The sequence below is a fragment of the Hordeum vulgare genome, chromosome 6H (assembly GCF_904849725.1).
Source record: "Hordeum vulgare subsp. vulgare chromosome 6H, MorexV3_pseudomolecules_assembly, whole genome shotgun sequence".
Lineage (NCBI taxonomy): Eukaryota > Viridiplantae > Streptophyta > Magnoliopsida > Poales > Poaceae > Hordeum > Hordeum vulgare.
Genome location: NC_058523.1, coordinates 86,001,631 through 86,073,719, shown reverse-complemented (window position 1 = coordinate 86,073,719; position 72,089 = coordinate 86,001,631). Strand labels below are relative to the sequence as shown.

The window sequence follows — 72,089 nt, the reverse complement described above, 5'->3', positions numbered from 1 at the left end:
GTTCCATGCTAAAAATCAAATATAATATACTGAAACAAAACACCCCCAGGAATGTTGTTCATATGAACGGTACCCGTGGATTCGGCTCGTTGTGGAGCGTGATTGATTGGTGGAGGGGGAGTAAAAACTTTACCATTCTGTTTGGGAACCGCCTATAATATATCTAGCATGGAAAGTATTGTGAGCTACTTTGTCGTTTTCCTTGGCAAGAAAAGCATGCTACTCAAAATATTTTTCTTTCTCAGTTTAAACCTTGAGCTCTGGCACCTCTACAAATCCCTACTTCCCTTTGCGAACGGCCTATCTATTTACTTTATGCAATTTTTATTTTTGCTTTGAGTCTCCATCTTCTCTTATAAGCACCAACTAGGAAACACTATGGTCGTACTTGAGCATTAGGCATAGCTAATATTTGAGCGTGTTTCGTGAATGGATCAATGATTGAGCATGATGGGCTAGGGATAACTTTATTTAGTGCTGATATTTTGAAATACATGGTTGCTTGTTGACATGCTTGAGTATTGAAGTCATTATGTTAAAACTAGACTATTGCTTTCAATCACTTACAAGTCCAAATGTCCATGCTATACAAAGAAGAAAAGAATTTGATGAATATGTTACGCAGAATCCCACATCAAAAATTATGTTTTTATCATTTCTCTACTCGAGGAGGAGTAGGAATTAAGCTTGGGGATGTTGATACGTCTCCAACGTATCTATAATTTTTGCTTGTTCCATGCTGTTAAATTATCATTCTTGGATGTTTTACAATCATTTTACTACAACTTTATATTATTTTTTGGGACTAACATATTAATGGTTGCAAAATTGCACAAATTCTTGTTTCACACTTTGATTTGTAGGAATTAATTAGAAATTGCCGAAAAAACCCGCAAAAGGAGCCTTGTTGGAGGAGGACTCTGACTCTCCTGAAATCTGTCCACAAACAGTTTTAAGAGATCATCAGTTTGATACCTGAAGACAGCGTCAAAAGGACAAAGCTAAAACAAGGAAAGTGCGGGGAATTTTTTCACAATGATTCTAGAGTACAAATTCGTCCAAGACGGAGTTCGTATGCGATATGGAGACCCGTTTTACTAAAGGAAAATATCTGATTATGGGATCACGAGAATTGTTGACGTGATTGAGTCCAACTTTTAACATATCTGATATATTTGGCCAAGACACGACTTTGGAGACTCACGAGGGCTGTTAGGAGCCCCTAGGAAGGTTCTAGAGGTGCCCGAGAGCTATTGGATCAAGGGTCCATCCATCGGAGGGCCATAGAGCACCACAGAGACACATGTAAGGAGAGAAAAACCCTAACTTTGGTAGAACCACCAAGAGCCACGAATTTGCCTCTCCCTTGGCAGTCTCCATGAAGGGGAGAGGCTCCTCCATTTCAGCATCAAGACCAAGGAAGAACGAGGGGCAAGGGGCCGCCGCCCGTCGCGTGTGTCATGGCCGCCATCGCCTCCATCTCTTCGGGGCTGCACCTCTCCATCAACAAATATCTTTTTCCCACCATCATAATGTGTGAGTAATCCTCCTCGGGACTGAGCGTATGTACTAGTATCTATGTGTTCAATCTCTCCCTCTCCTGTTCTTAAGATGACACGATCTTGATGTATCCCGAGCTTTATTAATATGGATGAATCATATGGAGTTGTCCCCTCTCTATCTTCTTGTGATGAATTGAGTTTTCCCTTTGAAGTTTTCTTATCGGTTCGTGTTTTTAAGGATTTGAGAACACTTGATGTATGTCTTGCGATGGGATATCTGTGGTGACAATGGGATATTCTATTGATCCACTTGATGTATGTTTTGGTGATCAACTTGCGGGTTCCGTGACCTTGGGAATCTTTGCATAGGGGTTGGCTTATGTTTTCGTCTTGAGTTTCCAGTAGAAACTTTGGGGGACTCTTTGAAGTTCTTTGTGTTCGATTGAACATGATGAATCTGAAATTATGTGACGCATATCGTATAATCATGCCCGTGGGTACTTGTGGTGACATTGGAGTATCTTGGTGACATTAGGGTTTTGGTTGATGTGTATCTTAAGGTGTTATTTTAGTAAGAACTCTAGGGATGTTCGTGACACTTATAGGGATAGCTCATAAGATTGATCAGAAAAGATAACTTAAGGTGGTTTCGTACCCTACAATAATTTCTTCATTTGTTCTCCGCTATTTGTGACTTTGAAGTGAACTCGTTGTCGCACGTGAGGGATTTATATATGATTCAACTATGTTAGTATTGTTGAGAGAACTTGCACTAGTGAAAGTATGGACCCTAGGCCTTGTTTCCAAGCATTTATACAATGTTTTTCTCATTGTTTACTATTTGTTACCTTGCTGTTTTTATATTCCCAGATTACAAAAACCTATATCTACCATCCATATTACACTTGTATCACCATCTCTTCGCCGAACTAGTGCACCCATACAATTTACCATTGTATTGGGTGTGTTGGGGACACAAGAGACTCTTTGTTATTTGATTGCAGGGTTGCTTGAGAGAGACCATCTTCATCCTACGCCTCCCACGGATTGATAAACCTTAGGTCATTAATGACAAGTTGATGGAACTATACTCCTCGCCCCTCGTTGGTTACCCCAAGTGGAAGGTTGAGATGTAGTCAGCAGCAGATTTCCCTTACACGTGGACTGTAAGGTTTATCGAACCAGGAGGACTCCAAGGATCAACAAGTAGGTGTATGCTGCTCTGGCACTAACAGAAGACGTGGACCTGCACACACAACAAATTACTTTGCTCCCAACGAGTTCAGAAAGGTTGACAATCTCTCCGACCTTGTCGTTTGCAAAGGATCAAACACAATCGGGAATAGCGATGGTGATTGCAACGAAAAAGGAAATATAAGCAGTAAATGGTGGAGGTGTAAATAATGGTGGAAATATGGACCAGAGTCCCATGATGTTCACTAGTGATGTCTCTCTCCCAAAAGACGATAAACAACTATGTTGGGTAAACAAATTACAGTTGGGCAATTAACAGAATTATAAACGCACCGCAATGCTAATCATGCTACAAGAAAGTTAGAGGCTCATAAGTATGGGCAGTACGCCAAGACAAGTCGACCGTTTATCCATCAGCATCTACTCACTAACCATCCACCTTGAGATATCTATCCAGAACATCTCGCTGGTATTAAGTTGCGAGCCCCACCCAAAGTGTAAAATCAAAGCAACGGACAACTGCATTAACAAACTTTGTGTAAGGTAAACAATCCTTGCAACCGTGGTTACAAGCGCCGTTGTTTTCTCCCCGGTGGCAACAACACATCCCCTAGTATCATGTTTCTGTCACTCAAGCTAGACATCAGGGGGCATGAACCCACAATCATGCATAACGCTCCCTCTTGGAATTACAATCTACTACTTGGCCAAAGCAATATAAAGCAACGGAGAACATGCATGAATTACTCAAGAACAAAATATAAAAGGAGGACCAAATATATAACTCATCATAATCTGAACATAATCTCATAATCCATCGGATCCCAACAAACTCAGCATAGCGACAACAGGTAAATTACATAGATGCCTTGATCATGTAGGGCAGCTCACAAGGGCTAAGCATTGAAGCACAAGATTGGAGAGAAGAGATCACATAGATACTGGTCATGGACCCATGGTCCAAGGAGGACTACTCACAGCACGTCTGGGAAGCATCCATGGTTGTGGAGAAGTTCCCGGAGGTCAAACCTCCCTCCGGCAGGGTGTCGGGAAGAGGTCTCCTAGCGCTCCCAATCTCAGAAGCGCTACGGCGGCGAAACGGTGGTGAAATTCGCGATGCGGGATATATCCTTAGGGTTTTCACTTCGGGAAGTAAATATAGGTCAAAGGAGAGCGCCAGGGGGTGGACCCGCCACCCAGGCGACCTAGTGGCGTGGCCAGGAGGGGGTCCGCACCAGGTGGCCGCCTGGGCGAGGCCTGGCTCCCCTCTGGCCCACCTTGGTGCTTCATGAAGCTTCCTTCAACCTGATTTTTATATATATTGCTTGGGATTTTCGGGCTATGAAAATTGGGGTAAAGTCCCTGCAATTAAAATACATCAGCAGACAGAAACTGGCACTGGGTGCACTGAGTTAGTTGGTTAGTCCAAATATGTGTAAAAAGGTAAGAAAGTGTAGCAAAACACATAACAATGTCACCCAAAAGAGCATAGAACAAACAGAAATTATAGATACGTTTGGGACTTATCAACATCCCCAAGCTTAATTCCTGCTCGTCCTCGAGTAGTGTCGTGGTTTTTTCACGGCAGATGTCCTCGTGAAAGGACTTAGTATTGGAGCCATCGCACCTTGGTGGCGACTCAAAGGGGTTAAGTGGGAGAGACACGGCGATTTACCCAGGTTCGGCCCCTCTGAAGAGGTAATAGCCTACGTCCTGCTTTGGTGTGTATTGATATGGATTCAATTACAAGGAAGGCATAACTCGCCTAAACCTAGCACTCGATGATTTCTAACCTACCCTCTGTCCCCCGGGACTCGCCTTTATATACAGGTCGATCCCCTATGGCTTACAAGGATTCTTTCCTTCCTACAACTCGTGACCCCTGTGATTTCTAAGTCGCCATCTTCCGAAGCTTGGAGACCTTCCAAGAGCCACAACCGTCATACGACCTTGATTCGGCCACAACAAGGCCCAACTAAATGTTTGGGCGAATCGCCCAATGGATGACCCGGCCCAACTAGGGCGGGTCATCCACAGGTAATATCCCCAACATTAGGTCCCAAATTGACTTGAACCTTTTCTTTTTCATGCCAACACCTCTGCTCCATTGAAGGCGATTCATCCCTCATTTTTCTTCATATGTCAAAAATTGTACACCCGCCATTGGGCACTGAAAATCCCTTAAGTCGCCAAACCATTACTGATTGGCCTCTCCTTACTCCTCGATTTTTGGGAAGATAGCCACAACTCCGACGGATCTTTTAGCGCATCATTTATCCCGAAATTTTAGGCGCACATTTAAAGCGAATCTTTTATCTCCCGGTGGTTCCCGCTCATGGCGCCTCGATTCTTGCACCTGCCTCGATAAATAGGCCGAGGGGGGGACAGAACTGTTGCTTCACACCTACCAGTCCCGTCACCTTCCTCCCCACTGGCACAGCGAGAAAACCGCATCGTCCCGAGGAATCCGCCGCCGTCCGTGCCTTCGGCCTTCACGCAAGGAACTCCGGTGCCGCCTGTGAGCTTTCACAGTCGTCCACCCTCGCGCCGTAATCAACATATCCGCCATCGGCATCGTCGACTGTATCGCCGTCGGCCACCTCGCCGTTCACTTCGAACCTTGCCGCCGTCGGAAACTTCTCTGCTCAACGGGACGCCCGCGCTTCTCCAGCGAACCCCATCTCCGTCGACTCTTCTCTCTCGACAACACCAGGTCAGGCTTCCGCCTATCTTTAAGAGTAGATTTACTTCTTGTTTGAGCTTCCGCCATTGCCGTGTTCTTGAAGCTCGTTGCATATAGATGCTATCTGCTTCGAATCAATTAACACGAGTGTCGGTAGAATAGCTTAATACCCCGAATACTTTCACTTATCCGATGTACTTGTGAATCCTTGGACACAATGTCTCCACCAAACAAGGGGCATCACTTGATAATAAACTGTTCGTGCCCAGTTATATTCCGTAGGTTTTCACATTTGTCTGGTAGATCCACTCCTTATTTACTGTTTGCGAAAAGTTGTTTGTAGTCTTCACCCCCTAGCGCTTCAGGACGAAACGACTTTACCATTCTCAGAGCGTAGCCTTTGGGAATAACCATACTTCCATAAGTCGCCATAATAACCCAACTCGGCCCTTTGGACTGGTGGGTTAAATCTTTCTTTAATCAAAGTATTCGGCGGGTTAAATGAACCGATTCCATCCCATATAGTAGGTGTCCAAGATATGTAATATCATACTTTTACTTATTTGTAGCATGGGCGCCGTCTTCAAGAGTGACTTGCTTCCTACCAAGGTTGATGACGCTGTTTTAGCCAATTATATGAAAGCGGGCTGTTTGGATTCTCAAGATGCCATTGGCTGGCGCACCGGGTTAGGAGAAGATCTCCCTAACCCCAGAGAAGGGGAAATAGTGGTTTTTGTTGAACACCTGGAACGGGGTTTTAAGCCGCCCGGATCGAAATTTCTTAGGGACTCTTTGACCTTTATGAACGTCCGACTCCAGGATCTGGGACCCAACTCCATAAGCAATTTGAGCCAATTCCAAGTTCTTTGTGAAGCTTATCTGCGGATCGAGCCTTCTGTCCCCCTATTTTGGTATTTTTTCCATCTGAATCGCCAGACGGAATTCCACAATGGCCCCAGTTTGGAACTCGGCGGCGTCAACGTCCAGCGCCGTAGGGATAGTCCGTTCCCTTCACTCACCATGCCTAGCCATCCCAAGGGCTGGGGCGAGTCTTGGTTTTATTGTCAAGAGACGTCTCCTGCTGGTGAGAACAAGCTTCTGGGTTACAGGCCAACTCGCCTCCCGGTCAACTTCAAGCTCCTAGACAAGCTTACCGAGGAAAAGGAGTCGGAGTTCATCCCCATACTATCTGAGCTAAGATCCCTGACGAACAATGGTCTTACCGGGGTCGACCTAATCCGCTGCTGGGTTGAATGGCGTATTCTCCCTCTGAGCCGCCGAGATGGTCTGATGTGTGAGTTTTACGGCACCTTGGATCATCCTCAATGCTACTTTCACACAGCTTTAACGGAGAAGGACATTGTTACCATCATGAAAAAATTGACTGGCGAACCTGCGGGAAAATGCGGCCAAATCGGCCTTAAGCCGTTTTGCAAAATTAACCCGGCGCCCAAGGTAACCAAACCTGACTCGCCCTCGGTATTTATCCCTTATGCTTTACTGCTATCGTGGTTTCGTAATATATACCATTTCAGAAAGGCGATAAGTTCTGGTCCAGGAGACCCAAAAAGCAAGCCATGAAAAATGTCAAGCCGCCTTCTAAGAAAGCCAAGGGTAAAGGAAAATCTGCTGCGGCTGAGCCATCCGAAGCCGACGAATCTCAAGTCGGCGATGCACTTTCAGAGGTACAAATCCGTCCTCTTTTCACTCGCCACCTGTCACTGTTTAACCTTTTATTTACATCTTTCCCTTTCCCTGAAATAGAATGAGGATAACGAAAGCCAAGAAGACTCTGTTGAGGTAATTTCTGTTTCCTCTGATTCATCTCCTTCTCCACCTAAGCCGGCCAGGCGAATTTGTGGGAAAGTTCCCTTCTCTCATCCAAATGCTTATCTGGACCCGAATTTGCTACTGAAAAAAGCACAGCACGCCTCAAATCGGAAAACGCGAAGTCACTCTGGCGACCTGGTATCCGGCCTACCGGCAACAAACAAAAGAAAACCAAGCGAGGTACTCTTTATGAATAGCCATTCTCCATTTCTCTTTAGGTCACGCTTGTAACCCGCTTGTATGATTGACATATAACTCTTTTGCAGAATTCTCCTCCTACCTCGGGCGACTCAGTGATGTCAACACTTCCGCCAATGATTCGAGTTCCGGGGTAAGTCTTTTGATAACCTTGTCGTGACCTATAAGAATAATGAACTTCCCAATTCCTAAACGTGTTTATTCTCCTTTATCGCAGGGCACAAGCCAAGAAGAGGAAAACCAGCGGACCAACTCCTGACGCAGCTCCAGACCCCATGAGGGAAACAACTCCAACTCCGGATCAAGCTGAGCCCGCGACTCAAGTAGATCTCCCTGAGTCGCCGAGAGAAGCAATGGACGCCCCCAAGCCGCCGAGCCCATTGACAACAACGGAAGACCCAGATGCCGTGGTTATTACTGGCTCTGGCTTTTCTAAACCGACGGCGACAGTTTTGTCCAAACATGTAGCATCCTCCTCCCAGGCCATTCCCGAGTCTGGGCTCTCCAAGGCGAAACTTTCCGACTATGCAAATTTGGAGTTTAAGGAACTCTGTTCTCGCTTTGCAAGTCGCCTGGAGGCGAGCTATGAGATGGAGAAAACCTGCTGAAGATGTTAAACAACAAACATGAGGTATATTTTGTTTATACTTATATTATTCCCATTAACCCCCAAGGGCCGGGTCATCAGTAAAAAGATGAGCCGGGTCTTCGAAAATTTAGAAAAACCTTCGCGACCAGTAACCCCCAAGGGCCGGGTCATCAGGAAAAAGATGAGCCGGGTCTTGAAAATTTAGAAAAAGCTTCGCGACCAGTAACCCCCAAGGGCCGGGTCATTAGTAAAAAGATGAGTCGGGTCTTGATTTTTGTATAATTTCACCTGAAAAAATTATACATTAGCCCCCAAGTGTCAGGGATATTGCTTTGCAGTAATTCTGAGACTTGCCCTTATTTTAAACTTTCAATAGGAACACCTTGCTCAGACCAAATCGGTGCTGGGCGATTTAAGAAAAAACTTAGCTGGACAACAAGACGCCCGAGCTAAGTCGGAGGAAAAATGTCAATTGGCCTTGACCGAACTGGTAAAACTCAAGGCCGAGTTAAAAGAAGCTTAGGCTGAACAAAATGCCGCCTTGAAGAGGGCAGAGAAAGTTGAAGCTAGGCTGGCCACTGTACAACAGGAACTGTCCGGCTTAAAACGTCATATCTCCAACATGACGCAAGCCGTCTTTGATAAGCCTTACTTAAATCTTCAACCTCATCCCCTTTTTTTTTCTTTTTTTACTCATAATACTGATGTTAAGTCGCTAATCATCATAATTCAGGTCCAAGAGCCGCCAACCTGCAAGAAGACTGTGTGTTGATGCTGAAGGCGATTTATACGTTGGCAGAGCAGCTGTACACAGGCAGTGTGTTGACCGTCAAAGCTGTGATGGGTGCCAAGGAACCTATTACTTCCATCAAGAAGGTACTTGGATGCTTGTCTACACTTCCCCCCCCCCCAGATTGGCGAGTTAACTCGGTCAGCCGCCCGGAAAGGTGTTCTGACTGCCCTGAGTCGCTGCTTAGCGTATGCTCCAGAGATTAACTTAGAAGAAGTAGCCGTTGGCTTCCCTCAGCTCAAGGACGATGGATCAGAATTTGTTGAAGAGGATTACCAAAAAGTCGTCAAGGATTCTCGGCTGGCTGCAACTCAACTCGCCGCAAGCCTTGATTTAACAAAATACCAGGCGGCTTACGATAGCAGAATTAAGAAAGTCAGCCCGCCAACCTTCGTGACGACCAGCCTAACTCCTCGGCGGCCCAAGAATCCTTTCGACTTGGAAGCAGACTTGGCATCAATTCTGACCGACGAAGACGACTTTGCTGCTTTGGTGAGATGCAATTGGGTATTGGGCGACTTGCAAATCGAAGTTGGCCAGAGCTCACGCCAGGATGATCCCGAGGCGTTAGCGAAGTAAACTTTACTAAATTTGGCCTGTGAGCCATGTAATAGATCCTTTTTCCGCAAGTCAGTACTGTTTTTGATGATACCTTATGTGAGAACCCTTATATCGTCTTTAAGGCAATTAGAAATATTTGACCCGCCTTAATGCTTAATTCGCCAAGGATGGAACAATTCTTATCACCCTCCTGTCTTAAACTTTGAAAACATCATATGTGAAAATAAACAAACTATGGATATTTTCAACAAACATCAGAAAGAAAAGGCTTAAAACCTTCAGGACTATGCCACAACGAAAAATAGCAATAGTAATTTCGTCGGCTCATAAGGTCGCGACAGGGGGAGGCGAGTCAGAAAGCTCGTGCACCCACCCTAAATGCAAGTTTCGTCGGCTCATAAGGTCGCGACAGGGGGAGGCGAGTCAGAAAGCTCGTGCACCCACCCTAAATGCAGGTTTCGTCGGCTCATAAGGTCGCGACAGGGGGAGGCGAGTCAGAAAGCTCGTGCACCCACCCTAAATGCAGGTTACGTCGGCTCATAAGGTCGCGACAGGGGGAGGCGAGTCAGAAAGCTCGTGCACCCACCCTAAATGCAGGTTTCGTCGGCTCATAAGGTCGCGACAGGGGGAGGCGAGTCAGAAAGCTCGTGCACCCACCCTAAATGCAGGTTTCGTCGGCTCATAAGGTCGCGACAGGGGGAGGCGAGTCAGAAAGCTCGTGCACCCACCCTAAATGCAGGTTCCGTCGGCTCATAAGGTCGCAACAGGGGGAGGTGAGTCAGAAAGCTCGTGCACCCACCCTAAATGCAGGTTTCGTCGGCTCATAAGGTCGTGACAGGGGGAGGCGAGTCAGAAAGCTCGTGCACCCACCCTAAATGCAGGTTTCGTCGGCTCATAAGGTCGCGAGAGGGGGAGGCGAGTCAGAAAGCTCGTGCACCCACCCTAAATGCAGATTCTGTCGACTCATATGGTCGCAACAGGATGACACAATTTGCTTTTTAATAGAGAAGCCCCCAAGTCGGGGAATATTTTATTACTTCATAATGAAACTGAAAAACTTACAAAGTGTAAAGCTTAAGAGCTTAAGTGTAGTAAGGCCGTAAATGGGCAATATTCCAAGGGCGAGTTGACTCGGCCTCTGTGGTCGGTCGATTAGGCCGAAGATCCACCAAATAGTAAGAGCCATTGCGGAGGTTCTTGCTAACGACGAACGGCCCTTCCCAAGGGGGTGACAACTTGTGCATGCCTGCTCGATCTTGTATTAGACGAAGCACTAAGTCGCCTTCCTGAAAGGTCCGACTCTTAAACCGGCGACTATGATAACGCCGCAAATATTGCTGGTAGATAGCCGAACGGGCCGCAGCCAGGTCACGCGCCTCCTCCAAGGCATCCAAAGAATCTTGACGCGCCAGCTCATTATCTTGTTCCACATATGCGGCGACTCTAAGGGAGTCATGCCTTATGTCCGTAGGAAGAACAGCCTCTGCTCCATAGACCAAAAAGAAAGGGGTGAATCCCGTGGACCGGTTCGGGGTAGTCCGAATACTCCACAGTACCGAAGGTAACTCTTCAACCCAACACCCTGGAGTCCTTTCCAGGGGAACCATGAGTCGGGGCTTGATCCCTCGCAAGACCTCCTGATTCGCCCGTTCTGCTTGCTCGTTAGATTGCGGGTGAGCAACCGCAGAAATATCAAGTCGGATATGTTCTCGACGACAAAAATCCTGCATCGCCCCTTGGGACAAGTTAGTACCATTATCAGTAATAATGTTGTGCGGATATCCAAACTGGAAAATCGGCTTCTTCAAAAATTTGACCGTTGTCTCCGCATCGCAAGCTCCAACAGGTTCCGCCTCAACCCACTTGGTGAATTTATCAACCGCCACCAATAGGTGGGTCTTCTTGTTGGAGGACATTTTAAAGGGACCAACCATGTCCAGCCCCCAAACTGCAAAAGGCCAAGTAATGGGAATCATTCTCAATTCTTGAGCCGGCACGTGAGCCTGCTTCCCATAACGTTGGCACCCTTCGCACCGACGAACTATGTCTTCTACATCTGCGTGAGCCGTCAGCCAAAAGAAACCATGACGAAAAGCCTTTGATACCAAAGAACGTGACCCAGCGTGATGTCCACAGTCTCCGGAATGAATGTCATTTAGGATCGCGCATCCTTCTCCGGGGGAGACACATCGCTGAAAAACCCCAGAAGCGCTCCATTTATATAGCTCGCCATTAATGATGACCATGGATTTGCTGCGCCGAACGTTCTGGCGAGCCAAAACTTCGTCGGTGGGTAACTCGCCGCGAGTGAGATAAGCCAGATAAGGGAGAACCCAATCCGGAATGACATGGAGAGCTGCCACGAGCTGAGACTCGGGATCTGGTATTGCCAATTCCTCCTCTGAGGGTAAGACCACGGATGGCTTACGCAAGATATCCAGAAAAACATTAGGGGGAACCGGTTTTCTCTGTGAGCCGAGTCGCGAGAGGGCGTCAGCTGCCTCGTTGAGTCGCCGGTAAATATGGTCCACCTGATAGCCATGAAAATAACCCGCTACGTCAGACACAGCTCGTCTGTAAGCCGCCATCATGGGATCCCGAGAGTCCCAAGTACCCGAAACTTGTTGCGCCACCAAATCAGAATCGCCAAAACACCTGACTCGCGTTAGGTTCATCTCTTTCGCGAGTCGTAAGCCATGAAGCAAAGCTTCATATTCCGCCGCATTATTAGTGCAGCGAAACATGAGTCGGAGAACGTAACAGAACTTATCTCCTTGAGGGGATACTAACACCACACCAGCCCCCGAGCCTTCCAGCTGCCTAGATCCATCAAAGTAAATAGTCCAGTAGGTAAGGTCAGGCCGGTCTTCCGGAACCTGTAGCTCGGTCCAGTCGTTAACGAAATCAACTAGTGCCTGGGATTTGATAGCTGTGCGGGGAGTATACTGTATGTGATGAGACCCAAGCTCTATCGCCCATTTGGCGATTCGCCCTGTCGCCTCCCGATTCTGGATAATATCACCAAGGGGAGCAGAACTCACCACTGTGATCGGGTGCTCCTCGAAGTAATGCTTAAGTTTTCGACTCGCCATAAACACCCCATAGACCAGTTTTTGCCAATGCGGGTATCGCTGTTTGGAAAGAGTTAACACCTCGCTGATAAAATATACTGGGCGTTGCACTGGGTATTCCTTCCCTTCTTACTTTCTTTCAATGACCACAACCACACTTACTGCCTTGGAATTCGTCGCGATATACAGAAGCATAGGCTCTTTTTCAGTCGGGGCTGCCAGGACCGGCGGGTTAACCAATTGGCATTTTAGGGCCTCAAGCGCCTGGTCTGCCTCATTTGTCCATACGAATTGATCAGACTTCCTTAATAATTGATAAAAAGGAATCGCCTTTTCCCCTAGGCGACTCACAAAACGACTTAAAGCCGCAATGCGACCCGCCAGCCGTTGAACTTGATTAACATTCGCCGGCTTTCCGAGAGAGGTAACCGCTTCGATCTTGTCCGGGTTAGCCTCGATGCCGCGCTCCGATACCAAGAAACCCAGCAATTTTCCTGCAGGTACACCAAAAACGCACTTGGTAGGATTTAACTTCATCTGATATACCCGTAAATTATCAAAAGTGTCGCGGGTTGTCCTGCGGGAAGTGTCGCGGCCCGCTGTTTACGGCAGGCTGGTCCTCCGGCCTGCTCCTGGTATAGCTTGCCTGAGGGGTGGAGTGCAACCTCTCGAGGCTATGCGAGAACTGGGCGTTTTGAACCACTGCTGTTTTCAACATCTCGATGGCGTTCCTCGCTTCAATCTCAGCTGAGGTGTTGCCGTGAATCGGAAGGGATTCCAGGTGGCGAGTTGCGGCAAGCACGTTATCCACTGGGTTGGAGAAGTGGCCTTGAGGGGTCCGGAAACGAGGAATTTGACCCTCAATCGGCTGAACCGGCGGGTTAGGTGGGCGGCCCGGTCTTCCTGCCAGGGCGGCTCCCATCCCGGGGGTTCGGGGAGTGTCGAACAGACGGGTCGGGTTGAGGTCATGGGGCAGGCGACCCTGGTGTCTCCGCTGATGGACGGCGTCGGACGCGCGCTGATGTCTTTCGAGCCGCCAGTTGTCAGTGTTTAATCGCATCCTTTCGGCCGTGATTTGGGCTTGTCGAGTCTCGATCCTGGCGGACTCCATCTCAGCATCCTGGTGGGCCTTTCCCACCGCCTCTCTGAGCTTTGCTAACTCTGCGTTTATCTCCTCTTGGTTCTCTGGCGTGAGGGGAGTCGCCATTAGTCTCGTGATTTCCGCCGCTAAATCCACCAGGACTGCGGATGCACTTCTGGATGTCCCGCCGGTCCCATCGCCTCTGGTAGGGTTTTGTGCGGGTTGAGTCGCCCCAGCCATGTAGATGGCGATCTGGCGGCGGGTTCGGTCAAGGATTTCCGGATCCATGGCCAGCGACAAGCCTCCGAGACCGTCCCCATGGAGAGACCGGATGGAATCGGAATCGCCCATGGATGACTCATCGTCAGAGTTGACCGGGGTAACTTCCTGAGTCGCCAAGTGTTCTGGTTCCTCCGATCCCTGCGTGAACCCCACAAAGACCGGGCGAGTTAAATTCTGTGTTATGACTGGGCGGACGTACCTGGCCGGCTCGACGATGTCGGTGGAGATGTCCGGCTCAGGAACGGATGATCCGATCATGCCGATGAAGATGTTGATCTTGCCGAAGGGGACCCTGTAGCCAGATTCGATCGAATTCGCTTCAGGTCCCCATCGCTGGTTGTCGATGTAGGTTATCCCGCGGCGGCTCTGAGTCATGAGCGTCGTCGCGTAACTCCCAAACCCTGGTAGGGCTCCCTTTGAGAACTCAACTCCACCGTGCGTAGGCCCCACGGTGGGCGCCAACTGTCGTGGTTTTTTCACGGCAGATGTCCTCGTGAAAGGACTTAGTACTGGAGTCATCGCACCTTGGTGGCGACTCAAAGGGGTTAAGTGGAAGAGACACGGCGATTTACCCAGGTTCGGCCCCTCTGAAGAGGTAATAGCCTACGTCCTTCTTTGGTGTGTATTGATATGGATTCGATTACAAGGAAGGCATAACTCGCCTAAACCTAGCACTCGATGATTTCTAACCTACCCTCTATCCCCCGGGACTCGCCTTTATATACAGGTCGATCCCCTAGGGCTTACAAGGATTCTTTCCTTCCTACAACTCGTGACCCCTGTGATTTCTAAGTCGCCATCCTCCGAAGCTTGGAGACCTTCCAAGAGCCACAACCGTCATACGACCTTGATTCGGCCACAACAAGGCCCAACTAAATGTTTGGGTGAATCGCCCAATGGATGACCCGGCCCAAGTAGGTTGGGTCATCCACAGGTAATATCCCCAACATTGTGTCGTGGTTTTTTCACGGCAGATGTCCTCGTGAAAGGACTTAGTACTGGAGCCATCGCACCTTGGTGGCGACTCAAAGGAGTTAAGTGGGAGAGACACGGCGATTTACCCAGGTTCGGCCCCTCTGAAGAGGTAATAGCCTATGTCCTGCTTTGGTGTGTATTGATATGGACTCGATTACAAGGAAGGCGTAACTCGCCTAAACCTAGCACTCGATGATTTCTAACCTACCCTCTGTCCCTCGGGACTCGCCTTTATATATAGGTCGATCCCCTAGGGCTTACAAGGATTCTTTCCTTCCTACAACTCGTGACCCCTGTGATTTCTAAGTCGCCATCCTCCGAAGCTTGGAGACCTTCCAAGAGCCACAACCGTCATACGACCTTGATTCGGCCACAACAAGGCCCAACTAAATGTTTGGGTGAATCGCCCAATGGATGACCCGGCCCAACTAGGGCGGGTCATCCACAGGTAATATCCCCAACATTAGGCCCCAAATTGACTTGAACCTTTTCTTTTTCATGCCAACACCTCTCCTCCATTGAAGGCGATTCATCCCTCATTTTTCTTCATATGTCAAAAATCGTACACCCGCCATTGGGCACTGAAAATCCCTTAAGTCGCCAAACCATTACTGATTGGCCTCTCCTTACTCCTCGATTTTCGGGAAGATAGCCACAACTCCGACAGATATTTTAGCGCATCATTTATCCCGAAATTTTCGGCGCACATTTATAGCGAATCTTTTATCTCCCGACGGTTCCCGCTCATGGCGCCTCGATTCTTGCACCTGCCTCGATAAATAGGCCGAGGGGGGATAGAACTGTTGCTTCTCACCTACCAGTCCCGTCACCTTCCTCCCCACCGGCACAGCGAGAAAAACGCATCGTCCCGAGGAATCCGCCGCCGTCCATGCCTTCGGCCTTCACGCGAGGAGCTCCGGTACCTCCTGTGAGCTTTCACCGTCGTCCACCCTCGCGTCGTAATCAACATATCCGCCATCGGCATCGTCGACTGCATCGCCGTCGGCCACCTCGCCGTTCACTTCGAACCTTGCCGCCGCCGGAAACTTCTCTGCTCGACGGGACGCCCGCGCTTCTCCAGCGAACCCCATCTCCGTCGACTCTTCTCTCTCGACAACACCAGGTCAGACTTCCGCCTATCTTTAAGAGTAGATTTACTTCTTGTTCGAGCTTCCGCCATTGTCGTGTTCTTGAAGCTCGTTGCATATAGATGCTATCTGCTTCGAATCGATTAACACGAGTGTCGGTAGAATAGCTTAATACCCCGAATACTTTCACTTATCCGCTGTACTTGTGAATCCTTGGACACAATGTCTCCACCAAACGAGGGGCATCACTTGATAATAAACTGTTCGTGCCCAGTTATATTCCGTAGGTTTTCACATTTTTCTGGTAGATCCACTCCTTATTTACTGTTTGCGAAAAGTTGTTTGTAGTCTTCACTCCCTAGCGCTTCAGGACGAAACGACTTTACCATTCTCAAAGCGTAGCCTTTGGGAATAACCATACTTCCATAAGTCGCCATAATAACCCAACTCGGCCCTTTGGACTGGCGGGTTAAATCTTTCTTTAATCAAAGTATTCGACGGGTTAAATAAACCGATTCCATCCCATATAGTAGGTGTCCAAGATATGTAATATCATACTTTTACTTACTTGTAGCATGGGCTCCGTCTTCAAGAGTGACTGGCTTCCTACCAAGGTTGATGACGCTGTTTTAGCCAATTATGTGAAAGCGGGCTGTTTGGATTCTCAAGATGCCATTGGCTGGCGCACCGGGTTAGGAGAAGATCTCCCTAACCCCAGAGAAGGGGAAATAGTGGTTTTTGTTGAACACCTGGAACGGGGTTTTAAGCCGCCCGGATCGAAATTTCTTAGGGACTCTTTGACCTTTATGAACGTCCGACTCCAGGATCTGGGACCCAACTCCATAAGCAATTTGAGCCAATTCCAAGTTCTTTGTGAAGCTTATCTGCGGATCGAGCCTTCTGTCCCCCTATTTTGGTATTTTTTCCATCTGAATCGCCAGACGGAATTCCACAATGGCCCCAGTTTGGAACTCGGCGGCGTCAACGTCCGGCGCCGTAGGGATAGTCCGTTCCCTTCACTCACCATGCCTAGCCATCCCAAGGGCTGGGGCGAGTCTTGGTTTTATTGTCAAGAGACGTCTCCTGCTGGTGAGAACAAGCTTCTGGGTTACAGGCCAACTCGCCTCCCGGTCAACTTCAAGCTCCTAGACAAGCTTACCGAGGAAAAGGAGTCGGAGTTCATCCCCATACTATCTGAGCTAAGATCCCTGACGAACAATGGTCTTACCGGGGTCGACCTAATCCGCTGCTGGGTCGAATGGCGTATTCTCACTCTGAGCCGCCGAGATGGTCTGATGTGTGAGTTTGACGGCACCCTGGATCATCCTCAATGCAACTTTCACACAGCTTTAACAGAGAAGGACATTGTTACCATCATCAAAAAATTAACTGGCGAACCTGCGGGAAAATGCGGCCAAATCGGCCTTAAGCCGTTTTGCAAAATTAACCCGGCGCCCAAGGTAACCAAACCTGACTCACCCTCGGTATTTATCCCTTATGCTTTACTGCTATCGTGGTTTCGTAATATATACCATTTCAGAAAGGCGATAAGTTCTGGTCCAGGAGACCCAAAAAGCAAGCTATGAAAAATGTCAAGCCGCCTTCTAAGAAAGCCAAGGGTAAAGGAAAATCTGCTGCGGCTGAGGCATCCGAAGTCAACGAATCTCAAGTCGGCGATGCACTTTCAGAGGTACAAATCTGTCCTCTTTTCACTCGTCACCTGTCACTGTTTAACCTTTTATTTACATCTTTCCCTTTCCCTGAAATAGAATGAGGATAACGAAAGCCAAGAAGACTCTGTTGAGGTAATTTCCGTTTCCTCCGATTCATCTCCTTCTCCACCTAAGCCAGCGAGGCGAATTTGTGGGAAAGTTCCCTTCTCTCATCCAAATGCTTATCTGGACCCGAATTTCCTACTGAAGAAAGCACAGCACGCCTCAAATCGGAAAACGCGAAGTCACTCTGGCGACCTGGTATCCGGCCTACCGGCAACAAACAAAAGAAAACCAAGCGACATACTCTTTATGAATAGCCATTCTCCATTTCTCTTTAGGTCACGCTTGTAACCCGCCTGTATGATTGACATATAACTCTTTTGCAAAATTCTCCTCCTACCTCGGGCGACTCAGTGATGTCAACACTTCCGCCAATGATTCGAGTTCCGGGGTAAGTCTTTTGATAATCTTGTCATGACCTTTAAGAATAATGAAATTTCCAATTCCTTAACGTGTTTATTCTCCTTTTTTGCAGGGCACAAGCCAAGAAGAGGAAAACCAGCGGACGAACTCCTGACGCAGCTCCAGACCCCATGAGGGAAACAACTCCAGCTCCGGATCAAGCTGAGCCCGCAACTCAAGTAGATCTCCCTGAGTCGCCGAGAGAAGCAATGGACGCCCCCAAGCTGCCGAGCCCATTGACAACAACGGAAGACCCAGATGTCGTGGTTATTACTGGCTCTGGCTTTTCTAAACCGGCAGCGACAGTTTTGTCCAAACATGTAGCATCCTCCTCTTAGGCCATTCCCGAGTCTGGGCTCTCCAAGGCGTAACTTTCCGACTATGCAAATTTGGAATTTAAGGAACTCTGTTCTGGCTTTGCAAGTCGCCTAGAGGCGAGCTATGAGATGGAGAAAAACCTGCTGAAGATGTTAAACAACAAACATGAGGTATATTTTGTTTATACTTATATTATTCCCATTAACCCCCAAGGGCCGGGTCATCAGTAAAAAGATGAGCCGGGTCTTCGAAAATTTAGAAAAACATTCATGACCAGTAACCCCCAAGGGCCGGGTCATCAGGAAAAAGATGAGCCGGGTCTTGAAAATTTAGAAAAAGCTTCGCGACCACAAGTAGGTAAATGATTATACAAATAATTTTTGTGGTGACATGCTAACGCACATATAAGAACTTCAAAGTAAAACAAGTAAGATATGCAATTCAAGTCAAGACAATAACAAGCAAAAGTCTATATCTAGTATTGAAATTAGCAAAGTAAGAACATAAAGGTGCAAGAGCTCTCGTTGTCCGTGACTCGAATGTCTCCAAATGGTGTTTGCGTGCAAGAAGTGGGAGATGGGTTTAGAGCATAGAAATGCATAATAGTTTAGTTGAGAACTGAATCTACTAAAACTTCACACTTGGTCTCCTTTAGAATCATATTTTGACTCATCCCCACACCACTAGTCAGGCACAAGTCAAAATGATCCTCTCCCTCTCGACTTTGAGCACTCATGCAATGGATGAGTGTGAGCAAGATATATTGGCATTTAGGATGGGAAAGAGAATAATGATGGGTAAGGAAGACAAAAAAGGTGTGAAAGGCTCACATTAATGAGGACAATCATAGGCGAGAGAAAGCCAAATGATAGATATGATGTGAGGAGTAGGGATTGCCATGCAACGGATGCACATATGAGCTAAGGTAAGCTCTCCAATGAAACTAGTGGGGGTGCATCCAACTTGCTTCCTCATGAAGACCTAGAGATCATTTGAGGAGGCTCATCATTGGAATATACAAGCCAAGTTCTATAGTGTAAGGGTCCCCACATAGTTATGCATGAATGATAATCTCTATGGAGTACAAATATAACAATGGAGTACAAGTGTGGATCTTTCCAAAGGAATAGTAGTGTTACCCACTTCTCTCTTTTTATTTCTTTTTATTTATTTTTTCTTTCTTTTTATTTATTTTTGTGGCCTCTTTGGCTCTTTCTTTTTATCTGTCATTTGTCCTCTTTGGGATCTTTAAATTTGTCCTCTTTGGGATATTTTCATCACTTAAGGGCAACACTCTATATTTTACAAGAAATAAAAAGAAGATCTTCACACTCTATAAGAAGTACTCAACATAAAGATAAATGAAAACTATCATGATGTATGCAAATGTATGCCTCTGCCAGTGTAGCAGGATATGCAATGATACTAGTGCGTCATGTAGCAATAATAAGGGCAAAGTCCAACTAGCATGCGACTCCTCGATCAAGCAAAAGCATGTATGACATGAAGATCAAGTCATGAGATGGTGGATGTTGCATGGCAATGTATCTCGGAAATGCTATGGAAATGCCTTAATAGGTAGGTATGGTGGCTGTTTTGAAGAAGGATATAATGAGGCTTATGATGACAGAGCGTATCATGCCAAGGGTTTGGATGCACCGGGAAAGTATGCATGAACTCTCAAGATGAGAAAGGGGAATGCACGGTACCGAAGAGGCTAGCAAAATATGGATGGTGGAAATGCCAACAATTGAATACTTGCATTAGTCCGAAGAACTCATGCACTTATTATCGGTAACTCTCTATCTAGTCAGGAGATTCACAAAGAGACAACTACCCCAAGGAGGAGTGTTTGGGGGTTTGGTTATCCTTGCGCATCCTTGACCCATGATAACGTGAGGGTACTCTATATATTCCAACCCCTCCATAGGTTAGCGATCCATCTATTAGCTAGATTTCTCAACTAATTTTTTTTAGTTTTGAAAATACACACGGATTGCCCAAAATATGACAACTATCACTAATAGGCTCAAGCTCTTGACACCAAAAGTCCAAACATTACTCAAATCAATACCTCAAGACTATTGCAAGTTACTACTACACTTAAATAGCAACCTCAATTACCTACTCATGCAAGAAATACAACTCAGTGCAACAAGCCAACTCTCTAAACAAGATAAGCATGATAACTCAAGAGAGTTCCAAAAGCAACGTAAATAAAATCTCTTAAAAAGATAAAGCATGAAAACTAAGAGCTAAGCATGACAGCAGCTATGAAAAGATAAAGAACTAGTACCAGGTAATGTAGATTCAGCTACCATGGGAGGAGGAAAGCCATAAAGAGCTTGAAAAGGTGTCATCTGCAAGGAAGTGTGGAAGGTAGTGTTATACCACCACTCAGCTAAAGCCAACCATCCATGCCACTTCTTTGGCTGCTGAAAGCACATACATCTCAGGTAATTCTCCATGCATTGGTTCACCCTCTTAGTTTTCCCATCAGATTGGGGATGATAACTAGTACTCATGTCACTACTGAAATTCAGAAATTTGCCATCTGCCATGGCAGACGGCAAAGGGGGGAACCACCGACGGCAAAGGCTTTGCCGTCGGTCAGCAGATGACAAAGTAGATGGCAAAAAAATCTGGTGAAGAGGTTCTTTGTCGTCTGTTTTTAAAGCGGACGGCAAAGAATCTTTGCCATGAGGGGGCATACGGCAAATAAAATGGGACAGCAGATACACCAACGGCCCCGTTAAGTGTTAACGGCAGGCCTCCTCTCTTTTTCGTCTGCCATCCCCCCTTTGCCATGTGGGGGCAGACGGCAAAGGGGGGAACTAGCCCCCTCTCTCTCCCCTCTTTGTCGTCTACCATCACTCCTTTGCCATGTGGGGGCAGACGGCAAAGAGGGGAGAGAGAGGGGGCTGGTTCCCCCTTTGCCATGTGGGGGCAGACGGCAAAGGGGGGAACCAGCCCCCTCTCTCTCCCCTCTTTGTCATCTGCCCTCCCCCTTTGCCATGTGGGGGCAGACGGCAAAGGGGGGAACCAGCCCCCCTGTCTCCCCCTTTGCCGTCTGCCATCACCCCTTTGCCATGTGGGGGCAGACGGCAAAGGGGGGAACCAGCCCCTTTTTAATTTATTTCTTATTATATCCAACATTTTTCACAATAATCAAGATATATATATATATATTACATAAATAAATTTATTTCCGTACTCATAACCTATTAAAATAACTTTCATCCATAGTACATACATAATATGCAAGTTGCATCCGTACCAAACCATATATTACACCAGTTTCATCCACATGCATACAAAGTTTCATATATATCCATATACTACAATAGTTTCAATACAAGCTTCCATGAAGCCATGGTACAAGAAATCATCTTCAAGCATTCCATCAATATAATCCAAGCTTCCCGTGAAGTGAATGTAATCTGCAAAATGACAAATAAGAAAGTTAGAAGAATAATACTAGATGAAGAAGTATATATAGGTTATTTTGGAGAGAAATTAGCTAAGTATAGGCCATTTAATAGCTAAATTAGGTGGAATAGGTCATCTTCGAGCTACATAGCCTTATTATGTCATTTAGGAGAGAACTTATCTAAGTATAGGTCATTCTAGAGCTAACTTGGATAAAAATATGTCATTTTGTAGCCAACTATGATCATTAATCCATTTTGACCTTATCATGTCATTTTGGAGCTAAATTAGTCATGTTAATGAGCTAACCAAGGTTATTATGATGTTTTACCTAACTATGCTAATTATGTCATTTTGGAGGATAATTAGCTAAGTATGTCTTTGTTGGGGAAAATAACCTACGTAGAAGAAGCAAGAAGAGAAGAAGCAAGAAGAGAAGAAGCAAGAAGAGAAGAAGAAGGAGAAGAAAAAGAAGAAGAAGAAGGAGGAGGAGGAGAAGGAGGAGGAGAAGGAGAAGAAGAAGAAAAGAAGAAGGACAAGAAGAAGGAGAAGAAGGAGGAGAAGAAGGAGAAGGAGCTTCTCTCGTCCTTCTCCTCCTTCTTCCCCTTCTCCTTCTTCTTCTTCTCTTCTTCTTCTTATTCCTTCCTTTCATTTTTCCTCTTTCTTCTCCTCCTGTCCCCTTCTTCAGGCTAAATTAGCTAAGAATGCCTTTTTGGAGCTAATTATGCCATTTCGAGGATAATTAGCTAAGTATAGGTCATGTTTTATTAAATAGACCATTTTGGAGCTAACTAAGCTAATTATGTCATTTAGTTGGAAGCCTAGCTAACTATAGGTCGTTTCGGAGCTAACTTGGGTAAAATAGGTCATTATGGAGCAAACTATGCTTATTAAGCCATTTTGGATCTAGCTAGGCTTATTATAGGCCATTTAATACCTAAGTTAGGGGGAATAGGTCATCTTGCATCTACGCAAGCCTTATTATGTCATTTAGGAGAGAACTTAGCTAACTATAGGTCATTTTTTTATTAAATAGGTCATTTTGGAGCTAACTGAGCTAATTATGTCATTTTGTAGGATAATTAACCAATTTAGTCTTTCTTGGATGATTCTAAGCTACGTAGAAGAAGAGAAATAGAAGAAGAAGTAAAAGAAGGAGGAGGAGGAGGAGGAGGAGGAGGAGGAGAAGGACAACGAAGAGGAGGAGAAGAAGAAAATAAGAAGGAGAAGGAGAAGGAGGAAGAAGGAGGAAGAAGAAGGAGAAGGAGGAGCTCCTTCTCCTTCTTCTCCTCCTTCTTCTCCTTCTTCTTATCCTCCTCCTTCTCTTCTTCTTCTTCTCTTCTTCTTCTTCTTCTTCCTTCCTTTCATTTTTCCTCTTTCTTCTCCTCTTGTCCCCTTCTTCGGGCTAAATTAGCTAAGAATGCCTTTTGGAGCTAATTATGTCATTTCGAGGATAATTAGCTAAGTATAGGTCATGTTTTGTTAAATAGACCATTTTGGAGCTAACTAAGCTAATTATGTCATTTAGTTGGAAGCCTAGCTAACTATAGGTCGTTTCGGAGCTAACTTGGGTAAAATAGGTCATTCCGGAGAAAAGTATGTTTATTAAGCCATTTTGGATCTAGCTAGGCTAATTATAGGCCATTTAATACCTAAGTTAGGGGGAATAGGTCATCTTGCAGCTACGTAAGCCTTATTATGTCATTTAGGAGAGAACTTAGCTAACTATAGGTCATTTTTTATTAAAAGGTCATTTTGGAGCTAACTAAGCTAATTATGTCATTTTGTAGGATAATTTGCCAAGTTAGCCATTTTGGAGCTAACTAAGCTAATTATGTCATTTAGATGGAAGTCTAGCTAATTTTTTATTAAAACACTAGAAATAAAATACCATTATCGTCATCACGGCGGTGAAGCATGGTGGCTCTCGCTTGCTTCACCAGGAGGAAGGGTGCCTTGGAGAAGGCTCCACTGTAGAAGGGTCGTGCGATGCATTTCGGGAGATATTCTGCACCAAACATCATTTGCAATATGTCGTTAGCATGACGACACTCTTAAGATCACTGCACTGAAATGAAACTCACCGTCCCCGCCACGTTAATGACTCCCATCGACAGAGGGACTTGCCGCTCTTATCGCACATAGACTGTACATTTGGTTTCGACAAGTCAAACTTGTTATTTATTAATGAAACGGACATTCAAATGCAAGATTTGAAATAACATGAAGATGAAACTTACCACGAAGAGCTCGTATATGGCCCTGTTAGACGCATCATTCCGTGCCCTCTCCGCCTCCACCAATGCAGTCGTCCTCTCCTCCAGATCCCTAATCTCCTTACCCTTCTCTGCCATAGCTGCCTGCATTGCCTCTCTCTCTTTCTGAATAGCAGCCTGCAACACAACTCATTGTTAGCAATGTAATCATATTGGTTCCAACGCACAACATAATGCGGAAGGATAGTTGAGTCCATTAAACTAACCTCGATGGCGAGCTCGACTGGCCGTGGACGACGTGTTATCTCCGGACAGGAGCTCGTTTGGCGTGCCTTTATCTGCCGGAGAGTGCTAGGACAATGTATAAGGACGTCTCCAATGGCGACCGAGCCATGGGGCCTCCTGTTACCAGCTATCATCACCAGCTCTGAATCAATAGGCCCCTCGCTCGGGTTAAAATCCTCCCCTTTCCTCGCCTTCCCGTGATCTCTGTACTTCACGAGCTTGTGGTGGGAGGAGATGTTGGTGTAGTTTTCTGGATGCTCGAGGTCAGACTCAGAGAATGCCTTGACCTTCTTGTACGAGGCAGTATGGGCCATCGCATACAGGTCGTACATCTGTGGCACCTCCGTCTTAATGTGACGCGCCTAAAAGAGAGAGAGAGCGGAAAATTGTATTAGTAAAGGGCTCAAGATAGCATTAAGAATGAATTGCATGAGGCATGAAGCAAACCACATACCTAGTTCTCGCCAAATTGGATTAAGTTGATGCTCCCTTAATGGTGTGGCACACCAACCATTTTGTCACGCCTCTCCTTGGCATTGTTGTGGCTGACCTCCCAAGTTTCGGAGCACCACTGATCCACCAAGTCCTCCCAACAATCCATCTTATCCACACACCATCTCAGGGGCACCTAAGTTAATAAAGAGAAATTTGAGTGGGTAAGAACCAAATCAAGGAAACTAACTACAAAGCCTTAATAACATGTAATTACCTTCATGTAATGCTCCTTCTCCATCTTAGCATCACGGCACTTCGCCTTGTCAATCCTAATACGCCGCGTGGCATAGTAGTCTGGAACAGCCTGCACCCGAGCCTCGTGCCGAAAGTTTTGAAGTAGGCGGCGACATTCGGTTTCGATAACCTTTGCCGTGTCCTCCTCGTATCCCTCCTCACACCTGTAGTAGGTCTGCAAACGAGACAACACCGATTAGTACAATAAATAGCTATGGTTGATTTATAATTGTGTGAAGGAGAAATTACCCAGAACTTTCGGATCACCATGTCGGCCCTCGTGTCGCACAAAACACTGTCGATCTCCACCTCCGGCAGGGCCGGGGCACCCAAGTAGTGCTCCCAGGTCATTCCTACCTCTCGCTCCCGACCGGGCAACGTAACAAACCCTGGGAAGTTTTTACGGCAAAGCACACCAAGGACGCTGTTGGGCTTGCGGACACCCTTGGCAACAATCCAACCCCTACAGTATGACAAATTAAAGCCAAAACATTAGATATTTGAGAAAACGCGAAGGCAAAAGGTTAAATGAGAGTAAATTAACTTACTTGTCCCCATTTGGCCTAATCGACCACCTTTGCTCGGGGGTCGCCGGCACGAGCAGGAGCCTCGAACTACCACACTGGTAGACGGTAGCCCCCTCACCCAGCTCCTCGTCGCTACGAGCATGGCCACTTGGCTCAGCCCAGGTATCCCACTGGGTCTCTTGGGACGTACCCTCATCCCTGCTTTGCTCCGGAGTCGCCTGGAATGAAGCCTCTAGGACACGAGTCTCGTGGGTCGAAGGCTCGTCGACCTGAGGCTCGTGAATCGGAGACCGTGTAGCCTCCACCTCAGACGAATCCACCCTACAAGTCATGTGCTCAGGTGAATCAGCTTGGGCTGGTGGCGGAGACCGTGTAGCCTCCACCTCAGAAGGCATGGCAGCCACCGCCCTACCTCTCCTGCGGCCACGTGTAGCTTTATTACAACATTAATACCAACATGAGTAATAAAATGTATATAAATACCAATATGCATACAACATGAGTACAACATAAATACCAACATGAATACAACGTGTACCTTTAGTACCTCTCGGCTTCGCGGGGGGTCGACCTCCTCTCACGGGGGGCGCTCCTTGCAGAGTAGAGAGCAACGCTCTCCGAAGAGGCGAGGCAGGAATGGAAGTACCCATCCCATCACCCGCCGACGAAGAAGGAGCTGCGGAGTGCTTTTGACCCTTTCCCACCATCTTTCAACACCTATCATGACAAAGAGTAAATGAAATTAGTACAACATAAATACCAACATGAGTAATAAAATTTATATAATATAGTTGAATACCTGACATGAACTAATAACAATCGTGCTTGTTTATATATGCTTCGGGGTCAATAAATGCGTCATGATCATCACTATCATCAATAAATGCATCATCATCATCACTATCACAAAGAACATGTGGAAGGCCACCATTATGTAATCGGTCAAGAAGTGATAGGTCATCCGCAGCAGTAACCTCTTCTTCTTCCAGCTCTTCCTGTTCGGGCTCAGGGGTTAAGACAGATTCACTATCGCTGTCTACTTCAATGTTCTGGGGTGAAGTAGAGCGGTTCCTGAAACAATTCTTGGACATACGTGTTTCTTGGAAGAATTCTCCTTCATATGTGTCTGGTTAATGTGAGGTTCGTAATCCTCTTCATTGAGGGTAGGTCGTCTAAAATGTGGTGGCACTTCATAAACGACATCCCAACCTTTGAGATTTGGATCAGTTTGGCAGGCCCACGGTAGATAGAAAACTTGTGTCGCCTATTGAGCCGTAATATAGACATCGGGAACATCTAAGTGGGTGTTTTGGTTGATTTCGACTAGTCCTATATGTTCATGTGTCCTTCTAGTCTCCCTCGGATCAAACAAATAACATTTGAAGACTACGACGGTCAGTGGGTTTTCACCATAGAATAGAAGTTCATAAATTGCTTCAACTCTTCCATAATACTCGGTATCTACTTCGCCGATAGCAGAGACAGAACAATTTGTAGCCTTTAGGTCAGGCATATATAGCTCTTTGCCAAAGGTACGAAAGTGATACCCGTTGATGTTGTATTTGTCAAATGAACGGACCTTATAGTCAAAACCATTAGCGACTTGTCTCAACTCGGCGTCCATAGACTCTGCATGAGCCTACAAGTTTAATACGAAAGAATGGATGCATTAGCTGCAAATTAGACCAAGAAATCAAATGGGCCCTTAATGGTAATTAATTACCCTTTGTTTGAACCAAGAGATGAAACCGGGATAGTCGCCTCCATGCTTTGCGAGAAGCTCATACTCTTCGACGGAATCCTTTTCGATGACCGCTCCATCCGAGAATTCGGCGACGTATCGACTATATCAAATATCTGGGAGTAAGAGTAGTTCAAAGCAATTAGAAGTTGTGGAACAATAAATTACCGAGAACTTACTTGATGTACAGCCACACTTCTGTTAGGTTGGTGAAGATATACAAAGAAATGGTCTGCCATTCTTCGACATCCAACGATTTCCCTTTCGAAGCACTGGATGGTGAGATCTTAACTTTGAATAGGCTGAGGTTGGATCGAACTTTTTTTGGATCGCCATCATTGTACCGAGGCTTCGGGTTATACAAATGATGATTTTTGGCTTCATAGTGAGCTGTCACGAAGTTTGCCGCCTCCTTAGTAATGAATGCCTCGGCCATTGATGCTTCAATTCTACGTTTATTTTTACACTTAGCTCGAAGCGTCTTCTGCATCCTCTCAGTTGAGTAGCACCATCAATTTTGAACGCCCCCCCCCCCCCATTCTTGCCTCGGTCAGGAGATGCAAAATGAAATGTTGCATTGGATTAAAGAAGCCCGGTGGAAAGATCTTTTCAAATTTGCAGATCAACTCCGGTGCCAACTCTTCCATTTCATCTAGCACGCCAAGCGATAGTTCTTTCGCACAAAGAGAACGGAAGAAATAGCTCAGCTCTGCCAGTACTAGCCATTCATCCTCAGGGATAAAGCCACGCAACATCACCGGCATTACCAGCTCAATCCATATGTGCCAATCATGACTCTTGAGACCAAATATTTTCAATTGCTCAAGACTCTCTCCCCTCTTTAGATTCGCGGCATACCCATTAGGGAACATCAACCGCATTTTCACCCACAATAGCATTTCCCTCATAGCTGGCCTTTCAAGATTGAACCATGCCTTTGGCTTCGCTATGCTTTGCTTTCCTTTCCGTTGTCGCAAGTTTTGCAACGGTCTATCACATAGAGCCTCCAGGTCGATTCTAGCCTTAGAATTATCTTTTGACTTCCCCTCTATGCCGAACAATGTACCAAAAATGGCCTCCGCAATATTCTTTTCAATGTGCATCACGTCAATGTTGTGTGGGCAGAGGAGGTCTTTGAAGTAAGGCAGATCCCATAAGCATGACTTGTGAGTCCAGGCGTGTCCCGTATTATACCCTTTGAAGTATCCTAGACGCAAAGGATCAGGCTCGAGAGTGTTTAACTGATCAAGGGTCTGTTGGCCTATCAACGCAGCTGGTGCAGTGTTTTTGACAACTCTACCTTTGATGAAATTCTTCTTGTCTTTTCTGAACTTATGGTCAGGATCCAGGAATTGTCTATGCATGTCGAAGTAAGAATACTTGCGACCAGCCTGCAGCCAACGGAACTGAAGAGCTGCCTTGCATGTGTGCACGGGAACCTTCCATGCACACACCAGCCAGCGAATAGCGCAAACCCGGATAATCATGCGTCGAGTACATGTACCACACATGCATTTTGAAATTTGTTTTGGTAGCCGCGTCGTAGGTCTTGATCCCATTATCCCAGGCTTCTTGCAACTCATACTTAAGCGGCTGCATGTACACATTCATATTCTTCCCAGATAGTTGGGCCCTGGAATTATCAACGTGAGGAAAATGTTTTTTCTTTTCATAATCTCTCCGGGTGGCAAATTTAGTGGAATGACAAATACAGGCCAACAACTGTATTGTGCTGCCGTCATACCATACACATTGAACCCATCCGTGTTGATGGCAACTCTAGGTTGCCTTGGATCTTCCGATTTATCCTTATGTAATGCATCGAAGTGCCTCCACGCAAAACCATCTGAAGTGTGTACCAGCATCTTGTTCCCATCCGCATCTAGTTCACTTCTTTCGCCCAATTTGTGCCATGTCATCTGTCTGGTCGTCTCTTCGACCATGAAAAGATGTTGAAGTCTCGGTACGATTGGCAGATACCAAAGAACACTAATGGGGATTTTGGTCTGATTCTTCTCACCCATACCGTTGTCTGCCACAATATATCTGGAAGAATTGCAAATGGGGCAATAGTTCAAGGCTGCATACTCAAGCCTAAATAAGGCACATCCATTCTCACAGGCATGTATCTTCTCATAGGTCATCTTAAGTACACGGAGGATTTTCTCTGACTGGTACAGGTTTGCAGGCAGTACATGGCGTTTGGGTAGAAAGCGTCCAAATATCGTCACCATCGCGTCGTAGCATTCTCTGCCTAGGTTGAATTGAGCCTTCAGAGCCATTACTTGCGCGATGGCATCTAGCTGACAAAGCTCATTCTGCTCGTGGAGAGGACGTTTTGAAGACTCCAACATTTCATAGAAGGCCTTTGCAGATTCCTCCATCTCATCGTCCGAATCCCGAGCATCATCAAAGGCTTGCACCATGTCTTCAATCCCGGTACCATGCTCGTCAGTGCGACGACGAATCACCTCAGCTCTGGCACGTTGGTCAGACTCACCATGAAAAGTCCACACCGTATAATTAGGAATAAAATCCCACTTCTGCAGGTGTTTACCCATTTCAAACTCTGTCTGCTTTTTCCAGTTGTCGCAGTTGGGACAGGGGCACCATGTTTTTTGCTGGCCTTTTGCAAATGCGGCTCTCACGAACCCCCTGGTTTTTGTTAACCATTCATGGGTCATGTCTTTCTGACTAGGGTGACCAGTGTACATCCAAGCACGATCACTCATGTTGCCTAGCTACCTATGGGGGCACAAGAAATAAATATATAATTCATCATCAATATTCATACGCTAATCAAGTTTGTCAGTTTTATTACGTCCATGCAACCTACATGCTAATAGGTAAAGATAGGTCCTAATCCCACCCGAGTATGTGTAGATTGGGTTCGTTTTCCCGTGCTATGTTCCAGATGTGACGCAGAATTTCGGCAGCACCTCCCTGCTGTTCTCCTGATACACATCTCGGCAATAAGCAGAGAGGATGTGTACCCGGAGAACAACAGGGGAGGCACTGACGAAATTCCGCATCGGAACTGGAGCACAGCATACGGGAAAACAAACCCAATCTACACATACTCGGGCTGTCGATGGATAATGTTGGACAATTTGAAAGGATGTCGGTTATAAATATGCAAAGAAATGCTTATTTATAGATGTCGCCCTTTCGAACAAGAGACGCATACTGGTCACGCATACTCATGATTGAAGAAACCTATAGCTAGCAAGTTTCATCGGCACGAAGACCGGGACTGAGCAAATTAAGGGGGTAGGAGGAGAAGTCATTTGTGCTCACCAACAAACGCAAGGGCGGAGCTCGTCCAACGCACGTGGAGGTCGTCGAACAACTGCATATTGAAATTCACACGATCAACACAAATACGATGTTTTTTATAATTAACATAATCGGAAAATATGTGACCTAACTCATAATTTACAAAACTATGACCTCGTGGGCCTCTGGAAGGCCGAAAAGCACCTTCTCATTCAACAGAAGGTAGAAGAGGTGTCGGGGGTCGGGGATTAGTGGCGTCAGGACTCAGTGCCGTCGAGGGTCGGTGGTGTCGGGTGTCGGTGGCATTGGGGGTCGGGGGGTTAGTGGCGTCGGTTGTGGGGGGTCAGTGGCGTCGGGGGTCAAGGGTCAGTGACGTCGGGGGTCGAGGGTTAGTGTTGTCGGGTGTTAGTGGCATCGGGGGTCGGGGGTTGGTGGCGTCGAGCGTCGGGGGTCGTTAGTCGTGGGCTAAGGGTTTGGGTCGGGGGTCAGTGGCGTCGGGGTCGAGGGTTAGTGGCGTCGGGGGTCAGTGGCGTCGGCGTCGGGGGTCAGGGGTCAGTGGCGTCGGGGGTCAGGGGTCAGTGGCGTCGGGGGTCGATGGTCGGGGGTCAGTGGCGTCGGGCGTCAGGGGTCGGGGGTCGAGGGTCAGTTTCGGGGTGCCGGGGTTCCCTTTTCCTCTTCCTTCTTCTTCTCCTCTCTCCTATTTTTCTTCTTCTTCTTCTTTTCTTCTTCTTCTTCTTCTTTTTTTCTCCTCCTCCTCCCCCTCCTCTTTTTCTCCTCCTCTTCTTTTTCTTCTTCTTCTTCTTCTTCTTCTTCTTCTTCTTCTTCTTCTTCTTCTTCTTCTTCTTCTTCTTTCTCCTCCTCCTCCTCCTCCTCCTCCTCCTCCTCTTCTTCTTCTTCTTCTTCTTCTTCTTCTTCTTCTTCTTCTTCTTCTTCTTCTTCTTCTTCTTCTTCTTCTTCTTCTTTCTCCTCCTCTTCCTCCTCTTCTTCTTCTTCTTCTTCTTCTTCTTCTTCTTTCTCCTCCTCCTCCTCCTCTTCTTCTTCTTCTTCTTCTTCTTTTTTCTCCTCCTCCTCCTCCTCCTCTTCTTCTTCTTTTTCTTCTTCTTCTCCTTTTTATTTTCGTTCTTCTTCTAATTATTTTCTTCTTTTCCTTTTTTATTTTTCATTTTTTTCCTTCTTCTTTTCCTCTTTTTTTCTTCTAACCTAACTAACTAACCTAATTAGCCTAATAATCTAACCAAATAAACTAACTAAATTACCCTATATATAATAAAGAACTAACCTAATAAACTAACTAAAGTAATTAACTTATTAAAAAAGAAAAAGAAGAAGAACTCACCGGCAGTGGGCGGCGGGGTGGCGTGGGCGGCGGTGGACGACGGCAGGGGGCGTCGGCGGTGGCAGTAGACGACGGTAGGGGGGCAGGGGGCACGCGGCAGGGGGCGCGCGGCAAGGGGCGACATGGGCGCCGCGAGGGCCGGAGCGGGCTGGGGTAGCCGGGGCGGGGTGGTGGGCCGGAGCGGCTCCGACAACGGCGGTGGCGGGAGGTGGGCAGGAGAGAGAGAGAGAGGGCAGGGCGAGAGAGAGAGAGAGTGGGCAGTGGGCGCGAGAGCCGTTAGGGGAGGGGGTGGGGGGCTATGCGCTGTTAGAGAGGGAGCCCCTTTGCCGTCTGCAAAGGTTGGGTGGCAGACGACAAAGGGGTGGGTGGGGTGGGGTGGGCTCTGGCCACTAGGGTGGCACCCCCTTTGCCGTCTGCCACCCCTTTGTCGTGTGCCTGTGGTTCCTTTGCCGTCCGCTAGCCGACGGCAAAGGGAAGGTCGACGGCAAAGAAAACTTTTGCCTTAGGTGTTGTCTTTGCCGTCTGCTTTGTGCCAGCTGACGGCAAAGAAGCTCTTTGCCATGTGTCAACAGACGACAAAGGAAAGTCAGACGACAAATTTCTGAATTCCAGTAGTGTGTGCAGCTTAATCTTCAGGGATTTAAACATTTGCTTCCATAAGTTGCTAGTAAAGATCATGTCTCTATCAGTGACAATTACTACTAGCATACCATGCAACTTGAAAACTGTGTCAGAGAAAGCCCTTGCCACATATTCCACTGTGATAGGACGTTTCACGGTAATGAAGTGAGCATACTTTGTAAACCTATCCACAACTACCAAGAACAAATCCTTGTTCTCAGATAGAGGTAGGCCTTCCATGAAATCCATACTAACATGAGCCAAGCAAAGTCAGGAACATGAAGTGGTTCCAGCAGGCCTGGATAAGGGCAGTGTTCAGCCTTATTTATTTGACAGACTAGACAAGCTTTGACAAATGAAATAACATCCTTTTTCAATCCTAGCCAATGAAACACTAACTTTACCCTCTGATAAGTAGCTCTTTCCCTAGAATGACCACCTAACTCAGAGCTATGGGAAGTTTTCAACAGGTCTTGTCTTAGAGCAGTTGTATTCCCCACTACCACCTTGTTCTTGAACCTAAGGATACCATTCCTGAGGGAGTAGGAAGTAGTGTTATCCTTGTTCACAGTGCATTGAGCAATCAACTCCTTAATCTTTCCATCTTGGCTATAACTTTTAATCACCTCTACTACCTAGGTGGGAGTAGTACTGCTAGAAATAAGCATGGAAGCTAAATGCTTCAATCTGGATAGTGCATCTGCTACTTTGTTCTCCTTGCCCTTCTTGTATTCAATAGTGAAATTGTATCCCGGCAACTTGAGTAGCAACTTGTGCTGAATTCCCTCAGTGAGTTTCTACTCATGTATATATTTCAAGCTCTCTTGATCTGTTCTGATAACTAGAGAAGTTGCTAGGAAATAATGCTTCCATCTTTTTACAGCTTCAATGATTGCCAGAGCTTCTTTATCATAGGTGGACAAAGCAGCAGCTCTAGGCCCAATTGTTTTATTGAAATAAGAAATGGGTCTTCCTTCTTGCATCAGTACAACTCCCAAACCATATCCATTGGCATCATCCTCTAATATAAATGGTTTGGAGAAATCAGGTAAGGCCGGGACTAGGGAGTGAGTGAGTTTGTCCTTTACTTCAGCAAAGGTCGTGTCCTGATCCTTTTCCCAATGGAAGGCATCCTTCTTTAAGAAATCAAACAGGGGTTTGCATATCAAGCCATAACCCTAAATGAATCTTCTATAATAGCCACTCAAACCCAAGAAACTCCTCAACTCAGTAATGTTGGTAGGTGCTGGCCAGTCCTGGATTTCCTTGATCTTAGATGGGTTAGTAGTCACTCCCTCCTGATTAATAATGGGGCCCAAATACTCAACTTCAGTTTGACCAAAAGAACATTTTTCCAATCTTGCATATAACTTGTTCTCTTGCAGTATATCAAACACTTGAGTCAAGTGTTGTTTATGTTCTTCCAGAGAGGGGCTGAAAACCAGGATATCATCAAAGAATACCACTACAAATTTCAGCATGCCCAAGAGAAAATTCATTAGGGCTTGAAAGCTAGGAGGGCCATTTGTAAGACCAAAAGACATGACTAGATACTCAAACAAGCGCATATGATTAACACAAGTTCTTTTGTAGATATCTTCTTCTGCCATTCTGATCTGGTGGTAACCATTTCTAAGATCAATTTTGGAGAAAAACTTGGCTCCTTTTAGCTGGTCCAATAAATCTTCTATGACTGGGATTGGGTACTTGTTCTTGATGGTAATAGAGTTCATCTTCTTGTAACCAGTGCACAATCTCCAAGATCCATCTTTATTTTTTACTAGCAAAACAGGAGAGGAAAAAGGGCTAGTACTAGGCCTAATCACCTCAGACTTTAACAACTCTTTGATGATATTTTCCAATATTTCCTTCTGGTGATGGGGCATTCTGTAAGGCCTCTGATTCACTACTTCTTCTCCCTCCACTAATGGAATTCTGTGATCACATGGTCTGCTGGGAGGGTAACTCAGTTGGTTCCTGAAAAAGTTGTTCATATTTTTGCAGCAGAGGTTGTAATTCTGCACGTAATTCCTTAGCTATGCCCCCCATCTCAACATCACATGTAGTAAACAAAGAAAACCCACACACTACTTGTTCAATCAGTTTATCAGTACAGTCCTTAGCTTCCTCAGGCTGTGCCTTTGGCACCGTTTCATCAACAAATGTGACTAACTGGCCACTGAAAGCAGACACTTTCATTTCCATCTTAATGAAATCCATGTGTATTGGGTTGTACCTCTTTAACCAATCAACCCGAATATCATGTCATAACCTTTCAATTGTAGAATTCTGAAACTGTTAGTAAACACCTGACCTTGTATTTCACAGGGTCAATTCTATCACTCCATATGATCTTTCCACTTGCTACAACCACTCTAACCTTAGGGGTGGACTTGGGTTTTACTTGTAATTTGGCTCCCATCTCTGGTGAAACAAAAGTGGAGGTCATGCCACTATCCACTAATGTTGTTGCAGAAGTGTTAGCCACCTTGACTGTCAGAATAAAAGTATTTTTGGTTGCTCCTATACCCATAGATGCATGCATAGACACTTGAAGAATTGCATCAGCTGGAAGTTGGTCTAGGTTCTCCAAGTCTGGATAAGAAAAATCGGTAACATAGATGGTCTGAGGTACTTCCTCTTCTTGTGCTTGCAGAGCTTGAATTTGTGCTTTTTGACTCATTTTACACACTTGTCTGTGCCCTCGGACCCAAGGTTCCCTGCACTTGTAGCAAACCTGATTCTACTTTGCTTATTGTATCACCACATTTCTGTTCTGAACTACAGGAATCCCTTCTATCTTTGGTTGTTCAAAAGTCACTTGCTTCTTTGGTTGTGGAACATAAGCTTTAGTCTGCACCACATACACTGGTGGTTGGGCTTTTTCCATTCTTCTTGCATACCATATAGTAGTTTGGATATCCTTAGGCTTGAAACATTCCACATGGCTCTTGATGTAGGTGCTAAGGCCAGACACAAAGCCAATAACATAGTAGTCATAAGGAATACCAGGGTTTTCCCTTCTCATGATATTCATTAACTGCTCAAACTATTCCACATAAACTTCCAAGGTAGAAGTTTGATGAACTGCATGGAAGGAACGCACTACATCACAGGTTCAGCCAATAGCAAACCTTTCAGATAAGTAACAATAACATTTATGCCAAGGCACATTGCTAGGTGCATATCCAGTTCCTCTCCACCATTGAACATCAGGTCCTTCCAAATAAGATATTGCTAGCTCAATTCTATGCTCAATTGGTGTTCTAGCAGCAGCAAAATACTGGTCCAAATTCTGAATCCAAGCCTCAGGATTCTGTCCTTCAAATTCAGAAATGATTAGTTTTGCAGGTTTCACTGTGAGAACAGGTCTTCTATTGTCTGAAGGAGGATACTGCCTTTGCTTTTGCCCATCTGGTCATTCTTCCATTGTGCGCGTATCAACTGGAGGTAACTGCAGTTGTTGTTGTTATCATGTTGCTTGATTACCCTCGTGCTTGTTGTTGCTGAAGTTAGGATGCATGTATGGGATCTTGTTAGTACCATTCAAATTCAGCTCTTTTCCTGTGTGGTCTCTCAACACTGCAGACACCACTACCATTGGTGCTTCCTTTTCCTGTCCATGCACTCATGGTGGTGTGTAGTTGTTCAACTTCTTCGGCCGACCTACAGATACAACAGGTGAGTGCACCTCCTTAACTTTCACACGGGCACTACCTTACTCAGAGTGCTCGATCTGTCCCTCTTTAGAGTTAGGGTCCAGCAACAATCGTTTGAAGTTCTCTTGGATCTTGTCAAAATTGCCTTGCATTGTTTCGAAATTTCTATTCACCATGGCGCGGAATTCCTGAAACTCTTTGCAATCTTCATCCATGTTGCTTTGCAGTGTTTTAATATTCAACTCCAACGACGCCAGCTGCAGATCGACTGTCACTACCGAGGCTGCTTGCCCTCTCATGGTGATGGCCCGAAATAGGGGTGGGTGGTGGGATTTGTCTCGAGTACCTTGGATCTTCGATCTACCGCCGCCAACGCCCGCCTCCGAGAGGCACGATCTCAGCACATTAGCTCGGGTTTTACAACAGGGAAGTTTTCCGTGTCAGCCAGAGCTGCGCTAAAATTGCACCCGATCTGGATCTCGCAGAGGAATGTCACCGCTCGCTCATCCTATACGCGCCACCTCCAGCCGAGGATCGACTGGCCTGTGATACCAATTGTCAGGATCTAACTGACTAACTAAAGAAGAAATGCTAATTTGAGTCGATTCAAGAGATCGAAAGAGGTTAAGATGTGGATTATATTGCTCTCAAATTGGGGAAAGTAGCAACAACACGCAACCGGTGGCTTAGGGTTTTGTCCATACATATTTTTACATACCCAAATGGACTGGAAAGAGGGGCTTATATAAACCATTACACATAAAGTAGCTAAAGTAATAAAGCAGCTGGTAGTGATTGACGGAAAGTAAACAACGACGCGGGAGCAATGCTGAGCCGTCGGATGCAGGATCAACGGTCGTCGACTCCCTCTTCAGCGAATCGGATAAGCTTCCCTGAACTGTTGGATGGACGATCTACTCTCGAGGATACGTCTGCGGGAACAGGGGATCACTCGCGTTAGCCTGACAACCCCGGCCTCCTTCGGAGCATCCTTCTAGTTCTATACCAGCGGTTGTAGATGCTCTCATGGCGGGCAAGCTCTGGTCGAACACGGCCGGGCTCCACGGGGGCTGGGGCGCGTGATGACTAGCTTGACGATGATAGCAGTGCCCTCGGCGACGTGGTGCTGGAGGATTCGATCTTGGGAACAGCACCACCAACGTTTGGATGACCTCCGTGAACTGCTTGATCGCCGACTCGCCGTGAGCATGTTAGTGTGCGCGCGCACGGCGGCCGCGTTTGTAGGTGTTGCGGGGTTACCGGGGGTCTGCCGCGGTTGTGGGAGAGGGCAGTGGGTCTTTGCTGCCCACAAAGTGTTTGATGAAATGCGGAAGAGCCTTTTGCATCCTGTCTTTCTGCAAAAAAACGTCCAGACGCTGCAACATTATTTACTTGCATCATCTGTGGATGGCTTTATGCTTGGGCGATTTGGAGGTCGAGGAAGATGAGTTCAAAGCACGGTGCGCAAATGGTTCGGCAGCTATGGAGGTATTGTAGGCAGTTGCAGGTATGGAGATTCTACGCAGGTATGGAGGTATTGTAGGCAGTTGCAGGTATGGAGATTCTACGCAGGTATGGAGGTATTGTAGAAATCACAGAGCAGCTGTTTAATTCATGTGACCTTGTAGTACTAATTTCGTGTCTGATGTGAAGAACTGTGATACCAGGTTGGACTTAGATGGAAACTGCATCGTATTTCAAGTTCCTTCATGTTTTGCTCTTGTTTGATTTATCAAAGCGCCCGTCTTTCTTAATTGGTTAAATCCATCACGTTTTTGGTGGGGCTCTAAAATTTCAATCTCGTATTCTCATGCGAGTGCGCTGTACTGCAGAATGATCATGTGGCCACCTCTGATTCAAGAGAAACGTGCATCACCTTCTGTACGTGTATCAAAGTAATTACACATTCTATGAATGGAAATAATATGCTTACACGCTGTTGACATTGCTTGCTCCCTAATCATTTTCAGATTACATAGTTCCTGGTTTATCAAATTCGATCCCTTCTGATCCGGAACTTTTAGAAAGGGAAGTCACAGACCGAATAACACTGGCTCAAGTACCAGGTTTACCAGGTATGTTGATCTTGCTAGGACAGGAACCGCTGACTTGGTTCGCAGTGGTGATAACAGTTACAAGGCTTTAGCCAAAATATCTTGCTAAGACTATCTGATCATATAGCACTCCTACTCCAAAGAAAACACCAAAGGCGATCGCAAATATGACCTCACTGCCAATATGTTTTGTGGAGACAATGGAGACTGGACATGCTTCTGTTGAATCGCAATGTCTTACAATCATAGGACCACACAATTTTGGGTTCCCATCAAAACTAGAATCTGGAAATGTGCTAAGTTGGCCCGTGGTTGGAGTAGGGCCTTCAAGGTCATTATCAGAAATGGTGAACTTGGAAAGAAAGTGCAGACTATTTAGTCTGGCCGGAATTGTACCAGTGAGATGATTGTTGGACAAGTCAAGCATCTGCAGGTTTGCGAGGTTTCCAATCTGTTGTGGGATCTTTCCAGATAATCTGTTGGAGCTCAAATTCAGAGAAATGAGTGCTTTCAACTGACCAATATTCTCAGGTATCTGACCCGTGAAATTATTGGTGGCTAGATTAAGCACTTTAGGAAAAGCGCTGGGCATGAGGTATTGGATAAATGGACTGAAAATATAGACTGGCAGCTCAAAGAAGACCTTTGTTGCAGTCTTATCTGATTCTAACATCGGCATCTCCGTTAAGGCACTAGGAATTTCTCCTGTAAAGCTGTTGTTTGATATATCTAGATAGAAGAGAAAACTTAGGCTGCTGATCCAGTCAGGTATTCGTCCATTGAGTTGATTATTGTGTAAAAGTAACATCCTCAAATTTGGTAGTTTTGATAGCCAACCAGGTATTGTTCCAGACAATGAACAATCAAATACAGAAAGAACTTGAAGATTCTGAAAACCATCAATGCTGTCATAATCTGGCATGGTCTCATGCCTGAAGTTACGCCCAATAAAAAGGGTGGTGAGACTCCTGGAACTCTTAAGGATCTGAAGTGTCCTTGTGATATTTGTAAGTGAGAGATTAACAAGTGAGAGGAACGAGAGAGACTTCAGATTTCCTATCTTTTCTGACAATTGGCCATGGAAACGATTGGCAGAGAGCCGTAGTGCAGTTAGCTTGCTGCACGAGTATATGCTTTCTGGTACACTTCCCATGAAACTGTTGTGCAGAAGATCTAGCTTTTTTAGATTTGGGAGGTTTGAAAAGTTGACCTTGGTAAGCTCTCCACTGAAGTTGTTGCCCTTTAGGTCAATTGTTATGAGATGCATGCAGTTACTCGGAGCTGATGGCAGCTCCCCTGACATGTTGTTACGATCCAAATGCAGCTCCTCCAATCTCTTCAGCGCACTTATAGATTCTGAAACACTGCCGCTGATCCCATTTCCTCCAAGATCAAGTGTGACCAGATTTGTGAGCTTGATGATGCCATTGAGTTCGCCTTCTAATCGATTGTTAGGTAAAGAGAGGTGTTCTAATGAGGTAACATCAAAGAGCTCATGTGGAAGAGTCCCACTGAGATTGTTATGGTCGGCACCGAGCAATGTCAGCATGGAGCAATTACTGAGCCCAAAAGGGATGCTGCCACTGGATTGGTTGTAGCCGAGTTCAAGGACAGCAAAAGATGGTGCGTTAAGACATGGCGTTGTTGATATCTGCCCAGTAAAACTGTTGTTGCTAGCATTGAGCGCAACCAGGCTCTTCATCGCCTCCCATGTATTAGATGGAAACCTTCCTGTAAAGAGGTTGCTTGATATGTTCAGTACCTGCAGAGGCCGTGCAGGGGATGAAGACGGCAGTTCACTCGGGCCTCCTGTCAGGCAGTTGAAACTGACATCAAGGACGATGATACTTTGGGATGACAACAATTCCAGTGGCAAACCACCGGACAGCGAGTTGCGCGATAGGTTGAGGTGCAACAGGCCGGTGAGATTGCCAAGGAACGGTGAGATGGAGCCCTCAAGGCCTTGAGAAGGTAGAGAAACATCCGTGACCTTGCTATCTTTGTTGCAGGTGATCCCTTCCCAAGTGCAGCAGTTGGTGTCCCGCCGCCACAACGCCGTGAGTCCACCGTCCTGCGAGAGCCCAACGAGGAGCTGAAGAAGGGAGGTCTTCTCCTGCTCCGAGCAGGAGCTGGTCGTAGACACCAAGGAGATCAACAGCACGAGGGTCAAGCCAAGGGAAGGCATGTGAAATTTCTTCATGTATGGGAAATAGAGTGGCTGCATGTTGTTGTAATGAAACAAAGCATGGAAATCAGATGCTTAAATGGTGCCCTGACTGAGTAAAGTATCAACGGTCTAGTGAAGAAAGAGCATGAGAAAGAAGCATCACTCCGTGGCTCGGGAGGACCGGTGACTCTTGACTTTGATTCTTGTGCTAAACGAAATTAGCGGCTATGGCGTGCCTGGCAGTTTAGTTGAATTGAATAGTCTTCTTTTTTCGTGTTAAATGGTCTCTTTTTGAATTTTTGGGCTGATATCGTTTTGACGCAAACTAGAGTAGTTCATTTGAGCTGTCGTAGGAGTACATATAGCAGCCATTAATCATTGTAAATTTGCCTAGTAATAATATTTCTTTTCAATTAGAAGAAACGTAGGAGTATAAGTCTTTCAACAGATTTTACTATGGACTACATACAAATGTATATAGTGGATTCATTCATATTGTATAATCCGTAGTGAAATTTAAAAAAAAAACTTATATTCAAGAACGGAGGGAGTAGTTCACTACAAATGTTTCACTCGACATTATTAGTGTGTACCCCCTTCATTCCTAAATATAAGACGTTTTAGAGGTTCTACTCTAAACTATTTGTGGATGTATATAAACATATTTTATAGTGTAGATTTACTTATTTTGCTTTGTATATAGTTCATAGTAAAATCTTTATAAGGTCTTATATTTAGGAACGGAGGGAATATATGATACTCAGATGCAATTTTCTCTTACAATTAGTCTTCTCTTTCTTTCTTTCTTGAGGAATTCTTTTACAATTAGTCTGATATGCTGCATGGTATAGAAGCATGGCCGCAGTCTTTGAATACAGCAACGACTCGCCTACCAGTCAGCGTTCTTTTTTAGGACTTTTGTGTGGTGGTCTCGAGTACTTAAAATCTTGCTTTCTACCAAACATTCACCACTTGGAGACTTCGGCAGTTCACGGGCATGCCTCTTTTGCCTCACAGGAAAAAAAAGAGGTGATTCAAAAAAGTTATCAAACAGGAACTTTGTATCGCGCACATGACTTAGCAGAACTAGGCCTTTGGTGTTCCTTGTAGTTAAGAATTGGGCCTTCACAATTACTAGTCAATATTTGTCTCACGCCTTTCCTTGTTCATGGTTTGATATCCTAGTGTCCTATGCGTAGAGGCACCACATCAATCCATATTGAATTTGATGATTAAACTCTTAAAGTTTTATAGATAAAGGATAAATCAAAGTACACGGCAGAACGATACAAAGTAGTGAGATAGCTTTGGCGTAGAATCATGTCGTCTCTTTGATGCGGTGAGGTTAGGATTTATGGCCGTGTGACGAGATTTAGTGTCAAGTGCTTTAAATCTATTTAAGAGCTCAACAACAACGACCGCGGCTTCAGGATGCTGGTTCTTAAGGACACACGCACGAAGACTTTCCAGATGTCGTCGACAAGGTCAAGGTAGCTTCGGTAGGCGAGCGACCATAATGGGGCGTCAGAGACTCGTTCTAGCTATGGTAGTAGTCGTTTGGTGGTTTTAGAATCTTAATGTAATTTTTATTATGATTTTTATTTGCAGTGAGCAACTTAGATAGTAATAGACTAGCAAAAGGGTTTATGCGTTGCAACGGGAGAAAGAAATATCACACGACACACGCTCTTAATTTATAAAAAATGTCTATAATTTGAGAATTTATAGTTACGATACAAATAAAGATGGTCTTATCCTACAAAAATGCAGTTCAAAATTTCACAGGTCTTCTATTTTAACACGTCTTGCATGTAGATTTAATACGTACAAAGAATCAGTCAAGTGACCTTCAGTTTCATCTCTAATCCTGATTTTGTTGACGTGTTCATCCCCAATCCGGATAAGTACCGGTATGAAAGAAAGACGAATAATGAATTATTTATTAAGATTGCACCCTAGATAGTATTTTTATTAAACGTTTAACAGATAAAATAATATCATATTTAAATTCTACATATTTTTCTAATCAAATTCCATGTATAATATGTTAAATTTGGAGTTACGGTTTAAAAGATATGAGTATTTAAAAAAATATTTAATATATACCACGAGTTTATGTCATATAAACAGTAAGGGATTTTTTGTAAAATCACCTCGGTGGGTTTTCCGACGGAAGCGATAGCCTCTTTATTATTATATAGGTAAAGATTTGGATCAATTTTACAAAAAAAAAAGTAGTGAGATAGCTCTCTACACAAAAGATCTCACCATAGTCGGACAACTTAAACGCATGAGACTATGTTGCCGAAAGATAACTGGGGTAGGCCACAATATAATGCCATGCCATGAGCTACGACACCTAAGCTCCACAACAACACCATCAAGAGCGGGAACGACGCTACGTGCCGCCATTGTCGAGTTTGATACTCACGAAGGTCTGTATCCGGTATCTTGGCACGGACGGAAGAGCCACAAGAACGTCCTCGAGAGGAGAGCGACACCCATGTGTGTCACCGTTATTGGAGCCAAAGTGCAGATGTAACATCTTAAATTTCCAACTTGGAATGTTATTGCATTAGAGCATCTTGCATATCATATTTTATTTGCATAATTTTTTATCCAAAAAAATTCTAAGCAACTCAAGGACCCGTGGAGAGAGTTGGGAATTTATTTATTTTCATATTGGGATTTTCTCAAATAATGAAAAGAGGATCATTGGTTTTTAATTATTTTTCTCTTCAAATATTTCATATATAAAAATATGAGATAGGGGATAAAATGACTTTCCCCAAATTTAGAAAATATTTGAGAGGAAATATTAAAGCCAAATAATAATTTTTATTTGGATTTTATTTGCTATTTTATTTGATTTACGAAAATACGCGTTTTTCAAAATATGATTTTGGCCTTTTAAAAATGTCCCCGTTGTAGAGCTCATTTTTAGAAGTCCGGCAAAATTTGTTTCATCGAAATCGGAGTTCGTATGGACTTTCGTTTTAATTTTCTATCTCGTCCGATTTAAAAAAAATGAACCGACCCGGGAGGCCTATATAAGCCGCCCGCCCCCTCCCCCTGCGCACAAACCCTAGCCACCGCCTCGCCCCGCCCGCGCCGCCACCGCTCGCCGCCGGTCGCCGCCACTCGCCGGAGCACGCCGCCCGAGGTAGAAAAGAATATATTTTTTCAGATTTTTTTGATTTATTTAATTAACGGACGTTCGTCCGTACATTCGTTTTAGACGACGAACGTTCGTCCGTACATTCGTTTTAGACGACGAACGTTCGTCCGTCCGTCTGTTCGTCAGATTTATTTTTGGGGATTTTTCCGCGATTAATTTCGATCGCGATTCCTGATACAAATTTTGTTTTAGTATAACTTTTCGCTCGTTTATCGGAATCAGGTGATTCAAACGCCCAGATTTTCGTCACGAAAATCTCTTTCCGATTAATCCACTTGCACAAGATTTTTATAAATAACATTTTTTAATTTAGTCCAGATTAGTAAATGAATCTCGTTTCTTTCGCAGTTTGAGTTTCATTGATCCGTTTGATTTGATTCTTTTTGCAAACCGGAGTTCTTTACTTGAACTTTCTGGTTAGATCTTATTCGATTTTACCCGTGCATCTATATTGTTTGCTTACGTGTGCTATTGTTTGTTGCAGTAGAATACCCGGATTGTGAAGGGTGCTACTATGAGTCCCTAGGTTTTGCGGATCATCAGCAAGGCAAGTAACACTTTGAGCATATCCCTTATTACCCAGTTTTATTGCATTAGATCCACCCTCACACATTGCATGGTTAGGATCTAATTAACATGTGGGTATTGGAAAGTAGATACAGAGGTAGAACCTATTACGTGTTTACTATCAAACTTTTGGGAGTTACTTCTACGTTATGTTATTATTGCTATGCTATGCTCATAGACGATTATTTGGGTGAGTGATTTTCATGACAGATGTGAGTATTGTTAATTAAAGGTTAACTTAAGGTGGCTACTTAAATACACATCTGGGTGGATTGCTTGAGGCACCCTGGAATCCCCAGTGGCTGTCAGGATATCCCGGGGGAACCGTGTGATCATCCTAAGGTCCGCCACCCAACTTCAAAGGGATCATAAGACTATTCATACCTGAAACTTACATGTGCAGCCGCAAGCTATTATGGGCTCTAGCATAGTTGAGTAAGTTGTGTGAAGCTCTCGAAGTGGTAGACTAGTAGATGTAGAGGGTATAGGTGGTACGGTCTACCTAGAAGTAGAGAGTTAATGCTTCAGAAAGACTGTGTCTCGAATCTCCGACCATGGATGTATTTCAAGTCTTGTGGGAAAAGTGCACAACCTCTGTAGAGTGTACAAACTAATCATGATTAGCCGTGCCTCGGTTATGGACATCTTGAGTATCTGGTTCTTGGATTTTCATGTGTATCTCAACACTCTAAATTAATTTGCGCGTTAATGATGACTATTTTGGGTTTGAGTTGGAGGAACCTTCTCATTGTTTAATAACTAACAACGTAGTTAAGTAAACTTTGTTCTACTAATATAGGAAGAAATTTGGCTTTATGCAAAATTGTTAACCATAGAGCTTTCCACCAGCCAAATATGCATGTAGATATAGCATTTATTTCTGTTCACTCTCTATGTGTTACCTTGCCAGCATATTCCATGTGTTGTCCCGTTTCAGGCTGCAACGTTCATGTTGCAGACTTTTCAGATATCGAGTAAGCGTCATAGGTCGTTGTTTTGCACTCAGCTATGCCGTTGGAGTTGATGGACCTACTTTATTTTCCAAGCCTTTCGCTGTTATCATATTTAGATGGCCTTAGGCCATATTATTGTAATAAGTTCTCTTTGAGACATTCGTTGTAATATGTGTGTGATTGCTACTCTGTTATAATACCCATCGAAGTACTGTGCGTGTCAGCATACCGATCCAGGGATGACACAGATGCATAGAGATTGGACTGATTGAGGTCTGGTCGCTACAGAGATGGTATCAGAGCACACGTTGACTGTAGGACACGACCACTAAGCTAAAACCATAGGTCACTCCTCTCTTCTCATTTTCTGACTCCTCTCCCCTTTCAAATCTATAGGATGGTGGATAAAAGGATCAAGTTTACTCAACCGGATGAGGACACACCTTTTGGAAGACACTTGAAGGAAGCCACTAAGTACCTGAACATCGGACTACCAAGCTTCACTGGGACCTTCATCGCCACCCTACCAGAAGAGGAGCGTTGGAAGATTCGAGTTCAAGTTCTAGGAAGGACGTTCATGCCAGTCACTAAGCCCATAGAGTTTTCCTTTAATGCACCAACCTGGGGCATAGGAAAGAGCATGGAAGCCCAAATTACCATGGGACGCATTGGAGAAGTTTATCACCAGGATCTCGAAGATACGATCTACCAGATTTGTGGACGCCGAGACGATCAGGGTGAGATAGTCATCACCAGGAGGGACAGATCCATTGCCTCTTACATACATGAATTGAACCAGCACATTCGACTCCAAGAGAATCAGATGTATGAGAGTATGGATACTTTACAGAAGGCAATGACGAGGATGAAGGAGCTGGAGGAAGAACTCAAGTCTACACGAGATGGCTACGAGGAGGATATGACGACACTTATGGAGAAGAATGACGATTTGATTAAGAAGCTAGAAGTCTTCATGACGAAGCCCACGATAGGAGGAGATGAAGATGTTCCCCCTAGCCCAAAGAGCTTCATCATCATCGGCGACACCGACTCCGACCCTGATGAAAAATATGATGACTACGTTGATGAAGCTGGAGCAGATATCATGGATTCTTCCGCCGATCAAAACTACTAGTCGACCACCATATCAGTAGCAGTATTTCCCCATGTAAATATTAGTTGAGCACTTTTGTGAATGTTAGATAGATCGTTTGTATGCTCTTGTTTGAAATTGATTGAGTGATATGATTGTGTTTGTCTCATGAGCATATGGGTAGAGTTTTCTCTTTAGACCTCACTCTATTCTATTTTCTCATCTTTTCTAAACCCCTCAAATGGCACCTCCGAGACATGAACCCGAATTTGCTTTCCCTCCAGAGATCGCCCAATTGATCCAGCAGCAGAATTCCCTGATGCAGATCCTAGTCCAGAATCAGAATCAAGGGAACAACAACAACAACCCTCCGCCACCACCACCACCTGTTGATCACTTGGCCCATTTCTTAAGGCTAAATCCGCCGGTGTTCTCTAGTAGCACCGAGCCGATTGTTGCAGATGATTGGCTCCGCAAGATTGGAAGGGAGTTAACCACTGCAGGATGCTCAGATGCGGAAAGAGTGCGTTTTGCTGCACATCAGCTAGATGGACCCGCAGCATCATGGTGAGAGAATTTCACATCCACTTACCCCGTTGACACTGTCACATGGGAGCAGTTTCAGCAAGCTTTTCGCACCGCCCATGTTTCAGCAGGATCTATGGCCATGAAGAAGCGTGAGTTTCGCAACTTACGCCAAGGAGGGCGCCCAGTTGGCCAATATGTGGAGGAATTTAGCAAGCTAGTACATTATGCCCCTGATGACATTGCTACAGATGCCGCTAAACAGGAGAAGTTCCTGGAAGGACTAAACGATGAGCTGAGCATGCAGTTGATGGTGGCAACCTTCAACAACTACCAGGAGTTGGTAGACAAAGCTCTCATGATTGAAGGGGAGCAGCAGCAGATTGACAATCACAAGAGAAAGTATGGACAAGGGAGGTTCAATTGTGGAGCTCAGCAGAAGCCCCGTTTTACCCCGAACTCGGGAGGGCACATTCACCACAACCATGGGGGAAATCATTCCCATGGAGGGGGTTCGCATAATCATAGTGGCCCCAGGAATGCGAATGGTAATGGGGGAAGCAATGGACAGAACCATTCCACCCCAACAACGCCCGCCAAGAAGGATCTAAGTCACGTTACTTGATTCAAGTGCGGGAAGAAGGGACATTACGCCACCGAGTGTCCCGAAGCAAAGAATGGGAATGGCAATGACAGCTCTGGGAAGAAGCCGAACCCCTTCAACAGGGGACAAGTGAACCACGTTAGCGTGGAGGAGGTTGAAGCACAACCTGATGCAGTAGTAGGTAAGTTTCTGGTTAAGTCATTTAATGCAATTGTTCTTTTCGATATTGGTGCATCACATTCATACATATCAAGGGGATTTGTGGATAAGTATAACCTGCCAACCCAAGCCTTCAGGTCACCCATGTTAGTAACCTCGCCAGGAGCAGAATATATGGCTAGCCTAAGGTGTGATCGGATACCTTTGAGGATGGGTAATTACGTGTTTCTCTCAGACCTAATAGTATTGGAGTCACAAGGACTGGATGTAATATTAGGTATGGATTGGTTATCGAAGTATGGAGGGAACATTGACTGTGCCAGTAAGTCGATTTTACTCACCACCTCGGAAGGAAGAAGGATTAAATATGTATCCCAGCATATACCGAAGAGGACTCGAGTAAATTCCTTATCAGGAGTTGTACAGGAGGAAGTACCAGTGGTGAAGGATTTCCCTGATGTATTTCCACAGGAGTTGCCAGGCATGCCACCGGACAGAGACATTGAGTTTTTTATTGAGCTTTTGCCAGGCACAGGACCAATATCCAAGAGACTATATCGGATGCCTGCAAAGGATTTGGAAGAAATTAAGAAGCAGATTAAGGAGTTACTGGATAAAGGCTATATTCTCCCAACTTTGTCACCTTGGGGATCACCAGTACTTTTAGTGGAGAAGAAGGATGGATCGTTGAGGATGGTTGTTGATTATCGATGGCTGAATGAAGTGACAATTAAGAACAAATATCCACTTCCGATGATCAATGATTTGTTTGATCGTTTGCAAGGAGCTAAGGTATTTTCCAAGATCGATCTGCGATCAGGATACCACCAGCTGAAGATTCGAGAGCAGGATATACCTAAAATAGCTTTTACCACGAGGTATGGGCTATATGAGTATACTGTTATGTCATTTGGTCTGACCAATGCACCTGCCTATTTCATGAACATGATGAACAAGGTATTTATGGAGTTCTTGGACAAGTTCGTCGTGGTGTTCATTGATGATATTCTAGTCTTCTCGAAGAATGAAGAGGAGCATGAAGAGCATTTGCGTTTGGTACTTGAGAAACTCAGAGAACATCAGTTATATGCCAAGTTCAGCAAGTGTGAGTTTTGGTTGAAGGAAGTTGGTTTCCTCGGACACGTTATATCCGGAGAAGGAATAGCAGTAGACCCCGCCAAAGTTGACACCGTGACCACCTGGGAATCCCCCACAACAGTTGGAGAGATCGAGAGTTTTCTTGGACTCGCAGGATACTACCGGAGGTTCATTGAGACTTTCTCAAAGATTGCAAAGCCCATGATGGAGTTGCTGAAGAAGGACACCAAGTTCAATTGGACTGAGGAATGTGAAGCCAGTTTCCAGGAGTTGAAGAAACGCTTGGTTACAGTCCCAGTGTTGATTCTTCTAGATCAAACTTAAGGATTATCAAGTGTATTGCGATGCTTCTCGTCGAGGACTCGGAGTAGTGCTGATGCAGGAGGGAAGAGTTGTTTCGTATGCTTCACGACAACTTAAACCCCATGAGTTGAACTATGCTACTCACGATCTGGAGTTAGCAGCCGTAGTGCATGCACTGAAGATGTGGAGACACTTTCTCATTGGAAACCATTGTGAAGTATACACGGATCACAAGAGTTTGAAGTATATCTTCACTCAGAAGGAGTTGAATCTCAGACAAAGGAGATGGTTGGAACTCATCAAGGATTATGATATGAGATTGCACTATCATCTTGGAAATGCAAATGTAGTAGCCGATGCGTTAAGCCGCAATAGTCATGTCAATACACTCATAACCAAAGGATTTCCCGAGGAGTTGGCCGAAGATCTTCGCGAGCTATGCTTGGAGATAGTTCCGTAGGGTTATGTAGCAGCATTGGAAATTCAGTCTACCCTGATGAGTAAGATCAGAGAAGCTTAGAAGTCCGACAGAGAGGTTTCCGAGATAAAGGAAAGAATGAGCAAGGGAAAGGCCAAAGGATTTCGTGAGGATGAGCACGATACCTTATGGTTTGAGGATCGCGTATATGTGCCCAATGACCCTGAGATTAGGAAGTTGATTCTGCAGGAGGCACATGATTCGTCGTATTCGATTCACCGAGGAAATACCAAGATGTATCTGGATTTGAAAGACAGTTTCTGGTGGACTGGAATGAAGAAGGATATTGCGGAGTGTGTGGCAGTTTGTGATGTTTGTCAGAGAGTGAAGGCAGAGCATCAGAAGCCAGCAGGATTGCTACAGCCATTGCCTATACCCAAATGGAAGTGGGACAAGCTAGGCATGGATTTCATCACGGGATTACCCCGAACGCGTTCAGGCTATGACTCGATTTGGGTTGTAGTCGACCGTTTGACGAAGGTAGCTCATTTCATCCAAGTAAAGACTACTTACAAGAGTGCTAAGTTGGCGAAGATATACATGACCAGGATCGTATGTCTGCATGGAGTTCCGAGAGCCATTGTATCAGATAGAGGAACCTAGTTTACCTCAAAGTTCTGGAATCAGTTGCACGAAACCTTGGGAACCAGGCTAGAGTTCAGTACAACCTTTCATCCACAGACAGATGGACAGACCGAGAGAGTCAACCAGATTCTGGAGGACATGCTGAGAGCTTGTGCACTAGATTATGGATGTAGTTGGGACGACAATTTGCCGTACGGAGAGTTCTCCTACAACAACAGCTATCAAGCCAGTTTAAAGATGGCCCCTTTCAAAGCTTTGTACGGGAGAAGGTGCAGGACACCGTTGTTATGGGACGAAGCTGGAGACCGTCAGTTGTTCGGACCAGATTTGATTAAGGAATCTGAAGAAAAGGTTAAGTTGATTCGTGATAGACTGAAGGTAGCCCAGTCCAGACAGAAGAGCTATGCAGATTCAAAACACAAGGAGACAATTCATGAAGTCGGAGACAGAGTTTATCTTCGCGTGTCCCCACTTCGAGTAGTTAAGTGTTTTGGAGTTAAAGGAAAATTAGCACCACGTTTTGTGGGACCATACAAAGTTCTAGAACGTATGGGAGAAGTTGCTTACAAGTTGGAATTGTTGGAAGGATTGTCAGGAGTTCATGGTGTCTTCCATGTGTTCCCAGTTGAAAAAGTGCCACCCAGAGATGGCCGATATTCCTCTAAGAGATACAGTACCACTGGAAGCAATTCGGTTGGATAGTGATTTGACCTATGAGGAGAAACCAGAGAAGATTCTCGAGTATGCCAGCCGAGTCACACGCAACAAGGTTATCAAGTTCTACAAAGTTCAATGGAGCCACCATACCGAGGAGGAAGCCACCTGGGAACGAGAGGAGGATCTACGGAAAGATCACCCGCACCTATTTTCTACCCAACCCGAATCTCGAGGGCGAGATTCACCTTAAGGGGGTAGGTTTGTAACATCTCAAATTTCCAACTTGGAATGTTATCGCATTAGAGCATCTTGCATATCATATTTTATTTGCATAATTGCTGATCCAAAAAAATTCTAAGTAACTCAAGGACCCTTGGAGAGAGTTGGGAATTTATTTATGTTCATATTGGGATTTTCTCAAATAATGAAAAGAGGATAATTGGTTTTTAATTTTTTTTCTCTTCAAATATTTCATATATAAAAATATGAGAGAGGGGATAAAATGACTTTCCCAACATTTAGAAATATTTGAGAGGAAATATTAAAGCCAAATAATAATTTTTATTTGAATTTTATTTGCTATTTTATTTGATTTACGAAAATATGCGTTTTTCAAAATATTATTTCGGCCTTTTAAAAATGTTCACGTTGTAGAGCTCGTTTTTAGGAGTCCGGCAAAATTTGTTTCATCGAAATCAGAATTCGTATGGACTTCCGTTTTAATTTTCTATCTCGTCTGATTTAAAAAAACGAACCGACCCCGCACGCCTATATAAGCCGCACGCCCCCCCTGCGCAAAAACCCTAGCCGCCGCCTCGCCCCGCCCGCGCCACCGCCGCCGGTCGTCGCCGCTCGCCGGAGCACGCCGCCCGAGGTAGAAAAAAATAATTTTTCAGATTTTTTTTGGTTTATTTAATTAACAGACGTTCGTCCGTACGTTCGTTTTAACGAACACTGCTCGTTAATTAATTTCAGACGACGAACGTTCGTTCGTCCGTCTGTTCGTCAGATTTATTTTCGGCGATTTTTCCACGATTAATTTCGATCGTGATTCCTCATCCGAATTTCGTTTTAGTATAACTTTTCGCTCGTTTATCGAAATCAGGTGATTCAAACGCCCAGATTTTCGTCACAAAAATCGCTTTCCGATTAATCCACTTGCACAAGATTTTTATAAATAACATTTTTTACTTTAGTCCAGATTAGTAAATGAATCTCGTTTCTTTCGCAGTTTGAGTTTCGTTGATCCGTTTGATTTGATTCTTTTTGCAAACCGGAGTTCTTTACTTGAACTTTCTGGTTAGCTCTTATTCGATTTTACCTGTGCATCTATATTTTTTTGCTTATGTGTGCTATTGTTTGTTGCGATAGAATACCCGGATTGTGAAGCGTGCTACTACGAGTCCCTAGGTTTTGCGGATCATCAGCAAGGCAAGTAACACTTTGATCATATCCCTCATTACCCAGTTTTATTGCATTAGATCCACCCTCACACACTGCATGGTTAGGATCTAATTAACATGTGGGTATTGGGATGTAGATACAGGGGTATAACCTATTACCTGTTTACTATCAAACTTTTGGGAGTTACTTCTACGTTATGCTATTATTGCTATGCTATGCTCGTAGACGATTATTTGGGTGAGTGATTTCCATGACCGATGTGAGTATTGTTAATTAAAGGTTAACTTAAGGTGGCTACTTAAATACACATATGGGTGGCTTGCTTGAGGCACCCTGGAATCCCCAGTGGCTGTCAGGATATCCCGGGGGAACCGTGTGATCATCCTAAGGTCCGCCACCCAGCTTCAAAGGGATCATAAGACTATTCATACCTGAAACTTACGTGTGCAGCCGCAAGCTATTATGGGATCTAGCATAGTTGAGTAAGTTGTGTGAAGCTCTCAAAGTGGTAGACTAGCAGATGTAGAGGGTATAGGTGGTACGGTCTACCCAGAAGTAGAGAGTTAATGCTTCAGAAAGACTGTGTCTCGAATCTCCGACCATGGATGTATTTCGAGTCTTGTGGGAAAAGTGCATGACGGGGATACATCCCTAGGGTAGGGTCATAGGCCTGACCTATATGTCCTACCCAAGGGCACCTCATTATTAGGACTACAAGGGAAATTCTGGCTGGATCGCGACAACATCTAATCCACTCGGTATGGATCCACTCGGACAAGTACACACTATCCACTCGGACGACGGTAAACCACTCGGCCCTATGTCTCACTCGGATATGCGAAGACCAACAGGGTAGTCGAAGCATCATACTCACAGTGGTGGTTTCATAGTGGGTTGTCATCATGGCACTAATGCTCCATCTTGTAACATAGGAGGTGAGGGGGTGACGCGCTCTATATAAGCCACCCCCACCACATAGCTTAGGGGAGAGTTTTTTCTCCCCCGGCGGGCTCATTCTTTCCCTGGAGCTCTGGCTCTCTCTATACCATGTAACTCACGTCCATGACAGATAAAACAAAGACTCTCCGGAGCACGAGACGTAGGGTTGTTATCTCCACTGTGAGAGGCCTGAACTCGCTAAAACCACCGTGTCACCCATGTGCATCTTGATAGATCATGCTCCGTTATCCTACCCCCTTTCTACTGTCAGACTTATACCCATGACAGTTGGCGCCCACCTTGGGACATGGCGTCTATCGAGCCATGATGCAAATGGTTTTATTTTTTCAATCTTCGTCCGTTGATTAACAATCATCGATGGAGAATTTGCTCCAGGATGTTCCGGACATCACTCCATCTACGAGAGCACAAAATATTCATCATACAGAAGGATTAGGGAGTTGTTCATCTCATATCGTTCTCTTTACAATCAAACAATGATCTAACGATGGTTTGTTTCCTTCTATATATACACGACCTCATACAAACCCAGAGCAGAGTGGAGTGACAAACCTACAGGATGCCGATGATGGAACCTTGGCCCCCATCTTGGCGGCGGCTTCCGCTGAAGCTCGACGACCCACCGCTCCTGCTACATCCCGGAGGCGCGGCGACTATCGCTGAAGCTCGGCCGCCCGGCTCTCCTGCTGCATCGAGGAGGCTCCGGCTAAAGCTCGGCAGGGCGCGGGCTCCCGATAGTACGAGAAGACGCCAACTGGATCCCAACTGAATCTCAAGGGAAGGTGGTGACCGGCGATGAAGCTCCTCTCATCACCGCCGCCGCCGCTGTTCCCCTCCACTGCCACCGTTTAGGTGGCTTGGTTCCGGATGATGAAACTCTGCCGCCAGCTCATCGTGATCTCCGGCCTCATCTGTGACGGCGTCGCTAAGCGACCTCACATGCTCAACCGCGAACGCTTGGTCTCGTTCCTCGACCAGCGAGCACGACGACCGGCGGTCGACCCGGTTCCTCAGGTGATAAGGCACGGCTACGACGCACAGCTCCGGCTCCCCGAGCAGTGAAACGCGACCATCAGCGGTCGCGTCGGCCTCGGCCTTAGCTGCGTCGGCCCTCAACTCCCGCTCTTGGACTGCGACCAGCTACTCATCCTCCTCATTGCCATCTCTCAGTTGTCGGTAGAGAAAACACAGACCCGCACGCGGCGGCTCCTTCCTCCGGCATCAACGTCTCAGCAGCAAACTCCACGAGGGAGGCGCAGGGAAAGCGCCCACCCGCATGCGGTGGCTCCTCCCTCGGGCTCGATCGTGGGCTGGCAGAGCTCTCGTCGCTGCAAACGTGTTTCAGGATCGAGAGAATCACGCATGTCGAGCTCACCAACCGCCCGTCCCTCTCGCTCGTGCATCCTCTATCATGCAAGATGGGCGGGTCACCTCCCCGTTGATTAAGGGCACATCCAGGTGGCAGGAGAAGAAACAGAAGGGGGTAAATAATTCTACGAGGAGTTATTCGGCTGCCTTATTAAGTGCCTCATCAGGTGAGTCACCACGTAATCCTACATGCATGCATAACGTTACGAGGAGTTATTTGGCTGCCTCATTAAGCGCCTCACCAACTAGGCCAAAATAGCATCCGTGCATAACTTTACGAGGAGTTATTTGACTGCCTCATTAAGCGCCTCATCAAATGAGCCAAATAAAACGCCAGGTAATCATGCATGCGTAACGTCTTTAATCGTTACAAATTAGCATATGTACAGGACACTTAATCCATCCAAAAATATTCACAGCTACGTTTGCTACTAATGGCCGCTCGTCCGTCATTATCTCCGAACAATAGTTTATTGAGACGGAATGTTCATTCGAGCTACTAACACGATGACACGCAGAAATTATTTTAGATGAGTTTTTTATACAGATGACCAACATGCAGTGACTCGGCCGCCCTGCATGCTGTCACTCAGTCGGACGCGTCGTCAGCGCTCGGCCGCCCTGCGCGCCGTCCCTCAGTCGGACCCATCGTCAGCACTCGGTAGCTTCTCGCATCGCCAGTCAGCAAGACACGCCATCCTCACTCGGTTGGAGACTCCTTCGTCACTCGGAAGCTCCGCGTGCCGCTACTCGATTGGACGCTCCTTCGTCACTCGGCAGCTTCACGCGTCGTCACTCGGCTGGAGGCTCCTTCGTCACCTGGTTGCTCTACGCGTCGTCACTTGGCCGCCCCGCGTGTCGCCACTCAGATAGACGCGTCTTCATCGCTTGACCGCCCAACACGTCGCCACTCAGCCGGACGTGTCCACTTCGCTCGACCGCCCCGCGCGTCGTCAGGTAGCTAAGTCATTTTTTTCACAGACTGCATTCTATTAAATAATCGTTTCTACATTATCGAGTGTCGAGGAAGTCGCACATGACGTTCACTCGAAGGCCACGCCACTGAGTGTACCTCTGCACTCGGTTGTTTATTTTTATGTGGGAACACTTCACTTCCGCTTCGTTTGGGTCCAGTACTCAAACGAGTTCAGCCGGATCCTTCACTATTTTGGACTCTTGCGGGTTCCGAACCAGCAATCACGTGGCACACCCAGCGGGTGTCTATGGTTGCAATTTACACAAACTATTTTAGAAAAGATCATATTACTTTGATAATTTTTTACGCTGGCTTGTGCTATTTTTCATACACAGGTTACTCGACGCATCCGTGCGCCATCCTTGTCGCTGCTCAGGCTCAGTCACCGCAACGATCATTCATGTGTTTTCACGTGTTCGGAAGCCCTTTCAATGACGTAGTGGACACGGCCGCCCCGCGTGCCGTCGGTGGGTCAGACGCCTCCTCGACAGACATTACTTGGCCGCCCCGCACGTTGCCACTCAGCCAGAATTGTCTACCTCACTCGGATGCCATGCGCATCGCCACTCTGTGTGGCGCGTCTTCATCATTCGGCTGCCCCGAGCGCCACCGCTCAGCTTAGCTGTGATTCTGTATCGCCTAAGTTAAAACAACTCTGAGTGCGGACATGCTCCACACTCGGGGGCTTAGCTACGATTCCGTATCGCCTAAGTTAAAACAACTCTGAGTGCGGACATGCTCCACACTCGGGGGCTTAGTTGCGATTCTGTATCGCCTAAGTTAAAACTAATCCGAGTGTGGACATGCTCCACACTCGGGGGCTTAGCTGCGACTCCATATCACCTAAGTTAAAAAAAACTCTGAGTGCGGACATGCTCCGCACTCGGGGGCTTCACCGCGACTCCGTATCGCCTAAGTTAAAAACAACTTCGAGTGCGGACACGCTCCACACTCGGGAATTTAGCTGTGACCCCGTATCGCCTAAGTTAAAAAATACACTCGGAGACTTGACTTTGATCCAGAAATCATATAATGCAGATTCAACAAACATTCAACATGACAAGCACTGGAAGTCTTAAACCCTCTGCCAGACTCATCTAGTCCGACAGAGGTTCGGGGACTACACCTAGTGGGTGCACTGAGCGTGCCCCCACAGGAAGAGAAATACAAAAAAAACATTCTGCTTGGTCAGGTCCAGCAACAACATTCAAGTTCAACAGATTCAACAGACTCCAACCGACTACCAACAATCAGTTAGAGTCTCAAGATCATGTTGGTCACTCGGATCTACTTCAATTCTCAAGTTCACTTGGAAATACTACTCAGCGGAATCGATCAAGTCGAATGATGGAGACTTCACTCGACGCACAATTCTGTAAGGATCTACTTCAATTCTCAAGTTCACTTGAACATACTACTCAGCAGAATCGATCAGGGTGAACGATGATACTTCAATCGACGCACAATTCTGTAAGGCCCTGAAGCACGTTCAAGTTCGGTCTGCTGCTACAAGATTTACATTGGCACCTTCACCACTCGGACCCTGATCCATTCGGGGGCTAATGATGGGGATATAGCCCTAGGGTAGGGTCATAGGCCTGACCTATATGTCCTACCCAAGGGCACCTCATTATTAGGACTACAAGGGAAATTCTGGCTGGATCGCGACAACATCTAATCCACTCGGTATGGATCCACTCGGACAAGTACACACTATCCACTCGGACGACGGTAAACCACTCGGCCCTATGTCTCACTCGGATATGCGAAGACCAACAAGGTAGTCGAAGCATCATACTCATAGTGGAGGTTTCATAGTGGGTTGTCATCATGGCACTAATGCTCCATCTTGTAACATAGGAGGTGAGGGGGTGACGCGCTCTATATAAGCCACCCCCACCACATAGCTTAGGGGAGAGTTTTTTCTCCCCCGGCGGGCTCATTCTTTCCCTGGAGCTCTGGCTCTCTCTATACCATGTAACTCATGTCCATGACAGATAAAACAAAGCCTCTCCGGAGCACGAGACGTAGGGTTGTTATCTCCACTGTGAGAGGCCTGAACTCGCTAAAACCACCGTGTCACCCATGTGCATCTTGATAGATCATGCTCCGTTATCCTACCCCCTTTCTACTGTCAGACTTATACCCATGACAGTTGGCGCCCACCTTGGGACATGGCGTCTATCGAGCCATGATGCAAATGGTTTTATTTTTTCAATCTTCGTCCGTTGATTAACAATCATCGATGGAGAATTTGCTCCAGGATGTTCCGGACATCACTCCATCTACGGGAGCACAAAATATTCATCATACAGAAGGATTAGGGAGTTGTTCATCTCATCTCGTTCTCTTTACAATCAAACAATGATCTAACGATGGTTTGTTTCCTTCTGTATATACACGACCTCATACAAACCCAGAGCAGAGTGGAGTGACAAACCTACAGGATGCCGATGATGGAACCTTGGCCCCCATCTTGGCGGCGGCTTCCGCTGAAGCTCGACGACCCACCGCTCCTGCTACATCCCGGAGGCGCGGCGACTACCGCTGAAGCTCGGCCGCCCGGCTCTCCTGCTGCATCGAGGAGGCTCCGGCTAAAGCTCGGCAGGGCGCGGGCTCCCGATAGTACGAGAAGACGCCAACTGGATCCCAACTGAATCTCAAGGGAAGGTGGTGACCGGCGATGAAGCTCCTCTCATCACCGCCGCCGCCGCTGTTCCCCTCCACTGCCACCGTTTAGGTGGCTTGGTTCCGGATGATGAAACTCTGCCGCCCGCTCATCGTGATCTCCGGCCTCATCTGTGACGGTGTCGCTAAGCGACCTCACATGCTCAACCGCGAACGCTTGGTCTCGTTCCTCGGCCAGCGAGCACGACGACCGGCGGTCGACCCGGTTCCTCAGGTGATAAGGCACGGCTACGACGCACAGCTCCGGCTCCCCGAGCAGTGAAACGCGACCATCAGCGGTCGCGTCGGCCTCGGCCTTAGCTGCGTCGGCCCTCAACTCCCGCTCTTGGACTGCGACCAGCTACTCATCCTCCTCATTGCCATCTCTCGGTTGTCGGTAGAGAAAACACAGACCCGCACGCGGCGGCTCCTTCCTCCGGCATCAACGTCTCAGCAGCAAACTCCACGAGGGAGGCGCAGGGAAAGCGCCCACCCGCATACGGTGGCTCCTCCCTCGGGCTCGATCGTGGGCTGGCAGAGCTCTCGTTGCTGCAAACGTGTTTCAGGATCGAGAGAATCACGCATGTCGAGCTCACCAACCGCCCGTCCCTCTCGCTCGTGCATCCTCTATCATGCAGCATGGGCGGGTCACCTCCCCGTTGATTAAGGGCACATCCAGGTGGCAGGAGAAGAAAGAGAAGGGGGTAAATAATTCTACGAGGAGTTATTCGGCTGCCTTATTAAGTGCCTCATCAGGTGAGTCACCACGTAATCCTACATGCATGCATAACGTTACGAGGAGTTATTTGGCTGCCTCATTAAGCGCCTCACCAACTAGGCCAAAATAGCATCCGTGCATAACTTTACGAGGAGTTATTTGACTGCCTCATTAAGCGCCTCATCAAATGAGCCAAATAAAACGCCAGGTAATCATGCATGCGTAACGTCTTTAATCGTTACAAATTAGCATATGTACAGGACACTTAATCCATCCAAAAATATTCACAGCTACGTTTGCTACTAATGGCCGCTCGTCCGTCATTATCTCCGAACAATAGTTTATTGAGACGGAATGTTCATTCGAGCTACTAACACGATGACACGCAGAAATTATTTTAGATGAGTTTTTTATACAGATGACCAACATGCAGTGACTCGGCCGCCCTGCATGCTGTCACTCAGTCGGACGCGTCGTCAGCGCTCGGCCGCCCTGCGCGCCGTCCCTCAGTCGGACCCATCGTTAGCACTCGGTAGCTTCTCGCATCGCCAGTCAGCAAGACACGCCATCCTCACTCGGTTGGAGACTCCTTCGTCACTCGGAAGCTCCGCGTGCCGCTACTCGATTGGACGCTCCTTCGTCACTCGGCAGCTTCACGCGTCGTCACTCGGCTGGAGGCTCCTTCGTCACCTGGTTGCTCTACGCGTCGTCACTTGGCCGCCCCGCGTGTCGCCACTCAGATAGACGCGTCTTCATCGCTTGACCGCCCAACACGTCGCCACTCAGCCGGACGTGTCCACTTCGCTCGACCGCCCCGCGTGTCGTCAGGTAGCTAAGTCATTTTTTTCACAGACTGCATTCTATTAAATAATCGTTTCTACATTATCGAGTGTCGAGGAAGTCGCACATGACGTTCACTCGAAGGCCACGCCACTGAGTGTACCTCTGCACTCGGTTGTTTATTTTTATGTGGGAACACTTCACTTCCGCTTCGTTTGGGTCCAGTACTCAAACGAGTTCAGCCGGATCCTTCACTATTTTGGACTCTTGCGGGTTCCGAACTAGCAATCACGTGGCACACCCAGCGGGTGTCTATGGTTGCAATTTACACAAACTATTTTAGAAAAGATCATATTACTTTGATAATTTTTTACGCTGGCTTGTGCTATTTTTCATACACAGGTTACTCGACGCATCCGTGCGCCATCCTTGTCGCTGCTCAGGCTCAGTCACCGCAACGATCATTCATGTGTTTTCACGTGTTCGGAAGCCCTTTCAATGACGTAGTGGACACGGCCGCCCCGCATGCCGTCGGTGGGTCAGACGCCTCCTCGACAGACATTACTTGGCCGCCCCGCACGTTGCCACTCAGCCAGAATCGTCTACCTCACTCGGATGCCATGCGCATCGCCACTCTGTGTGGCGCGTCTTCATCATTCGGCTGCCCCGAGCGCCACCGCTCAGCTTAGCTGTGATTCTGTATCGCCTAAGTTAAAACAACTCTGAGTGCGGACATGCTCCACACTCGGGGGCTTAGCTACGATTCCGTATCACCTAAGTTAAAACAACTCTGAGTGCGGACATGCTCCACACTCGGGGGCTTAGTTGCGATTCTGTATCGCCTAAGTTAAAACTAATCCGAGTGTGGACATGCTCCACACTCGGGGGCTTAGCTGCGACTCCATATCACCTAAGTTAAAAAAAACTCTGAGTGCGGACATGCTCCGCACTCGGGGGCTTCACCGCGACTCCGTATCGCCTAAGTTAAAAACAACTTCGAGTGCGGACACGCTCCACACTCGGGAATTTAGCTGTGACCCCGTATCGCCTAAGTTAAAAAATACACTCGGAGACTTGACTTTGATCCAGAAATCATATAATGCAGATTCAACAAACATTCAACATGACAAGCACTAGAAGTCTTAAACCCTCTGCCAGACTCATCTAGTCCGACAGAGGCTCGGGGACTACACCTAGTGGGTGCACTGAGCGTGCCCCCACAGGAAGAGAAATACAAAAAAAACATTCTGCTTGGTCAGGTCCAGCAACAACATTCAAGTTCAACAGATTCAACAGACTCCAACCGACTACCAACAATCAGTTAGAGTCTCAAGATCATGTTGGTCACTCGGATCTACTTCAATTCTCAAGTTCACTTGGAAATACTACTCAGCGGAATCGATCAAGTCGAATGATGGAGACTTCACTCGACGCACAATTCTGTAAGGATCTACTTCAATTCTCAAGTTCACTTGAACATACTACTCAGCAGAATCGATCAGGGTGAACGATGATACTTCAATCGACGCACAATTCTGTAAGGCCCTGAAGCACGTTCAAGTTCGGTCTGCTGCTACAAGATTTACATTGGCACCTTCACCACTCGGACCCTGATCCATTCGGGGGCTAATGATGGGGATATAGCCCTAGGGTAGGGTCATAGGCCTGACCTATATGTCCTACCCAAGGGCACCTCATTATTAGGACTACAAGGGAAATTCTGGCTGGATCGCGACAACATCTAATCCACTCGGTATGGATCCACTCGGACAAGTACACACTATCCACTCGGACGACGGTAAACCACTCGGCCCTATGTCTCACTCGGATATGCGAAGACCAACAGGGTAGTCGAAGCATCATACTCACAGTGGAGGTTTCATAGTGGGTTGTCATCATGGCACTAATGCTCCATCTTGTAACATAGGAGGTGAGGGGGTGACGCGCTCTATATAAGCCACCCCCACCACATAGCTTAGGGGAGAGTTTTTTCTCCCCCGGCGGGCTCATTCTTTCCTTGGAGCTCTGGCTCTCTCTATACCATGTAACTCATGTCCATGACAGATAAAACAAAGCCTCTCCGGAGCACGAGACGTAGGGTTGTTATCTCCACTGTGAGAGGCCTGAACTCGCTAAAACCACCGTGTCACCCATGTGCATCTTGATAGATCATGCTCCGTTATCCTACCCCCTTTCTACTGTCAGACTTATACCCATGACAGTTGGCGCCCACCTTGGGACATGGCGTCTATCGAGCCATGATGCAAATGGTTTTATTTTTTCAATCTTCGTCCGTTGATTAACAATCATCGATGGAGAATTTGCTCCAGGATGTTCCGGACATCACTCCATCTACGGGAGCACAAAATATTCATCATACAGAAGGATTAGGGAGTTGTTCATCTCATCTCGTTCTCTTTACAATCAAACAATGATCTAACGATGGTTTGTTTCCTTCTGTATATACACGACCTCATACAAACCCAGAGCAGAGTGGAGTGACAAACCTACAGGATGCCGATGATGGAACCTTGGCCCCCATCTTGGCGGCGGCTTCCGCTGAAGCTCGACGACCCACCGCTCCTGCTACATCCCGGAGGCGCGGCGACTACCGCTGAAGCTCGGCCGCCCGGCTCTCCTGCTGCATCGAGGAGGCTCCGGCTAAAGCTCGGCAGGGTGCGGGCTCCCGATAGTACGAGAAGACGCCAACTGGATCCCAACTGAATCTCAAGGGAAGGTGGTGACCGGCGATGAAGCTCCTCTCATCACCGCCGCCGCCGCTGTTCCCCTCCACTGCCACCGTTTAGGTGGCTTGGTTCCGGATGATGAAACTCTGCCGCCCGCTCATCGTGATCTCCGGCCTCATCTGTGACGGCGTCGCTAAGCGACCTCACATGCTCAACCGCGAACGCTTGGTCTCGTTCCTCGGCCAGCGAGCACGACGACCGGCGGTCGACCCGGTTCCTTAGGTGATAAGGCACGGCTACGACGCACAGCTCCGGCTCCCCGAGCAGTGAAACGCGACCATCAGCGGTCGCGTCGGCCTCGGCCTTAGCTGCGTCGGCCCTCAACTCCCGCTCTTGGACTACGACCAGCTACTCATCCTCCTCATTGCCATCTCTCGGTTGTCGGTAGAGAAAACACAGACCCGCACGCGGCGGCTCCTTCCTCCGGCATCAACGTCTCAGCAGCAAACTCCACGAGGGAGGCGCAGGGAAAGCGCCCACCCGCATGCGGTGGCTCCTCCCTCGAGCTCGATCGTGGGCTGGCAGAGCTCTCGTCGCTGCAAACGTGTTTCAGGATCGAGAGAATCACGCATGTCGAGCTCACCAACCGCCCGTCCCTCTCGCTCGTGCATCCTCTATCATGCAACATGGGCGGGTCACCTCCCCGTTGATTAAGGGCACATCCAGGTGGCAGGAGAAGAAACAGAAGGGGGTAAATAATTCTACGAGGAGTTATTCGGCTGCCTTATTAAGTGCCTCATCAGGTGAGTCACCAGGTAATCCTACATGCATGCATAACGTTACGAGGAGTTATTTGGCTGCCTCATTAAGCGCCTCACCAACTAGGCCAAAATAGCATCCGTGCATAACTTTACGAGGAGTTATTTGACTGCCTCATTAAGCGCCTCATCAAATGAGCCAAATAAAACGCCAGGTAATCATGCATGTGTAACGTCTTTAATCGTTACAAATTAGCATATGTACAGGACACTTAATCCATCCAATAATATTCACACCTACGTTTGCTACTAATGGCCACTCGTCCGTCATTGTCTCCGAACAATAGTTTATTGAGACGGAATGTTCATTCGAGCTACTAACACGATGACACGCAGAAATTATTTTAGATGAGTTTTGTATACAGATGACCAACATGCAGTGACTCGGCCGCCCTGCATGCTGTCACTCAGTCGGACGCGTCGCCAGCGCTCGGCCGCCCTGCGCCGTCCCTCAGTCGGACCCATCGTCAGCACTCGATAGCTTCGCGCATCGCCAGTCAGCAAGACACGCCATCCTCACTCGGTTGGAGACTCATTCGTCACTCGGCAGCTCCGCGTGCCGCTACTCGATTGGACGCTCCTTCGTCACTCGGCAGCTTCACGCGTCGTCACTCGGCTGGAGGCTCCTTCGTCACCTGGTTGCTCTACACGTCATCACTTGGCCGCCCCGCGTGTCGCCACTCAGATAGACGCGTCTTCATCGCTTGACCGCCCAACACGTCGCCACTCAGCCGGACGTGTCCACTTCGCTCGACCGCCCCGCGCGTCGTCAGGTAGCTAAGTCATTTTTTTCACAGACTGCATTCTATTAAATAATCGTTTCTACATTATCGAGTGTCGAGGAAGTCGCACATGACGTTCACTCGAAGGCCACGCCACTGAGTGTACCTCTGCACTCGGTTGTTTATTTTTATGTGGGAACACTTCACTTCCGCTTCGTTTGGGTCCAGTACTCAAACGAGTTCAGCCGGATCCTTCACTATTTTAGACTCTTGCGGGTTCCGAACCAGCAATCACGTGGCACACCCAGCGGGTGTCTATGGTTGCAATTTACAGAAACTATTTTAGAAAAGATCATATTACTTTGATAATTTTTTATGCTGGCTTGTGCTATTTTTCATACACAGGTTACTCGACGCATCCGTGCGCCATCCTTGTCGCTGCTCAGGCTCAGTCACCGCAACGATCATTCATGTGTTTTCACGTGTTCGGAAGCCCTTTCAATGACGTAGTGGACACGGCCGCCCCGCGTACCGTCAGTGGGTCAGACGCCTCCTCGACAGACATTACTTGGCCGCCCCGCACATTGCCACTCAGCCAGAATCGTCTACCTCACTCGGATACCATGCGCATCGCCACTCCGTGTGGCGCGTCTTCATCATTCGGCTGCCCCGAGCGCCACCGCTCAGCTTAGCTGTGATTCTGTATCGCCTAAGTTAAAACAACTCTGAGTGCGGACATGCTCCACACTCGGGGGCTTAGCTACGATTCCGTATCGCCTAAGTTAAAACAACTCTGAGTGCGGACATGCTCCACACTCGGGGGCTTAGTTGCGATTCTGTATCGCCTAAGTTAAAACTACTCCGAGTGTGGACATGCTCCACACTCGGGGGCTTAGCTGCGACTCCATATCGCCTAATTTAAAAACAACTCTGAGTGCGGACATGCTCCGCACTCGGGGGCTTCACCGCGACTCCGTATCGCCTAAGTTAAAAACAACTTCGAGTGCGGACACGCTCCACACTCGGGAATTTAGCTGTGACCCCGTATCGCCTAAGTTAAAAAATACACTCGGAGACTTGACTTTGATCCAGAAATCATATAATGTAGATTCAACAAACATTCAACATGACAAGCACTGGAAGTCTTAAACCCTCTGCCAGACTCATCTAGTCCGACAGAGGCTCGGGGACTACACCTAGTGGGTGCACTGAGCGTGCCCCCACAGGAAGAGAAATACAAAAAAAACATTCTGCTTGGTCAGGTCCAGCAACAACATTCAAGTTCAACAGATTCAACAGACTCCAACCGACTACCAACAATCAGTTAGAGTCTCAAGATCATGTTGGTCACTCGGATCTACTTCAATTCTCAAGTTCACTTGGAAATACTACTCAGCGGAATCGATCAAGTCGAATGATGGAGACTTCACTCGACGCACAATTCTGTAAGGATCTACTTCAATTCTCAAGTTCACTTGAACATACTACTCAGCAGAATCGATCAGGGTGAACGATGATACTTCAATCGACGCACAATTCTGTAAGGCCCTGAAGCACGTTCAAGTTCGGTCTGCTGCTACAAGATTTACATTGGCACCTTCACCACTCGGACCCTGATCCATTCGGGGGCTAATGATGGGGATATAGCCCTAGGGTAGGGTCATAGGCCTGACCTATATGTCCTACCCAAGGGCACCTCATTATTAGGACTACAAGGGAAATTCTGGCTGGATCGCGACAACATCTAATCCACTCGGTATGGATCCACTCGGACAAGTACACACTATCCACTCGGACGACGGTAAACCACTCGGCCCTATGTCTCACTCGGATATGCGAAGACCAACAGGGTAGTCGAAGCATCATACTCACAGTGGAGGTTTCATAGTGGGTTGTCATCATGGCACTAATGCTCCATCTTGTAACATAGGAGGTGAGGGGGTGACGCGCTCTATATAAGCCACCCCCACCACATAGCTTAGGGGAGAGTTTTTGCTCCCCCGGCGGGCTCATTCTTTCCCTGGAGCTCTGGCTCTCTCTATACCATGTAACTCATGTCCATGACAGATAAAACAAAGCCTCTCCGGAGCACGAGACGTAGGGTTGTTATCTCCACTGTGAGAGGCCTGAACTCGCTAAAACCACCGTGTCACCCATGTGCATCTTGATAGATCATGCTCCGTTATCCTACCCCCTTTCTACTGTCAGACTTATACCCATGACAGTTGGCGCCCACCTTGGGACATGGCGTCTATCGAGCCATGATGCAAATGGTTTTATTTTTTCAATCTTCGTCCGTTGATTAACAATCATCGATGGAGAATTTGCTCCAGGATGTTCCGGACATCACTCCATCTACGGGAGCACAAAATATTCATCATACAGAAGGATTAGGGAGTTGTTCATCTCATCTCGTTCTCTTTACAATCAAACAATGATCTAACGATGGTTTGTTTCCTTCTGTATATACACGAGCTCATACAAACCCAGAGCAGAGTGGAGTGACAAACCTACAGGATGCCGATGATGGAACCTTGGCCCCCATCTTGGCGGCGGCTTCCGCTGAAGCTCGACGACCCACCGCTCCTGCTACATCCCGGAGGCGCGGCGACTACCGCTGAAGCTCGGCCGCCCGGCTCTCCTGCTGCATCGAGGAGGCTCCGGCTAAAGCTCGGCAGGGCGCGGGCTCCCGATAGTACGAGAAGACGCCAACTGGATCCCAACTGAATCTCAAGGGAAGGTGGTGACCAGCGATGAAGCTCCTCTCATCACCGCCGCCGCCGCTGTTCCCCTCCACTGCCACCGTTTAGGTGGCTTGGTTCCGGATGATGAAACTCCGCCGCCCGCTCATCGTGATCTCCGGCCTCATCTGTGACTGCGTCGCTAAGCGACCTCACATGCACAACCGCGAACGCTCGGTATCGTTCCTCGGCCAGCGAGCACGACGACCGGCGGTCGACCCGGTTCCTCAGGTGATAAGGCACGGCTACGACGCACAGCTCCGGCTCCCCGAGCAGTGAAACGCGACCATCAGCGGTCGCGTCGGCCTCGGCCTTAGCTGCGTCGGCCCTCAACTCCCTCTCTTGGACTGCGGCCAGCTACTCATCCTCCTCATTGCCATCTCTCGGTTGTCGGTAGAGAAAACACAGACCCGCACGCGGCGGCTCCTTCCTCCGGCATCAACGTCTCAGCAGCAAAATCAACGAGGGAGGCGCAGGGAAAGCGCCCACCCGCATGCGGTGGCTCCTCCCTCGGGCTCGATCGTGGGCTGGCAGAGCACTCGTCGCTGCAAACGTGTTTCAGGATCGAGAGAATCACGCATGTCGAGCTCACCAACCGCCCGTCCCTATCGCTCGTGCATCCTCTATCATGCAACATGGGCGGGTCACCTCCCCGTTGATTAAGGGCACATCCAGGTGGCAGGAGAAGAAACAGAAGGGGGTAAATAATTCTACGAGGAGTTATTCGGCTGCCTTATTAAGTGCCTCATCAGGTGAGTCACCAGGTAATCCTACATGCATGCATAACGTTACGAGGAGTTATTTGGCTGCCTCATTAAGCGCCTCACCAACTAGGCCAAAATAGCATCCGTGCATAACTTTACGAGGAGTTATTTGACTGCCTCATTAAGCGCCTCATCAAATGAGCCAAATAAAACGCCAGGTAATCATGCATGTGTAACGTCTTTAATCGTTACAAATTAGCATATGTACAGGACACTTAATCCATCCAAAAATATTCACAGCTACGTTTGCTACTAATGGCCACTCGTCCGTCATTGTCTCCGAACAATAGTTTATTGAGACGGAATGTTCATTCGAGCTACTAACACGATGACACGCAGAAATTATTTTAGATGAGTTTTGTATACAGATGACCAACATGCAGTGACTCGGCCGCCCTGCATGCTGTCACTCAGTCGGACGCGTCGTCAGCGCTCGGCCGCCCTGCGCGCCATCCCTCAGTCGGACCCATCGTCAGCACTCGGTAGCTTCGCGCATCGCCAGTCAGCAAGACACGCCATCCTCACTCGGTTGGAGACTCCTTCGTCACTCGGCAGCTCCGCGTGTCGCTACTCGATTGGACGCTCCTTCGTCACTCGGCAGCTTCACGCGTCGTCACTCGGCTGGAGGCTCCTTCGTCACCTGGTTGCTCTACGCGTCGTCACTTGGCCGCCCCGCGTGTCGCCACTCAGATAGACGCGTCTTCATCGCTTGACCGCCCAACACGTCGCCACTCAGCCGGACGTGTCCACTTCGCTCGACCGCCCCGCGCGTCGTCAGGTACCTAAGTCATTTTTTTCACAGACTGCATTCTATTAAATAATCGTTTCTACATTATCGAGTGTCGAGGAAGTCGCACATGAAGTTCACTCGAAGGCCACGCCACTGAGTGTACCTCTGCACTCGGTTGTTTATTTTTATGTGGGAACATTTCACTTCCGCTTCGTTTGGGTCCAGTACTCAAACGAGTTCAGCCGGATCCTTCACTATTTTAGACTCTTGCGGGTTCCGAACCAGCAATCACGTGGCACACCCAGCGGGTGTCTATGGTTGCAATTTACACAAACTATTTTAGAAAAGATCATATTACTTTGATAATTTTTTATGCTGGCTTGTGCTATTTTTCATACACAGGTTACTCGACGCATCCGTGCGCCATCCTTGTCGCTGCTCAGGCTCAGTCACCGCAACGATCATTCATGTGTTTTCACGTGTTCGGAAGCCCTTTCAATGACGTAGTGGACACGGCCGCCCCGCGTACCGTCAGTGGGTCAGACGCCTCCTCGACAGACATTACTTAGCCGCCCCGCACATTGCCACTCAGCCAGAATCGTCTACCTCACTCGGATACCATGCGCATCGACACTCCGTGTGGCGCGTCTTCATCATTCGGCTGCCCCGAGCGCCACCGCTCAGCTTAGCTGTGATTCTGTATCGCCTAAGTTAAAATAACTCTGAGTGCGGACATGCTCCACACTCGGGGGCTTAGCTACGATTCCGTATCGCCTAAGTTAAAACAACTCTGAGTGCGGACATGCTCCACACTCGGGGGCTTAGTTGCGATTCTGTATCGCCTAAGTTAAAACTACTCCGAGTGTGGACATGCTCCACACTCAGGGGCTTAGCTGCGACTCCATATCGCCTAATTTAAAAACAACTCTGAGTGCGGACATGCTCCGCACTCGGGGGCTTCACCGCGACTCCGTATCGCCTAAGTTAAAAACAACTTCGAGTGCGGACACGCTCCACACTCGGGAATTTAGCTGTGACCCCGTATCGCCTAAGTTAAAAAATACACTCGGAGACTTGACTTTGATCCAGAAATCATATAATGTAGATTCAACAAACATTCAACATGACAAGCACTGGAAGTCTTAAACCCTCTGCCAGACTCATCTAGTCCGACAGAGGCTCGGGGACTACACCTAGTGGGTGCACTGAGCGTGCCCCCACAGGAAGAGAAATACAAAAAAAAACATTCTGCTTGGTCAGGTCCAGCAACAACATTCAAGTTCAACAGATTCAACAGACTCCAACCGACTACCAACAATCAGTTAGAGTCTCAAGATCATGTTGGTCACTCGGATCTACTTCAATTCTCAAGTTCACTTGGAAATACTACTCAGCGGAATCGATCAAGTCGAATGATGGAGACTTCACTCGACGCACAATTCTGTAAGGATCTACTTCAATTCTCAAGTTCACTTGAACATACTACTCAGCAGAATCGATCAGGGTGAACGATGATACTTCAATCGACGCACAATTCTGTAAGGCCCTGAAGCACGTTCAAGTTCGGTCTGCTGCTACAAGATTTACATTGGCACCTTCACCACCCGGTTCCTGATCCATTCGGGGGCAAATGACGGGGATATAGCCCTAGGGTAGGGTCATAGGCCTGACCTATATGTCCTACCCAAGGGCACCTCATTATTAGGACTACAAGGGAAATTCTGGCTGGATCGCGACAACATCTAATCCACTCTGTATGGATCCACTCGGACAAGTACACACTATCCACTCGGACGACGGTAAACCACTCGACCATATGTCTCACTCGGATATGCGAAGACCAACAGGATAGTCGAAGCATCATACTCATAGTGGAGGTTTCATAGTGGGTTGTCATCATGTCACTAATGCTCCATCTTGTAACATAGGAGGTGAGGGGGTGACGTGCTCTATATAAGCCACCCCCACCACATAGCTTAGGGGAGAGTTTTTTCTCCCCCGGTGGGCTCATTCTTTCCCTGGAGCTCTTGCTCTCTCTATACCATGTAACTCATGTCCATGACAGATAAAACAAAGCCTCTCCGGAGCACGAGACGTAGGGTTGTTATCTCCACTGTGAGAGGCCTGAACTCGCTAAAACCACCGTGTCACCCATGTGCATATTGATAGATCATGCTCCGTTATCCTACCCCCTTTCTACTGTCAGACTTATACCCACGACAGTGCACAACCTCTGCAGAGTGTACAAACTAATCATGATTAGCTGTGTCCCCGGTTATGAACATCTTGAGTATCTGGTTCTTGGATTTTCATGTGTATCTCAGCACTCTAAATTAATTTGCGGGTTAATGATGACTATTTTGGGTTTGAGTTGGAGGAACCTTCTCATTGTTTAATAACTAACAACGTAGTTAAGTAAACTTTGTTCCACTAATATAGGAAGAAATTTGGCTTTATGCAAAACTGTTAACCATAGAGCTTTCCACCAGCCAAATATGCATGTAGATATAGCATTTATTTCTGTTCAGTCTCTATGTGTTACCTTGCCAGCATATTCCATGTGCTGACCCGTTTCGGGCTGCAACGTTCATGTTGCAGACTTTTCAGATATCAAGTAAGCGCCATAGGTCGTTGTTTTGCACTCAGCTATGCCGTTGGAGTTGATGGACCTACTTTATCTTCCAAGCCTTCCGCTGTTATCATATTTAGATGGACTTAGGCCATATTATTGTAATAAGTTCTCTTTGAGACATTTGTTGTAATATGTGTGTGTTTGCTACTCTGTTATAATACCCATCGAAGTACTGTGCGTGTCAGCATACCGATCGAGGGATGACACAGATGCATAGAGACTGGACTAATTGAGGTCTGGTCGCTACAACAGATCTTTCACTCGGAAGCTCACCTGTACCACCACTATGCACCTAGAAGCGTCGTGACGAGCACAAGTATGACACCCTCGGTTTAATCATATGCTAATCATACACGCAAATGCGTTCGATCAAACCCAAGGACTCACGGGAAGATATCACAACACAACCCTAGACACAAATAAAATAATACAAGCTTCATATTACAAGCCAGGGGCCTCGAGGGCTAGAATACAGAAGCTCGATAAGCACACGAGTCAGCGGAAGCAACAAATATCTGAGTACAGACATAAAACATGGGGTGCCTTAGAGAAGGCTAGCACAAAAGAAACACGATCGAACGAGGCAAGGCCTCCTGCCTGGCAACCTCCTAAACTACTCCCGGGCTTCAGCGGCCTCCACGAAGATGACACCATCGGGATGACAGACATCGGCAGGAAACTCCACTCCTGGGCTCCATCATCTGGTCGCAGCACGGATCAAGGGGGCAAAGGGGGAGCAAAGCAGCGGTGAGTACTCATCCAAAGTACTCGCAAGTCTTACATAAGATCTATTCTAAGTATGCATCAGTATAAAAGAAGGGGGGTTATATGTGGACTGACTGCAGCAATGCGAGAATAAAGAGAGAAGGCCTAGTCCTATCGAAGACTAGCATCTTCAGGGTCTTGCAGCAATAGACGAGAGTAGAACAGGGGGGTAAAACATTAATAGTCATATTGTTGCAGCATTATTAAAGTGAGTTCACGCCCAAAGATCGTCCCTCGACTCCCTGTGAGGAAGCAATCCCGATGCAAACTAATTCAAATTAAGTAACAATTGTAGTTGTATAAGATCAGGGCACAACTCCAAGTCGTCCTGTAACCATGGACATGGCTATTCGAATAGTTAATTTTCATCCGTGCAGGGGTGCACCACATGTCCCGTCACGCTCGATAACACTCTGGCCGAACACACTTTTTTTATGTCCTGCCCGGCCTCGGAATATCGACACGTCGCAGCCCCACCTAAGACTAATTAGAGAGGCCAGCCCACCGGTCTAACTCCTAAGCACAAAGGGTTCGTGCGCCTAGTTCCCCTTCACGCTCCTGCACGTGGCGTGGGCGGCCGACGTCAGTCCTAGCATCCCTTAATCACAAGAGCGATGCATCTTGGGACAACTTGGGCGCGCTCCGCTACATTTGCTGACATCTGAAAAGTTTCGACTGATACCGCGACGCCGAGTACCCATAATTCTTCCCACGTAGCCGGTTAGTGCGAAAAGGTGTCTGACCAACCCAGATCAAATACCCAAATTCATTAACATTT

At 46.9% G+C, this 72,089-nt stretch overlaps 1 protein-coding gene across 1 annotated transcript; it reads right to left on the bottom strand.

Moving 5' to 3' along the window:
- Nucleotides 1-38,128: 38,128 nt before the first annotated feature.
- Nucleotides 38,129-40,933, bottom strand: LOC123405953 (receptor-like protein 2). Its single transcript, XM_045099461.1, has one exon. The coding sequence runs from the start codon at nt 40,434-40,436 to the stop codon at nt 38,301-38,303; it is 2,136 nt and encodes a 711-aa protein (XP_044955396.1). The 5' UTR covers nt 40,437-40,933; the 3' UTR covers nt 38,129-38,300.
- Between the last annotated feature and the right edge of the window lie 31,156 nt (nt 40,934-72,089).

Coding starts and splice junctions, on each gene's coding strand:
- LOC123405953 (XM_045099461.1), bottom strand. CDS start 40,436: ATGCAGCCACTCTATTTCCCATACATGAAGAAATTTCACATGCCTTCC.